Source organism: Copadichromis virginalis, linkage group LG3 (genome assembly GCF_057382275.1).
Source record: "Copadichromis virginalis isolate Kocher_CV1m ecotype Utaka linkage group LG3, C_Virginalis_male_GT1.1, whole genome shotgun sequence".
In the NCBI taxonomy this organism is placed as follows: Eukaryota; Metazoa; Chordata; class Actinopteri; order Cichliformes; family Cichlidae; genus Copadichromis; species Copadichromis virginalis.
The window spans coordinates 26,781,285-26,853,373 of NC_140620.1; the positions used below are offsets into that span (position 1 = coordinate 26,781,285).

Here is a 72,089-nt window from a genome sequence, read left to right on the forward strand (position 1 = left end):
ATGTGATCCCTCCACTTGGACCCACACAGTTTAAAAAGTTTACATCTCTGAGCTTTGAAAGACAAGATGTTGGAAAAAGAACAACGATGGCGACGTTTTGAGGGTAAAATGATGGCTTTAACACTGTGGACACAGCAGCAGTTGAAAGAGAAGTGCTTCAGATGAATCTTGGCAGAGTGGCAGAGAGAGCTCGTTAAGCAGGCAGGTGTGAGCCTGGTTGCTATAGTGACCGCACCCAATGGCTCCATACACACGTACACAGACATGCGCCTCACTTTTGCTCCTTAAAATGAACAGAAAAGTCAGGCCGAAACAAATCGTTCCCAAATGAAAAGTAAAAGTCGTATTGACAAAATTCTTTCACCGTGAGCGACAGCAGCTTCTAGTCTACTGAATTCTCAGTTTTCATGCCTGTGGAGTTTATTATATGGACGTGGTGACAGTGGAAAGACACCATGCTCTTCTGATTTTCAAACGAACCTTCTGAGCCATTTTAACATTAGAGTCTATGGAAGAGTTGGAGGGAGGAGGCTGTGCATTGGTGACATTTACGAAAGAACCATAACACCTAGGACAATAGTAAACACATTGGATGAAAGAGGACAGCGATGGCTACGTTTTGAGGGTAAAATCATACCTGTAGAGCAAACGCTGCGGACACAGCAGCAGTTTTAAAAAAGATTTTAAGATTAATTTTTTTGCTCCTCTCACTCTAGCAGTTGAGCTGTCTCACTCTAGCGGCAACATTCCGTCCCATACACACCCATTATAAACTCTGAAACGGGTGAAAAAACATCATGAAACTTAAACAGGAACTGAAGAAAAAGTATAATAGATATTGAAAAGATAAATACAAGTTGAATAGTTGAATGTCTTGTCTTCGTTTTAAAGTTTGAATGGTGGCTCTATGTCAATGTATGTGGAAGTAGATACAGTTTAAAGAGGATGAAGTTGAATGAGAATTTGAAGGGTCTCCCCATTGAAATACATTATAAATTTTTGTTGAAAAAAGTTGAATAAAATTAAAAATATAAATGTTAAAAATGAGAAAAATAGAAGCAATGTTGTCCAAAAGAATAGGAATCTAACGGTGTTTGAATGGTTTTTCTAAGTTGAACAGTTTTGAAGGAGTTGGCTTTCAAAAAACGTACGGAATAGATAATAATAATAAAATATAATAATAAAGATTAGAAGAACAATACTGTGAATGCTTTTCAAGCATTCACACTAATAATAAAGATTAGAAGAACAATACTGTGAATGCTTTTCAAGCATTCACACTAATAATAAAGATTAGAAGAACAATACTGTGAATGCTTTTCAAGCATTCACACTAACTAGAAAGTGCATTTTCTGAAGAAACTGCAGTGTGAATGCTTGAATCTGAATGTATGCATTGAAATGAAATAATTACTGAATTTAAGTTAAAAATTTTGAATGAGATAAAAAAAACAACCCGAATTTAACCTGAAAACAAAAGTGCTGAACTGCTAAAAGCTGAAGGTTACACAGAAGAAGAAGTTGGAAAAAAGCTGAAAATGTTTTAATTGTAAATTAGAAAAACCTAAGAAATGAGAAAAGAACATTTAGAGTCAGAAAACATCTGAATGAATATTAAAAGGTCAGATTCTTTGAATCACTGAATGACTAAAATGTGATCCCTCCACTTGGACCCACACAGTTTAAAAAGTTTACATCTCTGAGCTTTGAAAGACAAGATGTTGGAAAAAGAACAACGATGGCGACGTTTTGAGGGTAAAATGATGGCTGTAACACTGTGGACACAGCAGCAGTTGAAAGAGAAGTGTTTAAGATGAATTTTGGCAGAGTGGCAGGCAGAGCTCGTTAAGCAGGCAGGTGTGAGCCTGGTTGCTATAGTGACCGCACCCAGTGGCTCCATACACACGTACACAGACATGCACCTCACTTTTGCTGCTTAAAATGAACAGAAAAGTCAGGGCGAAACAAATCGTTCCCAAATGAAAAGTAAAAGTCGTATTGACAAAATTCTTTCACTGTGAGCGACAGCAATGTCTAGTCTACCAAATTCTCAGTTTTCATGTCTGTGGAGTTTATTATATGGACGTGGTGACAGTGGAAAGACACCATGCTCTTCTGATTTTCAAACGAACCTTCTGAGCCATTTTAACATTAGAGTCTATGGAAGAGTTGGAGGGAGGAAGCTGTGCATTGGTGACATTTATGAAAGAACCATAACACCTAGTACAATAGTAAACACATTGGATGAAAGAGGACAGCGATGGCTACGTTTTGAGGGTAAAATCATACCTGTAGAGCAAACGCTGCAGACACAGCAGCAGTTTTAAAAAAGATTTTAAGATTAAATTTTTGCTCCTCTCACTCTAGCAGTTGAGCTGTCTCACTCTAGCCCCAACATTCCGTCCCATACACACCCATTATAAATTTTGAAACGGGTGAAAAAACATCATGAAACTTAAACTGGAACTGAAGAAAAAGTATAATAGATATTGAAAAGATAAATACAAGTTGAATAGTTGAATGTCTTGTCTTCGTTTTAAAGTTTGAATGGTGGCTCTATGTCAATGTATGTGGAAGTAGTAAGAGTTTAAAAATGAGTAAGTTGAATGAGAATTTGAAGGGTCTCCCCATTGAAATACATGGGAAATTTTTGTTGAATAAAGTTGAATAAAATTAAAAATATAAATGTTAAAAATGAGAAAAATAGAAGCAGTCATGTCCAAAATAATAGGAATCTAACGATGTTTGAATGGTTTTTCTAAGTTGAACGGTTTTGAAGGAGTTAGATGCCAAAAAACGTACGGAATGTGGAATAATAACTAGAAAGTGCATTTTCTGAAGAAACTGCAGTGTGAATGCTTGAATCTGAATGTATGCACTGAAATGAATTAATTGCTGAATTTTGAGTTAAAAATATTGAATGAGATTAAAAAAAAACAAAAAAAAAAACTAATTTAACCTGAAAACAAAGGTGCTGAACTGCTAAAAGCTGAACGTTACACAGAAGAAGAAGTTGGAAAAAAGCTGAAAATGTTTTAAATGTAAATTAGAAAACCCTAAGAAATGAGAAAAGAACATTTAGAGTCAGAAAACATCTGAAAGAATATTAAAAGGTCATATTCTTTGAATCACTGAATGACTCAAATGTGATCCCTCCACTTTGATCCACACAGTTTAAAAAGTTTAAATGCCTGAGCTTTGAAAGATACGGTGTTGGAAAGAGAACAATAATGGCGACAATTTGAGGGTAAAATGATGGCTGTAACACTGTGGACACAGCAGCAGTTGAAAGAGAAGTGCTTAAGATGAATCTTGGTACAGTGGCAGGCAGAGCTCGTTAAGCAGGCAGGTGTGAGCCTGGTTGCTATAGTGACCGCACCCAATGGCTCCATACACACGTACACAGACATGCGCCTCACTTTTGCTGCTTAAAATGAACAGAAAAGTCAGGCCGAAACAAATCGTTCCCAAATGAAAAGTAAAAGTCGTATTGACAAAATTCTTTCACCGTGAGTGACAGCAGCTTCTAGTCTACTGAATTCTCAGTTTTCATGCCTGTGGAGTTTATTATATGGACGTGGTGACAGTGTAAAGACACCATGCTCTTCTGATTTTCAAACGAACCTTCTGAGCCATTTTAACATTAGAGTCTATGGAAGAGTTGGAGGGAGGAGGCTGTGCATTGGTGACATTTATGAAAGAACCATAACACCTAGGACAATAGTAAACACATTGGATGAAAGAGGACAGCGATGGCTACGTTTTGAGGGTAAAATCATACCTGTAGAGCAAACGCTGCGGACACAGCAGCAGTTTTAAAAAAGATTTTAAGATTAATTTTTTTGCTCCTCTCACTCTAGCAGTTGAGCTGCCTCACTCTAGCCCCAACATTCCGTCCCATACACACCCATTATAAACTCTGAAACGGGTGAAAAAACATCATGAAACTTAAACTGGAACTGAAGAAAAAGTATAATAGATATTGAAAAGATAAATACAAGTTGAATAGTTGAATGTCTTGTCTTCGTTTTAAAGTTTGAATGGTGGCTCTATGTGAACGTATGTTGAAGTAGTAAGAGTTTAAAAATGAGTAAGTTGAATGAGAATTTGAAGGGTCTCCCCATTGAAATACATGGGAAATTTTTGTTGAATAAAGTTGAATAAAATTAAAAATATAAATGTTAAAAATGAGAAAAATAGAAGCAATGTTGTCCAAAATAATAGGAATCTAACGATGTTTGAATGGTTTTTCTAAGTTGAACGGTTTTGAAGGAGTAGGCTTTCAAAAAACGTACGGAAAAATAAAATATAACTAGAAAGTGCATTTTCTGAAGAAACTGCAGTGTGAATGCTTGAATCTGAATGTATGCATTGAAATGAAATAATTACTGAATTTAAGTTAAAAATTTTGAATGAGATAAAAAAAAAAAAAAAACCCCGAATTTAACCTGAAAACAAAAGTGCTGAACTGCTAAAAGCTGAAGGTTACACAGAAGAAGAAGTTGGAAAAAAGCTGAAAATGTTTTAATTGTAAATTAGAAAAACCTAAGAAATGAGAAAAGAACATTTAGAGTCAGAAAACATCTGAAAGAATATTAAAAGGTCATATTCTTTGAATCACTGAATGACTAAAATGTGATCCCTCCACTTGGACCCACACAGTTTAAAAAGTTTACATCTCTGAGCTTTGAAAGACAAGATGTTGGAAAAAGAACAACGATGGCGACGTTTTGAGGGTAAAATGATGGCTTTAACACTGTGGACACAGCAGCAGTTGAAAGAGAAGTGCTTAAGATGAATCTTGGTACAGTGGCAGGCAGAGCTCGTTAAGCAGGCAGGTGTGAGCCTGGTTGCTATAGTGACCGCACCCAATGGCTCCATACACACGTACACAGACATGCACCTCACTTTTGCTGCTTAAAATGAACAGAAAAGTCAGGCCGAAACAAATCGTTCCCAAATGAAAAGTAAAAGTCGTATTGACAAAATTCTTTCACTGTGAGCGACAGCAATGTCTAGTCTACTGAATTCTCAGTTTTCATGCCTGTGGAGTTTATTATATGGACGTGGTGACAGTGTAAAGACACCATGCTCTTCTGATTTTCAAACGAACCTTCTGAGCCATTTTAACATTAGAGTCTATGGAAGAGTTGGAGGGAGGAGGCTGTGCATTGGTGACATTTACGAAAGAACCATAACACCTAGGACAATAGTAAACACATTGGATGAAAGAGGACAGCGATGGCTACGTTTTGAGGGTAAAATCATACCTGTAGAGCAAACGCTGCGGACACAGCAGCAGTTTTAAAAAAGATTTTAAGATTAATTTTTTTGCTCCTCTCACTCTAGCAGTTGAGCTGCCTCACTCTAGCCCCAACATTCCGTCCCATACACACCCATTATAAACTCTGAAACGGGTGAAAAAACATCATGAAACTTAAACTGGAACTGAAGAAAAAGTATAATAGATATTGAAAAGATAAATACAAGTTGAATAGTTGAATGTCTTGTCTTCGTTTTAAAGTTTGAATGGTGGCTCTATGTCAATGTATGTGGAAGTAGTAAGAGTTTAAAAATGAGTAAGTTGAATGAGAATTTGAAGGGTCTCCCCATTGAAATACATGGGAAATTTTTGTTGAATAAAGTTGAATAAAATTAAAAATATAAATGTTAAAAATGAGAAAAATAGAAGCAGTCATGTCCAAAATAATAGGAATCTAACGGTGTTTGAATGGTTTTTCTAAGTTGAACGGTTTTGAAGGAGTAGGCTTTCAAAAAACGTACGGAATAAGAAAATATAACTAGAAAGTGCATTTTCTGAAGAAACTGCAGTGTGAATGCTTGAATCTGAATGTATGGACTGAAATGAATTAATTGCTGAATTTTGAGTTAAAAATTTTGAATGAGATAAAAAAAAAAAGTCCGAATTTAACCTGAAAACAAAAGTGCTGAACTGCTAAAAGCTGAAGGTTAGACAGAAGAAGTTGGAAAAAAGCTGAAAATGTTTTAATTGTAAATTAGAAAACCCTAAGAAATGAGAAAGGAACATTTAGAGTCAGAAAACATCTGAATGAATATTAAAAGGTCATATTCTTTGAATCACTGAATGACTAAAATGTGATCCCTCCACTTGGATCCACACAGTTTAAAAAGTTTACATCTCTGAGCTTTGAAAGACAAGATGTTGGAAAGAGAACAACGTTTTGAGGGTAAAATGATGGCTGTAACACTGTGGACACAGCAGCAGTTGAAAGAGAAGTGTTTAAGATGAATTTTGGCAGAGTGGCAGAGAGAGCTCGTTAAGCAGGCAGGTGTGAGCCTGGTTGCTATAGTGACCGCACCCAATGGCTCCATACACACGCACACAGACATGCACCTCACTTTTGCTGCTTAAAATGAACAGAAAAGTCAGGCCGAAACAAATCGCTCCCAAATGAAAAGTAAAAGTCGTATTGACAAAATTCTTTCACAGTGAGCGACAGCAATGTCTAGTCTACCTAATTCTCAGTTTTCATACCTGTGGAGCTTATTATATGGACGTGGTGACAGTGGAAAGACACCATGCTCTTCTGATTTTCAAACGAACCTTCTGAGCCATTTTAACATTAGAGTCTATGGAAGAGTTGGAGGGAGGAGGCTGTGCATTGGTGACATTTATGAAAGAACCATAACACCTAGTACAATAGTAAACACATTGGATGAAAGAGGACAGCCATGGCTACGTTTTGAGGGTAAAATCATACCTGTAGAGCAAACGCTGCGGACACAGCAGCAGTTTTAAAAAAGATTTTAAGATTAATTTTTTTGCTCCTCTCACTCTAGCAGTTGAGCTGCCTCACTCTAGCCCCAACATTCCGTCCCATACACACCCATTATAAATTTTGAAACGGGTGAAAAAACATCATGAAACTTAAACTGGAACTGAAGAAAAAGTATAATAGATATTGAAAAGATAAATACAAGTTGAATAGTTGAATGTCTTGTCTTCGTTTTAAAGTTTGAATGGTGGCTCTATGTCAATGTATGTGGAAGTAGTAAGAGTTTAAAAATGAGTAAGTTGAATGAGAATTTGAAGGGTCTCCCCATTGAAATACATGGGAAATTTTTGTTGAATAAAGTTGAATAAAATTAAAAATATAAATGTTAAAAATGAGAAAAGTAGAAGCAGTCATGTCCAAAATAATAGGAATCTAATGGTGTTTGAATGGTTTTTCTAAGTTGAACGGTTTTGAAGGAGTAGGCTTTCAAAAAACGTACGGAATAAGAAAATATAATAATAAAGATTAGAAGAACAATACTGTGAATGCTTTTCAAGCATTCACACTAACTAGAAAGTGCATTTTCTGAAGAAACTGCAGTGTGAATGCTTGAATCTGAATGTATGCACTGAAATGAATTAATTGCTGAATTTTGAGTTAAAAATATTGAATGAGATTAAAAAAAAACAAAAAAAACCCGAATTTAACCTGAAAACAAAGGTGCTGAACTGCTAAAAGCTGAAGGTTACACAGAAGAAGGAGTTGGAAAAAAAACTGAAAATGTTTTAAATGTAAATTAGAAAACCCTAAGAAATGAGAAAAGAACATTTAGAGTCAGAAAACATCTGAATGAATATTAAAAGGTCATATTCTTTGAATCACTGAATGACTAAAATGTGATCCCTCCACTTTGATCCACACAGTTTAAAAATTTTAAATGCCTGAGCTTTGAAAGACACGGTGTTGGAAAGAGAACAATAATGGCGACAATTTGAGGGTAAAATGATGGCTGTAACACTGTGGACACAGCAGCAGTTGAAAGAGAAGTGCTTAAGATGAATCTTGGCACAGTGGCAGGCAGAGCTCGTTAAGCAGGCAGGTGTGAGCCTGGTTGCTATAGTGACTGCACCCAATGGCTCCATACACACGGACACAGACATGCACCTCACTTTTGCTGCTTAAAATGAACAGAAAAGTCAGGCCGAAACAAATCGTTCCCATATGAAAAGTACAAGTCGTATTGACGAAATTCTTTCACCGTGAGCGACAGCAATGTCTAGTCTACTGAATTCTCAGTTTTCATGCCTGTGGAGTTTATTATATGGACGTGGTGACAGTGGAAAGACACCATGCTCTTCTGATTTTCAAAAGAACCTTCTGAGCCATTTTAACATTAGAGTCTATGGAAGAGTTGGAGGGAGGAGGCTGTGCATTGGTGACATTTATGAAAGAACCATAACACCTAGGACAATAGTAAACACATTGGATGAAAGAGGACAGCGATGGCTACGTTTTGAGGGTAAAATGGTGGCTGTAGAGCAAACGCTGTGGACACAGCAGCAGTTTTAAAAAATATTTTAAGATTAATTTTTTTGCTCCTCTCACTCTAGCAGTTGAGCTCTCTCACTCTAGCCCCAACATTCCGTCCCATACACACCCATTATAAACTCTGAAACGGGTGAAAAAACATCATGAAACTTAAACTGGAACTGAAGAAAAAGTATAATAGATATTGAAAAGATAAATACAAGTTGAATAGTTGAATGTCTTGTCTTCGTTTTAAAGTTTGAATGGTGGCTCTATGTGAACGTATGTTGAAGTAGTAAGAGTTTAAAAATGAGTAAGTTGAATGAGAATTTGAAGGGTCTCCCCATTGAAATACATGGGAAATTTTTGTTGAATAAAGTTGAATAAAATTAAAAATATAAATGTTAAAAATGAGAAAAATACAAGCAATCATGTCCAAAATAATAGGAATCTAATGGTGTTTGAATGGTTTTTCTAAGTTGAACGGTTTTGAAGGAGTAGGCTTTCAAAAAACGTACGGAATAGATAAAATATAATAATAAAGATTAGAAGAACAATACTGTGAATGCTTTTCAAGCATTCACACTAATAATAAAGATTAGAAGAACAATACTGTGAATGCTTTTCAAGCATTCACACTAATAATAAAGATTAGAAGAACAATACTGTGAATGCTTTTCAAGCATTCACACTAATAAAGATTTGAAGAACAATACTGTGAATGCTTTTCAAGCATTCACACTAATAAAGATTAGAAGAACAATACTGTGAATGCTTTTCAAGCATTCACACTAACTAGAAAGTGCATTTTCTGAAGAAACTGCAGTGTGAATGCTTGAATCTGAATGTATGCACTGAAATGAATTAATTACTGAATTTTGAGTTAAAAATATTGAATGAGATAAAAAAAAAAAAACGAATTTAACCTGAAAACAAAGGTGCTGAACTGCTAAAAGCTGAAGGTTACGCAGAAGAAGGAGTTGGAAAAAAACTGAAAATGTTTTAAATGTAAATTAGAAAACCCTAAGAAATGAGAAAAGAACATTTAGAGTCAGAAAACATCTGAATGAATATTAAAAGGTCATATTCTTTGAATCACTGAATGACTCAAATGTGATCCCTCCACTTTGATCCACACAGTTTAAAAAGTTTAAATGCCTGAGCTTTGAAAGATACGGTGTTGGAAAGAGAACAATAATGGCGACAATTTGAGGGTAAAGTGATGGCTGTAACACTGTGGACACAGCAGCAGTTGAAAGAGAAGTGCTTAAGATGAATCTTGGTACAGTGGCAGGCAGAGCTCGTTAAGCAGGCAGGTGTGAGCCTGGTTGCTATAGTGACCGCACCCAATGGCTCCATACACACGACACAGACATGCGCCTCACTTTTGCTGCTTAAAATGAACAGAAAAGTCAGGCCGAAACAAATCGTTCCCAAATGAAAAGTAAAAGTCGTATTGACAAAATTCTTTCACCGTGAGCGACAGCAATGTCTAGTCTACCTAATTCTCAGTTTTCATGCCTGTGGAGTTTATTATATGGACGTGGTGACAGTGGAAAGACACCATGCTCTTCTGATTTTCAAACGAACCTTCTGAGCCATTTTAACATTAGAGTCTATGGAAGAGTTGGAGGGAGGAGGCTGTGCATTGGTGACATTTACGAAAGAACCATAACACCTAGGACAATAGTAAACACATTGGATGAAAGAGGACAGCCATGGCTACGTTTTGAGGGTAAAATCATACCTGTAGAGCAAACGCTGCGGACACAGCAGCAGTTTTAAAAAAGATTTTAAGATTAATTTTTTTGCTCATCTCACTCTAGCAGTTGAGCTGCCTCACTCTAGCCCCAACATTCCGTCCCATACACACCCATTATAAACTCTGAAACGGGTGAAAAAACATCATGAAACTTAAACTGGAACTGAAGAAAAAGTATAATAGATATTGAAAAGATAAATACAAGTTGAATAGTTGAATGTCTTGTCTTCGTTTTAAAGTTTGAATGGTGGCTCTATGTCAATGTATGTGGAAGTAGTAAGAGTTTAAAAATGAGTAAGTTGAATGAGGATTTGAAGGGTCTCCCCATTGAAATACATGGGAAATTTTGGGAAATTTTTGTTGAATAAAGTTGAATAAAATTAAAAATATAAATGTTAAAAATGAGAAAAATAGAAGCAGTCATGTCCAAAAGAAGAGGAATCTAATGGTGTTTGAATGGTTTTTCTAAGTTGAACGGTTTTGAAGGAGTAGGAGTACAAAAAACGTACGGAATACAGAATAAAATAGAATAAAGATTAGAAGAACAATACTGTGAATGCTTTTCAAGCATTCACACTAACTAGAAAGTGCATTTTCTGAAGAAACTGCAGTGTGAATGCTTGAATCTGAATGTATGCATTGAAATGAAATAATTACTGAATTTAAGTTAAAAATTTTGAATGAGATAAAAAAAAAAAAACCCGAATTTAACCTGAAAACAAAGGTGCTGAACTGCTAAAAGCTGAACGTTACACAGAAGAAGAAGTTGGAAAAAAACTGAAAATGTTTTAATTGTAAATTAGAAAACCCTAAGAAATGAGAAAAGAACATTTAGAGTCAGAAAACATCTGAATGAATATTAAAAGGTCATATTCTTTGAATCACTGAATGAAGAAAATGTGATCCCTCCACTTTGATCCACACAGTTTAAAAAGTTTAAATGCCTGAGCTTTGAAAGACAAGATGTTGGAAAGAGAACAATAATGGGGACAATTTGAGGGTAAAATGATGGCTGTAACACTGTGGACACAGCAACAGTTGAAAGAGAAGTGCTTAAGATGAATCTTGGTACAGTGGCAGGCAGAGCTCGTTAAGCAGGCAGGTGTGAGCCTGGTTGCTATAGTGACCGCACCCAATGGCTCCATACACACGTACACAGACATGCGCCTCACTTTTGCTGCTTAAAATGAACAGAAAAGTCAGGCCGAAACAAATCGTTCCCAAATGAAAAGTAAAAGTCGTATTGACAAAATTCTTTCACCGTGAGCGACAGCAGCTTCTAGTCTACTGAATTCTCAGTTTTCATGCCTGTGGAGTTTATTATATGGACGTGGTGACAGTGGAAAGACACCATGCTCTTCTGATTTTCAAACGAACCTTCTGAGCCATTTTAACATTAGAGTCTATGGAAGAGTTGGAGGGAGGAGGCTGTGCATTGGTGACATTTATGAAAGAACCATAACACCTAGTACAATAGTAAACACATTGGATGAAAGAGGACAGCCATGGCTACGTTTTGAGGGTAAAATCATACCTGTAGAGCAAACGCTGCGGACACAGCAGCAGTTTTAAAAAATATTTTAAGATTAATTTTTTTGCTCCTCTCACTCTAGCAGTTGAGCTGTCTCACTCTAGCCCCAACATTCCGTCCCATACACACCCATTATAAACTCTGAAACGGGTGAAAAAACATCATGAAACTTAAACTGGAACTGAAGAAAAAGTATAATAGATATTGAAAAGATAAATACAAGTTGAATAGTTGAATGTCTTGTCTTCGTTTTAAAGTTTGAATGGTGGCTCTATGTCAATGTATGTGGAAGTAGTAAGAGTTTAAAAATGAGTAAGTTGAATGAGGATTTGAAGGGTCTCCCCATTGAAATGCATTATAAATTTTTGTTGAATAAAGTTGAATAAAATTAAAAATATAAATGTTAAAAATATGAAAAATAGAAGCAGTGTTGTCCAAAATAATAGGAATCTAACGATGTTTGAATGGTTTTTCTAAGTTGAACGGTTTTGAAGGAGTAGGCTTTCAAAAAACGTACGGAAAAATAATAAAATATAATAACTAGAAAGTGCATTTTCTGAAGAAACTGCAGTGTGAATGCTTGAATCTGAATGTATGCACTGAAATGAAATAATTACTGAATTTAAGTTAAAAATTTTGAATGAGATTAAAAAAAAAAACCCGAATTTAACCTGAAAACAAAAGTGCTGAACTGCTAAAAGCTGAAGGTTACACAGAAGAAGAAGTTGGAAAAAAACTGAAAATGTTTTAAATGTAAATTAGAAAACCCTAAGAAATGAGAAAAGAACATTTAGAGTCAGAAAACATCTGAATGAATATTAAAAGGTCATATTCTTTGAATCACTGAATGACTCAAATGTGATCCCTCCACTTTGATCCACACAGTTTAAAAAGTTTAAATGCCTGAGCTTTGAAAGATACGGTGTTGGAAAGAGAACAATAATGGCGACAATTTGAGGGTAAAATGATGGCTGTAACACTGTGGACACAGCAGCAGTTGAAAGAGAAGTGTTTAAGATGAATCTTGGTACAGTGGCAGGCAGAGCTCGTTAAGCAGGCAGGTGTGAGCCTGGTTGCTATAGTGACCGCACCCAATGGCTCCATACACACGTACACAGACATGCGCCTCACTTTTGCTGCTTAAAATGAACAGAAAAGTCAGGCCGAAACAAATCGTTCCCAAATGAAAAGTAAAAGTCGTATTGACAAAATTCTTTCACCGTGAGCGACAACAGCTTCTAGTCTACTGAATTCTCAGTTTTCATGCCTGTGGAGTTTATTATATGGACGTGGTGACAGTGGAAAGACACCATGCTCTTCTGATTTTCAAACGAACCTTCTGAGCCATTTTAACATTAGAGTCTATGGAAGAGTTGGAGGGAGGAGGCTGTGCATTGGTGACATTTATGAAAGAACCATAACACCTAGTACAATAGTAAACACATTGGATGAAAGAGGACAGCCATGGCTACGTTTTGAGGGTAAAATCATACCTGTAGAGCAAACGCTGCGGACACAGCAGCAGTTTTAAAAAATATTTTAAGATTAATTTTTTTGCTCCTCTCACTCTAGCAGTTGAGCTGCCTCACTCTAGCCCCAACATTCCGTCCCATACACACCCATTATAAACTCTGAAACGGGTGAAAAAACATCATGAAACTTAAACTGGAACTGAAGAAAAAGTATAATAGATATTGAAAAGATAAATACAAGTTGAATAGTTGAATGTCTTGTCTTCATTTTAAAGTTTGAATGGTGGCTCTATGTCAATGTATGTGGAAGTAGATACAGTTTAAAGAGGAGGAAGTTGAATGAGAATTTGAAGGGTCTCCCCATTGAAATACATGGGAAATTTTTGTTGAAAAAAGTTGAATAAAATTAAAAATATAAATGTTAAAAATGAGAAAAATAGAAGCAGTCATGTCCAAAAGAATAGGAATCTAATGGTGTTTGAATGGTTTTTCTAAGTTGAACGGTTTTGAAGGAGATAGATTACAAAAAACGTACGGAATCCATAATAATAAAATAGAATAAAGATTAGAAGAACAATACTGTGAATGCTTTTCAAGCATTCACACTAATAAAGATTAGAAGAACAATACTGTGAATGCTTTTCAAGCATTCACACTAATAAAAAAATGGAATAATAATAAAGATTAGAATAACAATACTGTGAATGCTTTTCAAGCATTCACACTAATAATAAAGATTAGAAGAACAATACTGTGAATGCTTTTCAAGCATTCACACTAATAAAGATTAGAAGAACAATACTGTGAATGCTTTTCAAGCATTCACACTAATAATAATAATTCTCTGTTTGTGACAAAAAAAAAACCCAGAAAGAAAAAGCCTTGGCTTTCTATTAGTGGAAAAAAATTCTACTTTTTTATACTCGAGTTTTATGTTTTTTGTCTGATTTGAGATCAATTGTTTTAATATAGTATTTCAAAATGAAAAAATAGCTGCAAATTTTGACATGTTAAGGTGTGCTGAAAAGAATGATACCAAACAAGACAAGATAAACGGTTTTTAAAGGTGAAATGTAGAAGTAAAATCCAAAGCAGACAAAAATACCTATTATACCTAGCATTTAGTCACTTTTATAAAGGTTTTTATGAACCCATAAATTGAGGGAAAAAATACTGGGCCAAGAATGGACCCCTGAGTCATTCCACATAAGAGCAGGGTTTTTATGAGGAAATTTGTACCCCAGCCTAACTGTAAAGTTAACTACTGTGCCATTTCAGTTCTGTGCTGTGCTTTATAACTTTAAATAATTTGTAATATTTTTTCTAATACAAGTTTCAACAGGACTTAAGTAAAAGGGAGTTTAGAAATCTGTCTACAGTTGGATAAAACTTTAGGAACAATATTTATGGTTAGCAGGAACAGTGTGAAGCCTTCTATAAATAACAGTGCGTGAAATATCTTTCAATTTTCGAGAAGGAACAATGTCCTCGATTGATTGTGCATAGATCCATTGGTAATTCCTCAGGGCTCCACTAGAGGGATTCGCGCCTCTTGTCCTTCACTCTGTACAGACGAGTGAAAGCCAGCGCTTTGTGTCAGTATCATCATTCATCTCTCCTCGTTTCCCCTGTTTAAGGTAACTGCACGCACAGAACTCTGTGTATTACAGTTGACTATTAGCCCACCATCATTGTTTATTGTAAGGAAAGAGGTGACTTGTGGACAGTTTTTGCTGAGAAGTTTCAGGTGAACTCCGTTGCTGTTTAAGCTAGCTTTCACTGGTGTCCCGCCTTATTGAATGACAGTTTTTCTGCCACTATCTGTATTTAAGTTAACTACTGAAAGACATATACAGCGCATAAAGTATTATTTCATTACTGTTGAAAGTCAGCGAATGTGTCAGCTAACATATGTGAGTTAAAAAGATGTATTTACCTTATGTTACAGTTCAAGTTGTGCAGCGTCTAAATACTCTCATAAGTTAAAACAGGGCAACTTAGTTTGGAAACTGTGGTCCTGAGACTGAGTGTATCCATGCAGAGAGAATATGGTTTGGGTTGTGTTGTTTTTGTAACACTCAATACAGACGAGTGAAAACGAGATCTGCGTGTCACTATCATTCATTCAGCTCTCATCATTATTTCCACTTTTTAAGGGCACAAAAATACCAGCAATCTTTACATAATGTTTTGTAAATTCGCATAAATGGGAATAATGGCGTTAAATGTTTTTCAGTAACTAGTAATCTAACTAATTAGTATTTCTGTCGTTACAATGGTGTTGCTATTACTAACAAGAAAATGCAGTGCGGTCAACACACAGAGGGTTGAAGCTGTCTTTAGTTCACAAATATTTAAGAGAAACCGGCCAAATTATAAGCCTGAAGACAAGACGTTAATGAAGAACACAGATGTAAGAGTGGTCAGACTCAGGACAGATAACTGGCAAACTTTTATTATAACTCTGTATCTTGGAAGGACTGAAATAATGTTTCAGTATCTAACATTTGATCTGTGAGTTTATTCTCCCAAAACAATACTTTTATTGTTTTGACATTTACAAACTGAGGTTATTTTGTATTATGAATATGACCTTCTGAATTTACTGTTAAATAACTTTTTGGTGCCACTTTGACTTCTTTTTGATATATTTAACATTTAATTAGTACAAGAACAACATTTAAATGGCATATAAACGTAATGTTAGGAAAATATAGAAAACGGATAACAAAAGGTCAAAGGAACATCTATTCAGTGTGACTGACAGGTGATCTCCGTGCAAAGTAAAAACAGCACAACTGTGAGCTCTCAGCAACTCCCATCTCAACAATGATGTAGACAAAAAAAAGTGGAAAATAAAACACACATTTTAACCAATTGTCCATCAGTGGCTTCTGTCTATTTCAGTGTAATGAACTCTGCAGTATCTTCATGATCCAAAAAATCAAGTCCAGCATAGAGCGGCTGAGTGAATGTGGTCTGGACTCTGTGGAGGAGAGTCATGGTTTCAGAGACGCTGTAGAAAGACAGAATACCTGCTCTGTGATCCAGGTACACTCCTACTCTGGAGGACCGAGGACCTGAGAGGACAGTTTGGACTTCATTGTGCCAAAACTGAAAACCCTTTGAATCATAACGTAAAGACCAAGATTTGTCGTTGAATCCAAATTTACATTCATTTGAGCTCCCTGCTCTGCTGATATTCTTGTATGCAACTGCAACACCAACTCCTCCTCCTCTCCACCTCCCAGTAACAGCGTCCAGTCAGACTCTCTCTACTCAGGACCTGAAGCCATCCGGTGAATCTGTCTGGATGATCAGAATAAGACTGTTTTTGTCTCATTATTGTTGCTTTTCTGTTCCCCTCAGATAATAACAGATGTGTGTTTGCTGTGTTTGGATCCAGTGTGATTTCATGTGAATATTTTAAGAATCCAGCTCTGGTCTTTGGCTCTGCTGGTGACAGTAAAACATCCACTTCAGCAACTCTCGGTGAGATATTCTTCTGTTCCTCTACTAACTCTGCTAACATAATGTTTTTCTCCAGGACAGGCTTTGGCATGAAGTTCGTCCTGCACTGAGGGCAGCTATGGATTCCCTTCCTGTCCTCTTCATCAAAGTGACTTTTGATACAGTTCATGCAGTAGCTGTGTCCACAGGGAATAGTCACCGGATCCTTCAGTAGATCCAAACAGATGGAACAAGAAATGTTTTCTTCATCCATTTTAATTTCCTTCTGCGTCATTTCTCTTCTTAGTAAGAAAGACTTGCAGCTTTGTCTGTTGTAAAAGTGAAACTAGTCTGACCTCTGATCTAATCAACAGGAAATGGAGGCTGTCCGCTCTTACATGTGGGAGGGAACGAGGAGTGTCTACAAACATTGCAACAAACACTATTCAGAACAAGTCCTATGATGACCCTTTGTGATCAGCAGGAAGTCACACAAACACCCACATCCACACACACTCACTCACGTGCACATACTGCAGGGGGATGCTGGTTCTTTGGAGTGGTGGTCTGAGACGAGGGCAGAGATGCTGCTCTGAGATCATCCCCTTGCTAGCAATAGGACACACCTCTCTGATTTCATTCAATTGTGCACAGTTATCTCTTCTGAATTCCCTTAATTCTCGGGGAAGGAAAGAGAAGAAATAAACAAAACCAACGAGTGGAAGAGGTAGAAGAAAGAATTGTGGATGTTGAAACCCAAGTACAAGCTAATGAGGAAGTAGTAACAGAGATGCTCAAACTGCATATTGAGATGGATGCCAAGCTAACAGACCTGGAGGGATGGTCTAGAAGAGAAAACATTCGAATATACGGTGTCAAGGAGGGGTCGGAAGACAATTCTACATCAATGGTCGTATTTGTGGAGAGTTTATTACGACAGAATCTGGAGTTGCTGGACTCCGCTGAGCTACGAGTGGAAAAAGCACATCACGCTTTGATGTCAAAACCACCGCCAGGAGCGACGCAACGGTCAATTGTTGTCAAACTGTCTAGTTCCAGAATGAAAGAAGAAATATTGAAATTGACCTGGCAGAAGCGTGGATTTGACTACCAAGGCAAGACAGTTAACTTGGATCATGATTATGCACCACAGATTTTAAAGCAGCGAAAGGAATACGCAGGGGTGAAATCTGTTTTAAAAGACAAGAAAATCCGATTCCAAACTCCTTTTCCAGCAAAGATGAGAGTTTTTTATACTGAGGGAACAGTGCTATACGGCTCGGTGGAGGAGGCAACAGATGACATGGTAAAGAGTGGATTCCCGGTGACGATCATCAAACGCCCGGAGACGCTTCTGGAACAGATCCGACGTTTATCGTGGTGCATAGAAAGGAAAACACGGAGCCAAGTAAATAAAGACCAGACCCGAGATTATAAGGAAAGACTCCGAGTAAGAATGAGTGGGACACCGAAAAATTGAGGAGTAAAGAGAACAGGTGGTGAGTTTAATGTAATTAAAATATCCTCTAAGGAAACTAACCTGGTAAAGACTTCTTATTTCGAAATAATATACTCAAGTGGCAATGCAGAAATTGAAAATAGGCGGATGTTTTACCTATGCTAGTAGAATGGACATTGGCCGGCTGGCAAAGGAAGGCCCTGTCTCACATAGAGGTGAGAGAGGCCCCCCCTCGAAGCCCCCTTCTTTATCGGGGCTTACTTAGGGTCATTGGAGACCCCACAGTTGGAAGTCTTTTTTTTCTTTCTTTTTTTTTTTTTTTGACCAAATAAAGTTCATTTCTGTAGCTGTTGTTTTATACAGCTTTAATGTTAATATTAATGTTTGCTTATGTATGTTTAGGGAGTGGTCTGATGGTACTTGTCAATGCTAAGGAGCTTGCAAAGAAAAGCATCTGGACTTCTTTAAGTTGCTTGAAGACGTTTCACCTCTCATCCGAGAAGCTTCTTCAGTTCTAAGGTCAAATGGTGGGGAGTCCCAGATTTAAGCCTAGTGGGAGTGACCCCCACAGAGGGACAAAAGGACCCCCTGATGATCCTCTAATCGCCTGAGCTAAGGTGTGAAACTGGGTGTGGGTCCCAATCGGCCAGGGTTTCGGGTGAGCTCATTGTGAAACCTGGCCCCACCTTATCATGCAAATTCCTGAGGTCAGATGGCCCAGGATGTGAGTGGGCATTAAGGCGTCTGGGGAGGGAACTCAAAACTGGATTATAGATGGCAGACAGTTGGTGTCGTAAACCACCGCCTCTGTTCAAGATGGTTGCTCACAGTGGACATAGATGGCTTCTTTCTTTTTGGTCCTTTTGTCCCTCTGTGGGGGGTTACTCCCACTAGGTTTAAATCTGGGACTCCCCACCATTTGATCTTAGAACTGAAGAAGCTTCTCGGATGAGAGGTGAAACGTCTTCAAGCAACTTAAAGAAGTCCAGACGCTTTTCTTTGCAAGCTCCTTTGACTACAATGACCTGGATGACTGAGAACCTTCACAGACATCTTGTCAATGCAAGATTAATTATATTCAAATAGTAAGGGTATGCTTAAAGATAAGGTAAAAATCATATCTGTTGGAAAGGCTGTCAGCTGAGTGGGGGAGCCCCCTTGTGGCGAGAGAGCACAGCTGCACTATTGAGGACATGTTCCAGTGATCAGAGTTTATTTGAGCTAACACAGGGCAAAAGCCACCTGGCAGACTGACTCAGCAGTGGATGTCTACACACGGTGTGAGTCGTGTGCGTCGCTAAAGAACTGTGAGTAGACGTGGAGCCCTACCTGGAAAGGACAGTTTTAGTCTTTTATGCCATTTGGACATTTAGTGGATGTAGGAGTGCAATGTGTATTGACCTGTTTGCTATGTGGCTAGTTCATGCTACTAATGCTACTTGTTATGCTACATACTTGCTAGCTGTAAGCTAAACCCATTTGGTGTTTTGTGATATATTGTTGTTGTGTGTATTGGCAGTCAGTGTCATGTACTGTAAGGCTTTGGAAGTAGTGTATGAAACTTGTGCATGTAGATGTTCATATAGGAATTCCCATTTGTAGTTCTGATTAGATTCGAAGAAAGCTAATGAATCATAATTCATGACTTAGATGTTTATTACATTCAGTATTCTGTATACGGACCAACTTATAAATAACACAATAAGAAATATAACAATAATAAAATAACACAAGTGTAACTTATAAATACATGTTCATATTTTTATTACACAATCATCCAGGTAAGTAAATTTTCAAAAGTTGATTTTGTTCATCTGAATGTTTTCAGTGGGAGAAATGTTTAGTCACTCATCCAAGTGACTTCTTCAGTCTCAGCTGACTGCAGGTTTCTCCAATCTTATAAACATGAAGGAAAGCTGTGCGTTAAACTGTGATTTAAACTCGATCTAACAGGATTTGATGAAATGAATGTTTCAAAGAGAGTTTTTCTCTCACCTGCAGCCATATTTCCTCCTGCTGCTCTTAAAAACCTTCAGGGCTTCTGATAGTCTGAGCTCTAACAGATCTTCAGGAGTGCTCACGCTGCTTTCAGGGAAAGGTGCCTGTTCTCTAACATATAGATGAGGCTGGTTATAGCTGCCATGAAGGAAGCTCACTGCTCTGCTGCTGATCATGACAGAATCCTTCTAAAAGCATCGAGGCTCAATTCACTTTCACGCTGAAACCCGTAAATCCAACAAACCAAAATCATTAAAACTAGCAAACTAATGCACTTATGTGCATATTTCCAGTGATGCACAAAACACTCATGAGAGCATGGCAACTGTGAGCTCCATGAAACCAGGATCATCTGCAGGATTTGGTGCTGCTGTGGAGGTCACAAAGAACACAAGGAAGGAGATAAAAAAGCGCAGAATGAGCGACGCAGGCCCAACAACACGAGTCAGATACTGAGGAGGAGACGATGCCAAACTTTTCCTGATGGGACTGAAAAGCATAGTTGTAGTAAAAATGAGCTCTGAGTTGTTGTGGATCTCAGTCTGACTATATTTCATTGTTCTGGAAGTTGCTCACAGACCAAGCACCAATCAGGAGAAGGAATAAGCTCCAGTTTAAAGGCTAAACAGCAGAGCTCTGAGAACACATGGACACCTTTCATCACTCATGTCAACAATCTGGATATAACAAGTTGTTAAATGCAGCTCTGAGCAGTAAAATGCATGTTTCTGATTGTCTTTATCATCTAATGAATTGATGCACTTTCCTGTTTCTTTTGGGTTAGAGTGACATTTGTTAAAATGAGGAGCAGCTTTTTTTTGTTCTGCTAATACAGTTTGATAGTTTGATTATAGTGTAAATGTAGAAGATGTGGTGATTAATGGCTGTGTGCTGTTCACGTGGAATGACAACACTGTACAGTAATGTTTCCAACAGCAAACACAGCAAGTGTCGTCACACAGTGTGTGTTAGGTACACTATAGTGTATCAGCGGCTGCTTTGCACGTCATCACTACTAATGTGACACAGATTTCCTGTTTCTGGGATTCCTTGTTAATCCAGTTCCACACATGGCAAACATGGGAGAGCCGCCTGAACAGGACTAGACTGCATTTAAAGGAGGAGGTTACTGTTTGAGGTAAAGCTCCTGGACTCAGGGATGGGGGTGTAGACCAGCCTGACCAACGACAGATGCTGCTCAGGAGCTGGCAGCTCATGATCGTTGCTTCCTGTCGTGGCACTTGCTAAATTCCTGAGCTCAAAAGATTTCTTTCTATAAGTCTATGTTTAAGTCTAAGCAGGCACAGGCATGGCTAGCAGATAGAGTTCTGTAACCCTCTGCTTCATACTAACAAACATGGAACAAGTGCTTCAGAGCGCTGTCATCCACACAGTTCTGTGTTTCCATGATGACTTTGTTTGGTAGGACACACAAAAGTGTCTCTTCAGGTTTAATTTGTTCTTCTGATGGTGGAGTTCTTCACCTCTTTTTTCTACAGATGGATCAGCAAAGATCAGAGCCAGTGAGAGAGGGATTTGTTTGGATTAGAGAATCTTTTCCTCGCTGCTGTGCTGAATAAATATATGGAAGAGCAAAGTCATTCAGAAGGAGTTTTCTGTACATTGTGCATAACCCTGGTCAACATCTGTGTTTGGCCATCAGTCTAGCTCAGTAACTGTAGCCTAGCCTCTCAGATCACAGATGAACCCAGTGGAGATACAGCAGCAGTGCAGCTTAGAATCAGCACACGCCTCTGACCTTCCATCACATTCATACATGTGAAAGAGTTTGAAGGGTCAGCTTGTGCTGAGCAGCTTTTCCTGTGCACTCTGACTGAGTTAAGGGGCTCTTTGGGAATCTACAGTACTGTGCAAAAGTCTGGAGCCAGCCCTCATTTGTTTCTAGTCTGCTGTGAAATGCATGCAGTGAAATGTGCAAAAACACATAGAAATACAGAAAATCAAAAGGCAGAAACAGTCAGTGTTTAGTTTTTTCACAGCCTGAACACTTACTGCCTGAACTCACAAACAAGAACTCTTTGTTTCTGTTTCTTTCACAGAGACTTGTTGATGCATGGCAGCTGTTATTTTTAGCATTTCTTGTGGATCCAACAAGAGAAATGGGAGCAAACGATGTGTTTCCATGACAGGCTGGTTGTATTAGAGCAGCTCCAGATGCAGTTTAAACATCTGTCATGTCATTTTATTTATAGAACACCTTTCAAGACGACCATCACAAATTGCTTCACCACAAAAAACAGAGCATAAAAAAGAGTGAAATTAAAGTGTACAAAGATGAGCATCACACTCGTTCATCCTCGAGTTAGAAGCCCTTTCATGCTTGAATGCTTCAGAGGTCAGAATTCAGAAGATTCATAAAGAAATTGAAACTGGAGCTTCTCAGTCATCCAGGTCGTGTTAGTCATCGATGAACAGGAACACCTAGTCATCCAGCAAAAAAAAAAAAGAATCATGTTGTCAATAGGATCATTTTTATCTCTCACAGAAAGTGTGACTGCATCTATAGACTTGGAACAGAGTGAAACTTTGCAGTAGAAATGCTCCAAACAAAGTAAGCAGTCTGGGTGTGGCTGATATTAGATGTCTGTTCACACTGGCAGATACAACAAGAGAACTTTACTCTGAACCAGTCTGAAGTCAAACAATGATGAAGGTCAAAAGCTTTAATCAAATTAACATTAAATTATAAAAACAAAGATCTGTTTCTACACAGTAAAGTCTGTACATGATCAGGATCCATGAAACGTGTCAAACTTGTTTCATTTGTCTTCATCTGATTTTTCTAGTTTCCAGAAATCTTGTAATATAATGCTCTATTTTAGTTGGAGAAACGAATTGTGAATCAGAATATAATACAGTGTTTGTTGTTTTTGAATCATGGGGTGTGGAGTCCAGATGAACTCTTTTTTCCCCATCTATGTGAGCAAGAAAATAATGTTTAAACATGTTTAAAATTCAGATTAATTAAGTTTATCCTGAAGTTAACACCTCATTTTAATTTGCTGAGGAGAAAAGAGACAACATGTTAGCAGACCAGAATAGTAGTATCTGACTCTCACACTTTGTCTGATGTATACATAAAACCAGAAAGAAGGATAGAGCAGACAGAGTAGGAGTTTCATCACAGCTGAACTGTGTTTGATTATGTTCGCCTGTAATAGTCACTCTTCACTGAGGAGAAAAAACTGTGTCACAACAATTTAACTCAACAACATTAAGAAGCAGATCATACAGGCTGTAAGTGGGGAGCAGGAAAAGAAGGAAGCTTATATGAATCACTTACTGTTCACTGTGTTCTTTCTGGACAAAAAAGATATGAATTAACTTTAGAAGAATTTTAACCTTTTAATAATTTTTCGTGTCTGTTACAGAAAAAAAACAAGAATGATCGTCAAACTGGAACTTCAGGTTTCAATGTTTACAGTCGGATGTGGGAGCTGTAACAAGCTTACAGGTCATTTCAGTTTCTTTGATTGTCTACACAACACAGCTGAAGGACATCCGGATGAAAAGAACAGTCTCGTGCTCTGAGAGACTTAGTACTGTTGCTAATGATGTTTAAATATGTCCACCTCATTTTTGTCAGTTAGCTTTTAATTCAGTTGTTGCATTTTAAAATATGTCCCTATAGTATGGAGCATGACACATGCAGCAGGCCAAACACGATTTGGAACACTTTAAACAGTGAAACAAATGATTAACATTACCACAAAAACTGAAAAATAAATGCTTATCTGGCATTATTTGCACTTGCAAATGATGATACAAAACGGTGGTCATATTAACATTATGCGATATAAATATTGCTGCTGATTTGTAAAGGATTTGTCTCTGATATTTAAAATATAAGCTGAGAAATAAAGGTGTGTTTAAGTGTGTATGGGCCGTATATGCCACATGCTGTTCTGCACTGGGTGTCCCATCTACACAGCAGGATGAGCTGCTGGCTCTAATACCCTTTCATTAATCATTGGACTAATTTGTTTTCACAGTGCTGCGCTGACAGGTTCTTATTATGGCACAGAGAGGCTAAAGGAGACTGTGTGCATGTGCGTCTGTGTGTGTGTTTGCACGTGTGCTTCCAAGAGTGTGACAGAGAAAAAAAAGGCTGAGCTGGTCTTACAGTCTTCTGCTTTCAAATGGACATGAAGAACATATTTTGTTTTAGTATTGAAAAAAAAAAGTCTTCAGCTACTCAAAAGTTGTCAAATGTTGCATAAATTATCTACTGGATGTGTGACTTGGGTATACACGTTTGCGGTACTTTTGGTTGTTGTTGCATTGTGTGTGAGAACAGTACACCCAGCCCGTATGCTGGGACCTCAGGGAGGGGACGGAGCTGAGAAAGGTGATTTTTCTAATTCAGTGGAGGTTTAAATAAACAGTAAATATCAGAAAGATACGCAAAAGTTCTGAAAGGTTGATCTGTGGAGTTTACATTTACATGCTTACATTCCTCACAGTCTTAAAACTTCCTCACAAATCCTAAAAGTACAAAAAAGAAACCATATTAAGCAAAAACTGAACAAAATCATTAGAATCATTTATTTACAGGAGAAAAGAAAACAGAAAGGAAGAGAAGAGAAAAAAAACGAAAAAAAAGGGAAGAGGGAAGGAGAAAAAAAGGAAAAAGAAAATAAATAAATAAATAAATAAATATGTCCACCTCCCCTGAAATCACAGCTCGGTGTGAATGGAGCTCTCTCTGACTGCTGACACTAACACTGTTATCAACAGTATGTTTTTACTTCAAATAAGTGCTTTCTATTGTATATAGAGACACAGAATGATAGAAAAACTGATTGGATTTCTTTATGGGATCATGTCTGTACTGGAGTTAAGAGGAAGCAGTCTGTTCCCTGAACCTGGTGGTTTGTGAGAAGTTGTATGGCAGATTTAAAGTAAATTAACCAAGAAAGTAAAAACAAAAATGATCCTGTGTTCCATGGAAAGAGACAGAAGGAAGTTTCACTTTTCACATCAGAGTCCGTTTGTCAGGAACTTGAAAGATGTTGTTTCTGCTCTGTGATGTTTGTACCAGATGTTCAACTCTTATTTTAGGACAAACTTTGATCACTCCTCTGTTTGAAGACAGATCCACATGAATATAGATTATTGATTGACTGAATCCACACTGGTTATCAGTCAGTAACTCTGCACTAAAGCATTTGTTACTGTGATAAAGTCTTTAAATCAATCTGTATGAAACTTTAGTCACTGATCAGTAAAAAATTTTAACATCAAAAGTTTAGATAACCCCTCCCCCCTCCCAAAATGGTTTGTTCCAGCTCGCCTCTCCCCTGCCCTGGCTCTGGCACGGTTGCTGCCAGAGCAATAGTGGCTGAGACGCAGCGGAGCGGAGGTGTGAGTGCTGGCTTAAAACAGCACATGTTAGCTGCATTTAACCTTCAGTTACTCTTTATATAGTTAGGTCGGAGTCAGACCGTGTTTCTTTTTAACTGAAAAACATTACCCCAGGTAACCTGCAGGGTTGAAAACGTGTTTCCCGACAATGTTTGCTACCCTACAATCCGTCCTGCTCTGTAGTAAAATCAGCGATATTTGACCGTCCTGTTGCTCCCATTGAAATTTATACAGCCTATTTAAAATCTAAAACTTAACATTACCTGTACCTGTTTGAAATGTGATGAGAGAAGCTGGTTATTTTGTCATATGTGCCGATATTGAACCCAAGATACTAACTAGCTAACTGACTGGATGCCCATTAACCTTATAACTCCTGTTGTTTGTGTGTGTGTGTGTGTGTGTGTGTGTGTGCGCGTGTGTGCAGAGACTGCCAGGTTCATAATGAATATGAAGACGTTTTTTCAAAAACAGGAGCCACATTCAGGTAAAAGTGTAAGATCAAATGATCCATCAATAAAGGATAATGTTGGATCAGTGTTTCAATATTTATATCCTTTATTAGATGTACATGTGGTCTGGTTATTTGCCTTTTGGTTGAAAGTACATTGAGAGAGGACTTTTTTTTATTAGTGATCTTAATAGTATTTTTTTTAATCTAACTGAATACAATCTATTTGTGTATGATTGTCAGTCCAAAGAAAGAGAGAGGAAAGAGGGGAACATGAGGAGAAAGTACAAGTTCAGGAAGAACCAGGTAAGAAAACAGACAGGGAACAGTGACAGGCAAAACAGAAACTGTTAAACTGACAAAGAAAAAACAAACAAACAAATTTTACTCATACAATCTCGAAGTTGTGTTCTCCCTATATTAAAGCTGCTATACAGAATCTGCAAAACAAACTGGGTTGTCAGCCCTGGCACTGCATTACCATATTGAGCTTCAGTCAGAGGAAGTTACGGTTGCCAAAGACTTTTTGAAGCTCAAGAGTGAGGCTGGTGCCATCCCAGATATGTTAACATTGTACAATCTTCTGGATAATCAGAGCTTCCCCACACTGAAAACTGTTATTCAGGTTGCCCTAACAAACCCAGTTAGCAGCTGTAGCTGTGAGAGGTCGTTTAGTGTCTTGAGTCAGCTCCATACCTGGCTGAGAAGGACCATGGGTCAAAGCAGACTCCAGCACCTGGCTGTGATGTCAGTTGAGAAAGAGATGCCTGAGAGACTTGACCACCAAAATGTGATAGACAGATTTGCCAACCTCAAGGTGAGGCGACATAGGTTAAAATAAAAGAAAAAATCTGCAGAGCCATAGTAATATCTGCAGTAAAGATCTTTTCATACATTGTATACATTGTACCAGAGGCCAAGGTGTCTCAGTTTGTCTAATTTTGTAATAATATTTTGTACATTTCAAGGACTCTTCTATTTTTGCAGTGTATTTTTTATGTATCTGTATTGTATTATACATACACATTAAAAGTGAATCTCTGTCCAAAAAATGCACTCAGTTTACTTTTTACTCACTTTGAGCATCATTCATTATTCTCCTCCAGTAATTAAGATTAGAATAATTAAGTTATTCAAGTTATTTAAGTCAAGTTATTTAAGTCAGTAATTAAGGTTAGAATATGTATTTTTTTTAAATTCCAATCCATTCTTCTTTAGCAGCATTTAAATAACCTTGATCAGATTTGATGGTTTTGTTTCAGACTTTTCAAAAAGTGTTTTGCTTTTCTTTCACAAATGTGGGGATTCAATTGTGTTAAAATGTACAAAACAGTCATGTCATGTTTTGTGACGAGGACCCAGGCACAGAGAGACTTGATGAATTTAAGAATCTTATGATTTAATAAAGAAATTTGCAGACTTGCACAGAGAGGGTAAAATTATGATGAGTGAAAATGGAGATGAAGACAACAGACGATGAGGACAGGGAGGAACAGGGATTTAAATGCACCAAGGAGACAGTCAGAGGGAACTCAGGACAACTGGAGACATTTAAGGATGCAGGGACTGACAGAGACGGGGAAGACGTCTCATTGTGACGAGTAAAGTTTATCATACCTGGCTGGGCAGCTCTCTGCTCAGCACCCCCAAAGCTCTGATCCTAGAATCGCCCCTGGTCTGTGCTTAATATTTGACTGTTTAACAGGAAGGTAGGAAAGAAACATCGGTTAAATTGATCAAAAATACACCACAAAGAGGATACTGCAGAGACCAGAGAATTCAAAAACTCAGGACAACTGGAGACATTTAAGGATGCAGGGACTGACAGAGACGGGGAAGACGTCTCCTTATGACGAGTAAAGTTTACCTTGCCTGGATGGGCAGCTCTCTGGGTGCTCAGCACCCCCAAAGTAGTGATGGTAAATTTGATTCTTTTTACTGATTCGAGTTTTAATGAGTCACTCACCAAAGTGAATCGGTTTTTTGAGTCATTTGATTCACTGAGTCAGTTGACCAGAAAGTGCAAAAAATGTACATTTTCATGTATATCCTACTAATAAGATGAGTGATTCTAAAAGAAAACAACTATTTTATAGAGCAAAAGCAGCAAAAACATTTCTAAAATTAAGCAATTTCCTATTTAAAATTGCTTATTAAACATTTATTTTGTTTATTTTTTTTATTAGTATTTTCCTTAAATGTGTCAAATATATATTTTCTCATCTAAATGTACGCAGCCTTAATGGTCCACAAAGGAGGCGTACTCAAAGACCGCTAAGGCCGGAAGTGCGAGGCTTGTGAAATGGGACGGTCTAGCCTCTGCCCTGTTGCCCAGGTTGCCTAGCAACCATGACACTAACAGCTGGAAACGTTTCATACAGCTTTGTTTGACAGAAATGAAGGAAAACATATTTTGTTCATTTGTTTGTTTGTTTCTACATGAGCTTTGATTTGATAAGTATCTGAGGCTGAGACCCCGAGACTGTGAAATTATGATAGTTGGGCTTCATTTCTGTACTGAACAGTCATTTTAAGATTAGCTAGTAAATAACAATTAGCTGATGTTGTTCATGAGACTAAAGTAATCTCACTTTGGTATTGTAAATATAATATTGCCAATATTAAAGTTATAATTTCAATCATTATTAGTTATTACAGCAGTGAATGACTCTGTTTCAAATACTGAGCTTCAGTAAAGATTCAAGCTGCATTTATTTATATTATTTATATTTCCTGTCGCCTTAAATCTTCACTCAAAGACAGGTTCCTTTGACACTGTATATATAAATGTATTATATATAAGAGACAAATATTGTTCTTTCAATATGTTGGCATTACTAAATTTCTCTCAGTGCTTACTTTAAATATCCATGAAATCATCACAGTCTCTGTAAGATTAAGGTCAACTATTGAACGGTGTATATTTTAAAGTAAAGGCTTTAAAGTCAAGTTAGTACTAACATCGCTAATGTCACATAACTTTGCCAACAGGAATGTTTTAATGTTCTTCGTTATTAAACATTTGCACATAAATAAGTGACATAATATTCAGTACTTACTTTTAACAGTTTACTCTTCGGCCGCCCCTCTTCCGCCGTTTTTTTTTCCGGCAAAATTATCCACACCCACCGCCGCGCTATGCATTCTGGGATATGTTGGGCCATGAAGTCTACACCGCCACATCCTTAAAATTCAGGGAAATGAAGGACGTATTTGAGGGCCGCATTTCGAGCAGCCTTTGAATTGGGACAGCCTTCGTCGCATCGCTGTGACGTAATCGGCCTTAAAATGCGGCCTTTAAGGCTGCAGACCCTGAATTGGGATACAGCCAGTGGTCGTGTCCAAATTCATGGGCTGCATCCTCCTGAGGCCGCATTTGTAGACCGATTACGTCACAGCGACGCGCCGAAGGCTGTCCAAATTCGTAGACTCCTCCGAATGCAGCCGACAAATGCGTCCTCCTTTTCCCCGAATTTGAAGGATGGGTCGGCTGTGTCCTTCGTGGCCTACTATATCCCAGAATTCATAGCGCGGCCCAGCCAAACTCCAGTTTCCAACAATGGCGGCCGATACAAAGTTTTAAAATTACTCTTACTAATCTTTCTGGGTCACAAAATAAACTTTTAGCATATTTTCAGGCGAGAAAGTAGCTGTGTAAACATCAAATATCTGCTCAGTTTATCAAGATATCACATATTTGCAAAAGTGCTTCGACGTTTTCGGAGACGTCTGCTACCCACCAGCTCGATAGCTAGCCGGAAGCTCGATGGTCAGTGATGCCGCCGAGAACGGCACAATTCCCGGCACATCATTTTCAGATCACCGTGGACTACTCGGGTTAAACGTAATATATAAGTCACTTAGACAACCTAAAAATGTTATTGTTGGGCTTTTTTCAGTGTTTTGTTTGTTCGTGAGTAAATCGGTTTGGCTGAGATTAAAGTTATTAGATTAGATTAGATAAAATAAAACTTTATTAATCCCCCGGGTGGGTTCCTCCTTGGTTTTTACACAGCTGACTAAATGTCAAATAGAAAACTAATTAAAAAGAAGTATGAGACAGTTGAGAATTTACGCCAGTGTCCTGTTATACTTTAGATAGCAAGAAGCAGACGGCTGAGTTTATTAAACTCCACCGAGACAGCGGTGACGCTAATCTGAAGGCTAGACCGTCCAATTTCACGGTCGTTTACTTCCAGCCTACCCGACCTTCTGAGGACCCGGCCCACACACACACGCCTGCTCTGATATCTATAGCTTCCTATTAAAAGAGAGAGAGAGAGAGAGAGAGAGAGAGAGAGAGAGAGAGAGAGAGAGAGAGAGAGAGAGAGAGAGAGAGAGAGAGAGAGAGAGAGAGAGAGAGAGAGAGAGAGAGTGTGTGTGTGTGTGTGTGTGTCCCATATTTTATGTTTGTAGCTTGCACTGAGGGCTGATTGATTATGTATGTTCTGCCTGCAGCACTGCGGTGTGTTTGTTGACCTTCTTGTAAGCGACACACACAGGGAAGCACGAACTGTAGCACGTTATAGGTGAATAACACCAGCGCAGTCTCTAATGCAGCTCAGGCAGCTTTGCAACTCAGCGCCATCACTGTTGTGAGGTGTTCCTGTTATTTTGTCCACCCCATCCTCATATAAAAATAGAGAGAGAGAGGATGGCATTTGTGCTTTCAGTGAGATGAAACAATAATAGCTTACAGACATGAACACACACGTGCATCTATGCTTGTGGACCTTCTGTGACATGATGCGTAATCCACACAGCTGTGAAGGTAAGTCATACCTTAAGAAAACAGTGATTTGAGGTTAAGGGGATTCCTCTGAAGTGGTGCAAAAGTGTGAAACAAGTCAGAAAGAAGTTGTTTAATGTTTGTGTACATGGACATGTCTGGGGATAAATGTATGCTCACCACCTCAATGAACTCAAGCAACAAGGAGCAAAAGTCCTTACTGATGCGAGACCAGTGAAGTCATACAGGAAACAATTACTTCAACTTATTTGTGTGTTTGTTTGCTGTTGTGAAACTGTAAGTAAAGAGTGGAAGGTGGATCTAGCTGAGAATCTGCACGTTTTCTGAGCAATGTCTTGTGATTGACATGTCATTAGCTAAAAACTATGAACTAGTTACCACTCTTTCCTGATGCCTGAGTGTAATATACAAAGAGAACCTAATATTTTGTTCAATATGACAACAAACCATTGAGCGGTGAACACATCAGAAAAATGCTTGCTTGATCTTGTCACATGGTCATTGGTCATTTTACCATACACTCCTTTTTGACTTGACCAGTAGTCTTTTCACAATCACAAGGGTATTTAGCAATGACCCTGGTGAAGGCCACAGGGGAAATGTGTTGGTCACGCATTAAAACTGGTTCCTAATACTTTAAGTTTCACTGGAGTCTTCATGTCATTAGATCTTTGTCTTCGCCATGAACCTTGAAAGTTGTTCCAGAAAGGTTTGTTGCTATTTTAATGTAAAGAACATGGTTATTTCTGTTGCAGCAGCTGTTATAAATGCAAAACTAAAATGCAAGATTCTTTTGAGTAATTAACTTTTTGCAGGAATATCTGTAATTATATGTGCAGACTCTGCTGACTGTTCAAAGCAATGCAGTGGCATTTATCTAGTTCTCATCCTGTTACAGCAACATCGATTACTGCCTATAAAAGCAATAAATAAATAAATAAAAGCAACCAGCATATGTCTGCTAACCTAACCCTGCTCTCCACATATGCTTTGATTAGGTCAGCAGCCTCTGCTGTTCTGACAGTTATTGTTACCTGAGACGTTTCTGTCCAGTGTTCATTAAAGCTGGATTTTTAAAAATTATTTATATAGAAGAAGCAGTAAATAAAAATGGTTAAACACACAGTTTCACTCTCTAACTGCTCCTCTTCCTGGAGTGAAGCACAGCCTGATAACCTCCCTCTTCTTCCTGCTCTTAAACACAGCACCTCCTCTCTGTCCACGTGTTTCCTCGTTCCCTCCCCTTCAGATCTGCACTTTGAAGATGGGTGTAACCAACATGTGGTGACGTGTAAGAGCTGACAGGCTCCATTCACTGCAGAAACATGTTGTTGAGATCAGAGCTCAGACTAGTTTCAGTTATAAGGAAGAGAAACTCACACAGTCACTGACACTGAGAGGAGAAATGGCGCAGAAAGGAGTTCAGCTGGAGAGTGAAACAATTTCTTGTTCCATCTGTTTGGATCTACTGAAGGATCCGGTGACTACAGCCTGTGGACACAACTACTGCAGGAACTGTATTAAAAGTTTCTGGGATGAAGAGGACAGGAAGGGAATCCACAGCTGCCCTCAGTGCAGGAAGACTTTCATACCGAGGCCTGTCCTGGAGAAAAACACCATGTTAGCAGCTTTAGTGGAGCAGCTGAAGAAGACTGGACTCCAAGCTGCTCCAGCTGATCACTGCTATGCTGGACCTGAAGATGTGGCCTGTGATGTCTGCACTGGGAGGAAGCTGAAAGCCATCAAGTCCTGTTTAGTCTGTCTGACCTCTTACTGTGAGAAACACCTCCAACCTCACTATGATGCAGCTCCGTTAAAGAAACACAAGCTGGTGGCCCCCTCCAAGAAGCTCCAGGAGAACATCTGCTCTCGTCATGATGAGGTGATGAAGATTTTCTGTCGTACTGATCAGCAGAGTATCTGTTATCTCTGCTTGATGGATGAACATAAAGGCCATGAAACAGTCCCAGCTGCAGCAGAAAGGACTGAGAAGCAGAAGGAGCTCGAGGTGAGACGACTAAACATCCAGCAGAGAATCCAGGAGCAAGAGAAAGATGTGAAGCTGCTTCAACAGGAGGTGGAGGCCATCAATGGCTCTGCTGATAAAGCAGTGGAGGACAGTGAGAAGATGTTCACTGAGCTGATCCGTCTCATCCAGAAAAGAAGCTCTGATGTGAAGCAGCAGGTCAGATCCCAGCAGGAAACTGAAGTGAGTCGAGTCAAAGAGCTTCAGGAGAAGCTGGAGCAGGAGATCGCTGAGCTGAAGAGGAAAGACGGCGAGCTGGAGCAGCTCTCACACACAGAGGATCACAACCAGTTTCTACACAACTACCCCTCACTGTCAGCACTCAGTGAGTCTACACACTCATCCAGCATCAATATTCGTCCTCTGAGCTACTTTGAGGATGTGACAGCAGCTGTGTCAGAGACCAGAGATAGACTACAGGACATTCTGAGAGAGGAATGGACAAACATCTCACTGACAGTCACTGAAGTGGATGTTTTACTGTCACCAGCAGAGCCAAAGACCAGAGCTGGATTCTTAAAATATTCACATGAAATCACACTGGATCCAAACACAGCATACACACATCTATTATTATCTGAGGGGAACAGAAAAGCAACAAAAATTAATCAATCACAGTCTTATTCTGATCATCCAGACAGATTCACTGCATGGTGTCAGGTCCTGAGTAGAGAGAGTCTGACTGGACGTTGTTACTGGGAGGTGGAGTGGAGAGGAGGAGCAGTTCGTGTAGCAGTCGCATACAAGAATATCAGCAGAGCAGGGTGGGACTATGAATGTGGATTTGGAAACAATGACAAATCTTGGGCATTACGTTGTGACACAAACAGTTGTAAATTTTTGTACAACAATGTCCGCACTGTCCTCTCAGGTCCTCGGTCCTCCAGAGTAGGAGTGTACCTGGATCACAGAGCAGGTATTCTGTCTTTCTACAGCGTCTCTGAAACCATGACTCTCCTCCACAGAGTCCAGACCACATTCACTCAGCCGCTCTATGCTGGACTTGGTCTTGGACCTGGAGTCACTGCAGAGTTGATTAAAGTCAAACAGAGAAGACAGGTTCATGTTGATCCCTGACCATTATATGTACTTGTGTAGTTTCTAAATGAGGCTTTACATTTTAGAAGCTGAGAAGTTCAGTGGTCCATTGATGTGTGAAAATAATATTGCACTGATTCAAACTGTACTTACATTTATATACCTTACATCAATATAAATCTGAATTTGTTCTTATGGCTGATAATCATGTGAGTTTAAATGATACTACTCTTCATATTCAGCATGTTTGAAATCTGTCATCAGTCTGGTTAAGCTGGGCATACACTATGTGATTTATTAATTTTTATTTTTAAAAAATTTTCAGTCGTGTTATTCAGCTCAAACTGTATGAGTGAATCACAGGGGTTAGAAGTTTGTAGGTCACGATGCAGGTCTCACACTATACGGCCCGATGCTCTGATGCGACCTGAGTGCTCACACTGTGCGTCCATAACATGAAGCCTATAACACAAAATCTGTCTCAGCACAGTGCAGTCCATCACCAGTGTTCGGTCCTCCAGCACCAGCTGGACTGGTTAAAACAGCAGAACACAGGATCCATCAGACAAGCGACTCAGAATGAGTTGGACAATGCTGCGGTCGAGGTACTGCAACTACATGACTTGGATGTGTGTGAAAAAGTACTCTGGAAACCTTCAGAGATACCTGACTCTTGAACGATGGGGGATTATGAAAAGATTGTAGTGACTTAAATGTGCCTGATGGAGTTAGTAAGGGTGCAGCTGTGCCTCGAGCTGATGACAGCACCATAGAAACGGATGTGTTAGTGGAGGAGGTTTGGACACACGTCTGCTTTAATGTGTTTTGCTATTAAAAGATGACAGAATGTTTTATTTACACTAATAGTTGTTAATAAATAGGATTTGCTGAATCAAATTATGTTCTGATATTGTTTTTGTATCATCGTTACATAACATCAATTTCCACATTGTACACATGCAGTTATAGTGATGACAGACACATTAGTAATGATGATGTGAGACACTTACTGACATGTACAGATGGATTTTCTAAGTATGCATGCAGGTGTCTTCAAACCAAGACAGGAACATCTGTTGCATCTGCTTTTGAGGATGAGTGAGGGACGTGTACCTGCTAATACGTACGGCTCTGATGTCACTAACATCTCCTTGAACTCTAAATCAGTGTTTCCAACCACTGTGCCGCAGCACATACAGGGAGTGCAGAATTATTAGGCAAGTTGTAACAAAATAAAAAGGAGAAAAGAAAAGAAAAGCCTTGTTAAGTCATGACATATGCTCTTCATCCCAGGAGGGTAAATCATACCAAACCTAATTGTCAGGTTCAAATTTGTAACAAAAGACAAATCATCGGCCAGATTAATCTCAAGCATTCATCCATCAGCCACACACCTTGCGACACACAACATACAACATAACCCTGATGTCTTTTCACATAATAAGTTTCTTCTCATGTAATCAGATGTGTGCCATGTTAAAACTTCTTCACACACCTCAGAAACTCAACAACCTATTAGCTCGCCCAGCTCACTCTTTCAAGACCCCTCATCAGCATTCTGTTTTCCCCCAGCTTTGATGCAATCATCTGTCCTCCCATAATATTAGTCCACTAGTCTATGTATCACTTCTCATCTAAGTGACTTGGATAAGATGACAAACAGAATCACATGCTTAAGATGCTGTCTGGTCTTCATGAGTTTCATTGTATGTGTATGTAGGGTTAGTAGGATTAATACATTTTCCGTTTGTGTTTTTTTTGTGTACCTTTTTCATTTTGTAGTGCTTCAGACTCCTCAAATGTTCCCACTTAAAGCAGTTATTTTCCTTTTTCACAGGTTTGCTAACCCAAATTTTGATTTCCCACACTAAACAACAGCATTCCTCTGTATACTCACCTACTTCTTCCACTCTGTTCTCCTCTCCCACTCTGCAGTCCAATGGCAGTCAGTTCTCTTCAGCTTTGGCCTGTGTTTTCCACTGTCTCATCTTGGCATTTCACTCCAAAAGTGGCAAATGTCACACAGTGAAGTTGTAGCTTGCTGGAAACACATGTCCATCCAGTCAGGTGATGGGTTTTCTTTCTCTCTGATGCCGTTTGCCCAAAGCGCTGCTGGACCTCTCTGCTCAGGATACTGCTGTCTCTTGACCTGCTGTGAGCTCTTGATATCCATCTCATTGTTCTAGAACTGCACTCCTTGTCTTCAGGCAGAGGTTAGCTTCCGTGGAGCTTGCTTTCTCGGGGTGAGAAACACATAGGAGTTAACCTGTAAACACAATTCAGCCAAGACTCGGCCTGGGTGTTTCTAATGATGTTAACCTATAATTGTCGTCCAACTGCTGCATGTGGAAATTTGATCCTGGTCTGCTTTTCACCTGCAAGTCACACCCTCTGCTAGGCCGGGTTAGCCTCGCAGAGGCAGTGGCGAGGCTAACCCGGCACCCTCGCCTCTGCTAACCCTGTTTTCACAATAGAGAGACGCCTAAAACAACACACATCTCTCTCTGGTTTTTGAACTCTCCTTTCTTTAAAACAGAAAGTGAGATTGAAGTTGCCTTAGGCTGAGCTCTTCATTTATCACTTCCTTTTTTTTCATCAACAGCACAACTATTTTCTTTCTTTTCTGTCCACTGGGGTAGAAGCTGACCTGCAGAATCACCTCTTCCCCCGTTGGAGACTATTCTCACCCACACACTTTCACACCTCTCTGTGGTTCACACACACAGTGACTTCAGACACATTACACTGCTTTGCGCACAATTTCACTTCTTTTCTTCCTTCAATGATCTACATATTACGTGCTGCCTGGTGAATACTTTGCAATGTTTTCCATCCCCTTTCAAGGCATACTTACTACTTACTCAGTTTATTCCCCATCATGGCTCAAGAGTTGGGCGTTCGTCTTGTAATCGGAAGGTTGCCGGTTCGAGCCCCAGCTTGGACAGTCTCGGTTGTTGAGTCCTTGGACAAGACACTTCACCCGTTGCCTACTGGTGGTGGTCAGAGGGCCCGGTGGCGCCAGTGTCCAGCAGCCTCGCCTCTGTCAGTGCGCCCCAGCCATCACCAGTGTGTGAATGGGTGGATGACTAAATGTGTAAAGCGCTTTGGGGTCCTTAGCGTCCTTAGGGACTAGTAATGCATTTACACTTAACAAGACAACTTTCAGCCGCACACAGACCACGTCTGGCCCACACTTGTTCACACACAAAATAGGCCTATGATCTCCCTTAAAGCAGAGTCACCAGTGAGAGCTCTATCCTCCTTACATACAAAACCAAACACTTTACGTCCTCAGTGGCGGAGAAAAAAACCTCCTTTCGGTGGTGAAACCATCCTTAAACCTTCTTGAAAACTGGCGGACAAACCAGACCTCCTTAAAAAAAATTAAAAACTGGTGGGGAAATCAGGTAGCTTATCCACCTTAAAATAAAATAAATAAACAGCCTTTATTGCAGCCTTTTATTCTCATGGTCACAGAAGGTTACAACACTGCGTGTGTGTGTGTGTGTGTGTGTGTGTGTGTAATAATAATAATCACAGGGAGAGAAACACACACAACTAATAGGTACTATCTAACACCAGTGCAGAAGATGCAAATTCATAGAAAATATCAATATGACTCATGTAATGTTCAGTAGAAAACCAGCGTGTCTCATGGAGTAGCCCAGAGAAAACATTAGTGAATGTTGTATATCAGTCAAACAGGAGATCTTCTGTCACCATCAGGTGACACAGTTATTAAACAGTTAATTAAACGTCATCAAAGTTGTTACTTTATCATTTCTATTAGTGTTCCCTTACCAATGTCTTTTTTTCTGTGTATTCTACTATGTCTACTTCTAGTTGTTATATGGCTGTCTATGATGGTACTGCATACTGTTTTTGGTGCATATATCTGTGTTTCTCAGGTCTGTTCCCTGGATTTTCTCTGGATTTTGTTCACCTGGCTTTTATCCTGTATGTTTCAGTTGTTTGTATTAAATTACAGTAGTTTTCTTTTCCCTCTTTAATAAACATGTGGAACTATTTTTTTTAAATAAGATAGCGCTGGAGTTTTCTTCCTTTTTGAATTTTTCAATGCATTTTTGTCATGTTACAATGGCGTTGATTTGTGTTATTGTCCGACGAAGATCACGAGTGCTGGAAACATTTGCAAAACAACTGGTAAAGTTGGAAACTTGTAGTGTGCGAGCTGTTGATTTTTTTGTTCATGGACATTGTTAACTATGTTTCAGATCAGTAACTGGCTCATTTGTTTGTTTGTTTTGCATAGATGTGCATGTATTTATTTTATTGTTGCTCTGTTTTGACGTTGCTAGTTTGAGATACTGTCATCTCTGAGATGAGTTTTTGTACCTGATCTCTGGGCAGAAACAATAAACTTGACTAAACTGATATTAAAAACACTGGTTTGTTCTAATCCAGATGTAGTAGCTTTATGATGGTTTCTGCAGGTTGAAGAACAGCTGGAATCATCATCTGAACATTTAACTCCTGTAAGAGCAGCACAAAGATGCAGAAACAGGCTCTCTCTCAGTGTCGTTTTACAAATGTTACAGCTGCAGTAAAAACAAGATGAAAATAATCAGGGTGAATTTAATTGTTACTGAAACAACATGTAAGGTCTTCACTAAATACCTCACCATCTACAATCCCTCTCTAATCAGTCGTGTTGATAGGCTGTAAAGCTGTAAAACCATAAAAGTCCACAAAAACACCACTGCAAGCATCACAGGGAAACATTAGTGCAGGCACACAGTGACTGTTTCGCTTTCAGCTTCTGCAGCCAAGCAGAAAATATGCAAATGAGGAACAAAATCGAAGAGATTTAACAGAAGTAATGACCTTTTTTTTCTGTCCTGCTAAAACACATCACCAATAGCAGAAACATTAGACGTGCTTGTTTAACTAAAGGAGAATCGCAGAGAGAATCTGGACACCAGCACTTAAGCAGCTAACACATAATAAAGGGAGCTGTAAAGGAAAAACAGGGAGAATAAAAACACCATAAACAACATCCTGACTCATCTGCATGAATCACAGCAGGTTCATCTGGAGTGTGTTTGTTTTAATTGTTGCTCTGAGTTCACACTTGAGCACCTGTGCACACAGAAGCATCTCTGTTGTTTTGTACCTCTGGTCACATTAAGATGGGCAGTGGGAGACTTTGGAGGGGCTTGCCCGCAAAAAATCAAATACAGTTGACATAATCTTCCAACAGCAGAATCTTTTTTTCTGGATAAATCAAAATCAGAGACTTGAACACCTACACAGCATCTGAACATGTGCATACTGTCCTCACTACAGTCCCAAAGCTCATCATCTTGTTATGACTTATGGTTCCATAACAGGGTGTCAGTTCTGGAGTTTCCCCAAAATTACTGTTAACAGTACATATTCAGTCATAACCACACAGGCACTGCCTCTAAATAAAACTCAGTATCTGTAAAAACACCCCATGATGTGAAGATGATAGTAATGAGTTACACAGACCATCAGAGGGGGCAAAAGTACAGACGTTCTTTACTTAAGTAGAAGTACAGATACCCGTGTTTTTAAAAAAAATATTCTCCAGTAAAAGCACTGAAGCAACTTCTTTGAGTAAAAGTGAAAAAGTACAGTTTGCAGGTTACAAGGTAACTAAAGCTTGTGCTATATTAATATAAGAATATAATCAGAAAATATTATCAGTGCACAAGAATACAAATATTATTCTAATCTAAATTCTAATTCTAATGAATGTGCTTATTTTGATTTGAAAGATTTCAAAACAATAACTGTTTCCTGTTGCCTACTTTGTAGAGGGTGACTTTGCCTCTAAACAGGAAAATGAGCAGTCAGGGGTTAAAGTGGTGGAGGAACTCTAAAATTAGTAATGGCGCTCAGTGTAGGGAAAAAATGATGGCCCACAATAATTTCTGATGTAAGCTTCATAAAGTTTTCTTAGTGTAAAGGCTGCAATCAGCTGACCTGCTGCTCTTTGTGGATTTACACAACTGAACTTAACAACATGTACGCAGTTTCACCAGCTATCATATCTGATGTCCATCCCCTACACTCACACTATGGTAAATGGTAAATGGACTGGTTCTTATATAGCGCTTTTCTACTCTTCTGAGCACTCAAAGCGCTTTACACAACTTGTGCATTCACCCATTCACACCAGCACATTTTTTCTAGGTGCTTTCTAACTGACATTCACACACATTCATACTCCGATGGATGCATCGGAGAGCAATTTCGGGTTAGTATCTTGCCCAAGGATATTTGGCATGCAGACTAGGGGAAGCCAGGAATCGAACCACCAACCTTCCGATCAGTAGATGACCTGCTCTACCACCTTGAGCTACAGCCACTATGCGGCTTCACACTAGACAGTATACAGCTCATACAAAGTTTCAATTCAGTTAAGTAATCTAAGCATCATTATCTTAAATGCACATTCATTTCTGCCACACTTCATGTAACCATAAGCTGTCCAACAGTGTTTTATAGTGAATTCACCACATGAATGCAAACTAACCTGCTTTCCCCGGACACAACAACACACTAGCTACTCTGAAGTACCACAACCATAACTCCAGCCCACTTTAATCCCTGAGTATAAACACTAGATGAACTTAAAGGAACAAGTCTGCTTTGGAAATGTAAGGAGGAACTATCCATCCATTCGCTTCCGCTTATCCTTTTCAGGGTCGCGGGAGCCTATCCCAGCTGTCATAGGGCAAGAGGCAGGGTACACCCTGGAGAGGTCCCCAGTCTGTCGCAGGGCCACAGGGACAGACAACCATTCACACTCATTCGCACATTCACACGTAGTGACAATTTGGATTATCCAATTAACCTATCCCCACAAGCTGCATGTCTTTGGACGGTGGGAGGAAGCCGGAGTACCCAGAGGGAACCCACGCAAACACGGGGAGAACATGCAAACTCCACACAGAAAGCCCCCGGCCTGATGGTGGAATTGAACTCAGGACCTTCTTGCTGTGCAGCAACAGTGCTAACCACCGTGCCACCATGCTGACCGCATAATAATTGTTTATTTAATAATCATTAATCAATTTAATTCAATTTTTTAATAAGCAAATGAACACAACAACAGTTGTGTCCTGGTGCTTTATGCAGGCCTGGGGATCTGAAGACCATTTAAAGGTTCCTGGATGAACACTTCTTGTTTTTTAGGAATTTAACTGAATTTTTAGGATTTTACTGTACTAATAAATTCTGTTCGTGTTTTTGTAGATTTTTATTATTTTTATTAAAAAACTTGTGGTGAAAGCACCATGAGACTCATCGGTAGCAGAGTGTGAAATGCTTCCTGTTTCCCAGTTATTGATTGTAAATCTCTAAAATGGTCAGTAAATACAATCAGATGACACTGTGTTTAAAGAAGAGATTTAAGAAAGTTCAACAAATCAACCAAGTGAAAAATTCCACTTTAATTACCACAAGTCAAAGTGGACACAATTCTATCCCCAGAGACGAAACCAAGTGTTATACCAGGCAGTAAACATGTTTATTTAACCTTCAGACCGTATTATCATCAAACATTATATAGTGTTATTTACAGTGATTCATTTCCATGTACATTATTTTCCAGTCCCCTTCAGCCTCACCACTGTTGTTATGAAGGAGCAGTGGTGATGAGCTACTGGGTCTGCTGAGCTCTAAAACTAAAACTGGTACTCGGAACCTGAAGTTTGAACAGTGGGGCAGCCACACAGCTTGTTATGTCCAGGCTAACAGTCCTCACAGCTGCAGAAAAAACAGCGAACATGTTCCCCTTGTGTGAATCTGTTGGACTGTTTCTTGTAAGTGAATTCAGTGCCTGAAGATGAACACTAACAGCTAAGTGTGATTGACTTAAGACAAACACTTACTGACTTTTGTAGATTCAGTTACTACGGCAACAGTCCCTCCTCCTCCCCCTCTGCCTGTTAGTGTTGAATTCAAAACAGCTTATCTGGCTCCCTCTGCTGGTTAAACTGTTGAACTACCACATTAACTTGTTACCAAAAAGTTGATTCTGTGACCTGTGAGGTCAGTTCCTTCATCATTAATATGCAATAATACTAATAATACCAATAATAACAACTTTTTCTAATGATTTTTCTTATCTCTATATTTAAAATATAATATGTATAATACAATATATATTACAAGTAAATAAAATAAATAAAATAAAATCATTTAAAGTAATTAAATATTTAGAATAATGATCATCTGAACCTTTGCATTAAGAAGTAAGAAGTCTTTTCATTTTTGTTGAATACCCCCGATTTAAAGCAACACTTACTGTTGGCTTCATCAGAAATTCCAGAGCATTCCTAATATTTTGGCCAGTCTATCACCATACATGAAGGGGAAATCATGTTAGTAACTCATTTCAACAAGAACCGGGCGCAGGGGCATGTTTATCACCTCTTTCTTTAGCAGTTGCTTTCGTTTTGAAAGCATGATTGGAGTGCTCCATATCATTTATTTCATTTAAGGTACGAGTTTCTGTTGGCCAGCAAGGTGTTGGTGGAAACTGTGCTACTGTAGGCCAAAGATGAAGCGAGATGAGAGGGGGAAGGTTTGTTAGGAGGCAGAGAGAGGTGTTAAGGGAGCCTCCAGGCAGGCGGAAAGGAAGATGAGTCAATCAACATGCTTAAGTTATCAGTTTTAAAACAACAATCAGTGATTGTTCTTTTTAAAAGCATTTGACAATAATTAAATGCTACACTTTAAAAATTAGCAGTGGCTCATGGTGAAAGCAGCCAATCATTTGACCTTAATCCTTGATTTGCTGTGTGACTGTAAGGTCTGGCTAATAGTTGTAGTTTCTGTTTATTGTTTTCGCTCAGCTTTTCAGCTCAATCTTTTCACCACTTCTTCCACACTGAACTTTTCCTACAAGCTGGGGATGGGCTGGTCAAGTTAAGAGATTTGATTGGGCAATCCAGTGTCATGGTATCCAGTAATGAAAATGAATGAATGGGCTGCTGTGAGTGGTTGTACAGCTAGTGCGAGCCTTTCAGGCCTCCTCTGATAATTTCAATGACAGATGACGAATGAAATGAGACATCAAACATCAATGTCCTTTAATAATTACCACTGTGATCCAACTTTCCTGTCACTGGTTTAAAGGATTTCTCAAACCAGTCAATGAAGGTTTATATACACAACAGGTTACAATTGCACAAGTGCTGCTGATTGGCTGAGGAAGAATAAAGTAGTCATGGTAAACTACTGACCAAGTTACTGTAAGATGACATAGCAACAAGATGCTACCCAAGACAACCCTGAGTGTCCAGACGATCTGATATCCTTGTGTTGGTGTTGTTCCCTCGTCATCATAAATAATGTTGTTCCAGGTTCAACATTGCAAGTGACCAATCACCTTCTCCTGACATCATCCGCGACCTCGAAAAAAACAAACGCCTTCAAAAAATCTACTTCACTTGCGAGAAGAGAAACCACCTCTGTAAGGACAATATGTATAATGCTTACCGTTTATTAAGAAAAAGTATCCTGAAATTCAAAGAATTCAAGTTCCCAGAAGAGGTTTCTCCATTTCTGTGTTAAAAGTGTGGACTTCAAACTACCAGTTTTTAAATTGTGTTGATAGGCCACATAAAACCAGAGTTATGATTAAAAATATGCGCAATGTTTTTTTTCCTGAATACTAACTTTGTGTTTACAGCGGGAAGGGAAGCACTTGAAAGTATTCTCTGTTTGTGACAAAAAAAAACCCAGAAAGAAAAAACCTTGGCTTTCTATTAGTGGAAAAAAATTCTACTTTTTTATACTCGAGTTTAATGTTTTTTGTCTGATTTGAGATCAATTGTTTTAATATAGTATTTCAAAATGAAAAAATAGCTGTAAATTTTGACATGTTAAGGTGTGCTGAAAAGAATGATACCAAACAAGACAAGATAAACGGTTTTTAAAGGTGAAATGTAGAAGTAAAATCCAAAGCAGACAAAAATACCTATTATACCTAGCATTTAGTCACTTTTATAAAGGTTTTTATGAACCCATAAATTGAGGGAAAAAATACTGGGCCAAGAATGGACCCCTGAGTCATTCCACATAAGAGCAGGGTTTTTATGAGGAAATTTGTACCCCAGCCTAACTGTAAAGTTAACTACTGTGCCATTTCAGTTCTGTGCTGTGCTTTATAACTTTAAATAATTTGTAATATTTTTTCTAATACAAGTTTCAACAGGACTTAAGTAAAAGGGAGTTTAGAAATCTGTCTACAGTTGGATAAAACTTTAGGAACAATATTTATGGTTAGCAGGAACAGTGTGAAGCCTTCTATAAATAACAGTGCGTGAAATATCTTTCAATTTTCGAGAAGGAACAATGTCCTCGATTGATTGTGCATCGATCCATTGGTAATTCCTCAGGGCTCCACTAGAGGGATTCGCGCCTCTTGTCCTTCACTCTGTACAGACGAGTGAAAGCGAGCGCTTTGTGTCAGTATCATCATTCATCTCTCCTCACCGTTTCCCCTGTTTAAGGTAACTGCACGCACAGAACTCTGTGTATTACAGTTGACTATTAGCCCACCATCATTGTTTATTGTAAGGAAAGAGGTGACTTGTGGACAGTTTTTGCTGAGAAGTTTCAGCTGAACTCCGTTGCTGTTTAAGCTAGCTTTCACTGGTGTCCCGCCTTATTGAATGACAGTTTTTCTGCCACTATCTGTATTTAAGTTAACTACTGAAAGACATATACAGCGCATAAAGTATTATTTCATTACTGTTGAAAGTCAGCGAATGTGTCAGCTAACATATGTGAGTTAAAAAGATGTATTTACCTTATGTTACAGTTCAAGTTGTGCACCGTCTAAATACTCTCATAAGTTAAAACAGGGCAACTTAGTTTGGAAACTGTGGTCCTGAGACTGAGTGTATCCATGCAGAGAGAATATGGTTTGGGTTGTGTTGTTTTTGTAACACTCAATACAGACGAGTGAAAACGAGATCTGCGTGTCACTATCATTCATTCAGCTCTCATCATTATTTCCACTTTTTAAGGGCACAAAAATACCAGCAATCTTTACATAATGTTTTATAAATTCGCACAAATGGGAATAATGGCGATAAATGTTTTTCAGTAACTAGTAATCTAACTAATTAGTATTTCTGTCGTTACAATGGTGTTGCTATTACTAACAAGAAAATGCAGTGCGGTCAACACACAGAGGGTTGAAGCTGTCTTTAGTTCACAAATATTTAAGAGAAACCGGCCAAATTATAAGCCTGAAGACAAGACGTTAATGAAGAACACAGATGTAAGAGTGGTCAGACTCAGGACAGATAACTGGCAAATTTTTATTATAACTCTGTATGTTGGAAGGACTGAAATAATGTTTCATTATCTAACATTTGATCTGTGAGTTTATTCTCTCAAAACAATACTTTTATTGTTTTGACATTTACAAACTGAGGTTATTTTTTATTATGAATATGACCTTCTGAATTTACTGAACCTTCCTGCCTTCTTGGGGCCATTTGTTGCCACTTACATGTGTTAAATGGCTGCCATTTCCACTGTGTTCAGTGGAATATAACCAAACTTGTTAAAGGATAGTTTTTTTTCTGTCCGATTTAATATTTCAGTGTTAATTTCTTAAATCAGCCTAAAATGGCTGAGCAGCAAAAATCCCCACACCCATACCCCTAGTGGTCATTTTGTGCCCGTTGACTTCCATTATAAACGCTATTTTTCACGGCTAAAAAATTACGGTCAAAGGGATCGTCATGAATCCAGCTTAGGTTTCGTTTTGTACTAGAGGCCTTAGAGTTGTAATTTTTTTATTTGTCCACCAGGTGGCGCCCTTGTTTCACATTTGACGCCTGCTCGGAAATACCCCTTTCCAGCGGCCTGCTCGAGACACACTCGCGGGAAAAGGCACACTCATTCCCCGCATGCAGCGGGAGCTCGGCCCGCTGACCGGGCTGGACCATTTCCTTCCCTTAGGATCGTTTGATGGCGCTTTTTTTTTTTAAATCAACAGGAAATGACGTATTTGTTTTCACGTGGTAGCGGAAGTGTGTGCTGCAGACACGGAAACCGAACCATATGCCCCGGCGCTGCGCGAGACACACCCGCGGCAGAGGCACTCCTCCCCGGGGAGCTGGAGCAGCAGCGCCGCCTGGAGACCATTTTTGGCTTCTGCAAAAAAAATTAAAAATGGATCGAAATGAATGTTGGTGCCAATCTTTGGTCCATCTGAAGGCCTAATTATAATAACAATAAAATTTTACCTCAAATGGTTTTTTTTGAAAATATTTAGTTTTTTTGTTTTTTGGGGCTAAAAAAACAGGGCGCTCATGTAATTAAACTACGATTAAAAATAAATAAATAATTAAAATATATTTAAAACTTTATATAAATATTTCAGGGAGAAGTAGTTTTAAAAGATTGGCTAATTTAAAGTGGAAAAAAATATGAATATATAATGTTTTTATAGCAGTTTTTGGGGCGTGGCACAAAATGGTCATTAGGGATAAGGGTGTGCGCTTTATTAAAAGAAAACAGGAAATAACTTTTTGGTGCCACTTTGACTTCTTTTTGATATATTTAACATTTAATTAGTACAAGAACAACATTTAAATGGCATATAAACGTAATGTTAGGAAAATATAGAAAACGGATAACAAAAGGTCAAAGGAACAGCTATTCAGTGTGACTGACAGGTGATCTCCGTGCAAAGTAAAAACAGCACAACTGTGAGCTCTCAGCAACTCCCATCTCAACAATGATGTAGACAAAAAAAAGTGGAAAATAAAACACACATTTTAACCAATTGTCCATCAGTGGCTTCTGTCTATTTCAGTGTAATGAACTCTGCAGTATCTTCATGATCCAAAAAATCAAGTCCAGCATAGAGCGGCTGAGTGAATGTGGTCTGGACTCTGTGGAGGAGAGTCATGGTTTCAGAGACGCTGTAGAAAGACAGAATACCTGCTCTGTGATCCAGGTACACTCCTACTCCGGAGGACCGAGGACCTGAGAGCACAGTTTGGATTTTGTTGTGCCTAAATTCATATTTGTTGATATAACACTTCAGTGACCACGATTTTTGATTGAATCCAAAAAACACGTCTGGTTTTCCTACTCTTCGGATATTCTTGTATGTGACTGCTACTTCAACTCCTTTTCCTCTCCACTCCACCTCCCAGTAATAACGTCTAGTCAGACTCTCTTTACTCAGGATCTGAAGCCATCCAGTAAATCTGTCTGGATGATCAGAATAGGATTGTTCTTCTTTGGTATACATAGCTTTTCTGTTCCCCTCAGATAATAACAGATGTGTGTTTGCTGTGTTTGGATCCAGTGTGATTTCACTTGAATATTTTAAGAATCCAGCTCTGGTCTTTGGCTCTGGTGGTGACAGTAAAACATCCTCTTCAGTGACTTTTATTTTTGCAAGTCAAATTCGGTACAAATATGACTTTTATTTTGTAGTACTTCACAATAAAGCCTATCAGATAAATGATTTAGCACCAACCTAAAAATAAACAAACCATATAGACTTTAACAAAATTAAGATTAAGAAACTGCCATGAAATCTTCTGTAAAGATGATCTAAATATTGCATAATCCATGAGCCCAAGTTCATCGAGCAAGAACAAGGATTTATATCTTCATACCCTGAAACACGTCTGCTAGAAGTAACCTGTGAAGCTCTTGTCTGACCTGAAACTGTTTCAATCCCCCTTAAACAACAAAATGACTGGATGTGCATCAGTGAGGGTGGTGTCTGCCCATCATTATGGGCAGCATTATTATTGAGATCTGATAATGCTGTTGCACACCATTATCAGATCTCAATGTTTCCTTCTTTGGAGTCAGAGTGGTATGATTTGGACCGATAATTGAACTGGGACGAGAAATGAAGGGTTTTGCTTCAGGAGCCAACGTGGTGTCTGCACCTCCATCAGGGGAATACAGGAAGGCGATGTTTATCTTTAATCTGTTAAAAACTAACAGAAACACTATAATGTGACATCCCTGCTCTACAGGATGTGAGGAGAGTGATGTGGAGTGCTTTTGTGTCTGACATAAACATGTGAAACCAGTTCAGACTAAAGAGTGAAACGCTCCTACGAGCGCCTTCAGACTGGTGAGCAAAGCACATGGAAGAGCTGCAGGTAGATGCAGGTGTGGCTGGTTGAGCGAAAGATGAATGAGTGAATCTTTTGTCCTGGGCAGGTATTTGTGTAGGAGGCTGTCATCAGGAGGAAGTGAGTTACCTGTAGATCAAGTTAGCAAGCGGGCGCTCATTCACATGTTTTCATACAGAGGAATGAGTAACTCCCTGGATTTGATCCAGAATGGCTGATGAGTTGCTAGACTTGCTTCTAGAAGGACTTTCGAGTCCACAGCAGGTGCTCGAGTTCATGGACAAATTTCACTTCAGCCTGGAAATGTGAACATCGGGGTGCGACGAGAGGAAACCGTCAGTCTGTGGGCTTAATCGTCTGGAAGTCAAACATATGTTTACCACATTTCAAGCTCCGATTTCAAAGAATCAGAGCTCAAATATGTTTGGGTTTAAATTTGAAGCTATCGAGTGTTTAATCAAGGTGACCTTGAGAATCGTCAGTAAAAGACATTATCATGAAATAATGGGACGCTCCTGCGTGCGAGCTGCACTCAGCTTCAGATTTGACCTGAATAAGATTTTAATATGTAGGCCAGCGTGACCTAATAGGACAGTGAGAAGCTCAGAGTGGCTAAACGGACTAAACACAGGCGGAGCAGTCGTGTCAGTCGGGGTGTGTCGCTGGGAAGCTATTTGTGTACACACACAGACACACACAGACATACACCACCCGAGGCATCTCTGTTTGAATACTCACTTTTGTGTTAAAGGTGTAGAGAAAGTGTCTGTTTCTGTTGGCGTGTTTTTGTAAACCTTCCTGTTTAACACCCGCAGACTGTTAAACACACAATATGCAATCAGAGTGGATTCAGAAAGGTGACAGGCTCTCGTTTACCTTATTTCAGACCATGAAAAGCTCCTTAAATAAACAGGGAACATTGCTGGAATATAAATCCCTCCTTTGTCCTCAGAGAAAAGATGCCCGGACTCATCTTAAGCCAGCTAAGCTTTCGCCATTGTTGCAGATTCTCGGTCTACCCGCTGCACCAAGACGAGGATAATGTAATGTTGACATAAAGCGCAGCCCTCTCTGCAGAAGCCAAGAAGCTGTCTGATTGCAAGTGCACGTCCGTGCTGCAACTGATCATCTTAATTTAACTCTGCAAAATGTTCTGCAAGAGGAGGTTGTTTTACACCAAATAACAGTTTTATGGGTCCCTGCAGGTCCTTTTAAAATAGTTTAAAACCCTCCAAAAGTAACCATGAGCAGGATGCCAAAGACATCTTTGATTGTGCTGAAGAGATTTCAGCTGAAGTTAAACTAAGGCCGGGCTCATGTAATACCAGTTTGCTTCAATCTTGTGCTCTTGATTTCCTGGTTTCAGTGTTTTTACTGTTTGCTCATCTTGTTTTATAAGGAAAGTCCACTTTAAGAAAAGGAGAGTAATACCAGAAGAACAATCCTGAACATGCTTCGGGCTTAAAACACCAGCAGACTGTTGTGATTCCTTCACCTTCACCTCCTCCGTCCTCTTTGCTCTGGTGATGCTGTGTTCCCAAGCCAGCTGAGAGCTTGTGTCCTCCTAACGAGGTGCCCAGGAGGCATCCACACCCCATCCTGAACCACCTCAGGGTTCCTGTCGGTGTGGAGGACGCCCTTGAGTAACCGAGCTCCTCAACTCTTTTCCCCTTAAGATGGTATTAGACCAACTCCCTTGTACCCTTAATGATGAGTTCTATCACCTGTACATGAATTTGAAAAACTTCCAGAAGTCCTGTCGCCTTCTTTTTAAGCTCGTTAGACTACTGTGACCTTATGACCAAGAATCTACACGGACGAACAGGTTCTGTTTTTTTTTCCGAGGACAGCTGTGTAGGCAGCGACCACGCTCACCTGTTGTTATGAAGTATGACAGAAACTACTCGGTTCAGAAAAGAGAAACAAACTAAATCCTTGTAAGCATCAAAGGTGGAAAGAGTTAAGCCTCGGTAAACCCGCTGCGTGGGACACTGCATGGCACGGTGACGTCACACGGTCACATCCATTTATCACTGCTGTTAGCCGCAGCAGCATTCTGCAGACCGACGGGCGTCGCCACTCAGACAAACCTCCACATCATGAGAATTTGAGTATTTTCCACAAAGTTTCATCTTTTTCACACTGTTGCCGCATGTCCGTCTGTGTAATGTGTGAGCTGCTGGTGCATTGTTAAGACTGCAGTTAAACCCACACGATGGTACACTCACGTCTTTAACCGAGCTGCAGCATCAAAACACACAAAGTTGTAAAATTTGAGACACGCAGGACTGCGGCGGCTCACGACAGCACATGTGACGTCATTTTGGAAAATGATAAATGGTCTGGTTCTTATGCAGCGCTCAAAGCTCTCCATGCAACAGGCGTTTTTCTCTACGCCAGAGTGCTTTGTGTCTGACATTCACACATGAGCTGCTCTACATGTGGCTCAGGCGGTAGAGCCACAGTTTGACATTAACTCTGTCGTGAGGTGCCGTTTACCATGTCTCGTTTCACGAGTCTCTACCCCGCCTCTAAGGGAGAGACCGGTCACCCTTCAGAGGAAGCTCATCTCTGCTGACCCGTGTCATAACAGGAACACAATCACACACTCTGATGAAGCTCCAGTGTGTGTTTGCGTTCAGGGTTTGAAGAATTCCTGTCATTCATGAAATTCTGCCCTGTAAACCAACCGGCGCCTCTTACTCCAGCAACAATGCATGATGGGATACAATGCGTGGATAGTGACCCTTGGTTGTACATTACTCACAGTGAGGCATTGTGGGATACTTTGAGTGTACTATATAAACCACAGTAACACTCGCAGGACTCAGTATGTGGTGAGAGATCGCAGACTCAGGTCGTTCATCTGGTTTCGGTTAAACATTCTTTAATCCGCCACACCTGCTCGCTCATCCGCCTAGACCTGCCTGTGTGTGTGTGTGTGTGTGTGTGTGTGTGTGTGTGTGAAGTCATTTTGTTCCCTGCAGAAAGAAAAACACACACACCCTCACGATGTTTTACTCTGCGGGGGTGATGAGGCGTGTGCGCCGCCGCGTACGAGCCGCTGACAGTCGTGTAGTAACAGCGAGCGCTCGTGTCGACGCCCGCAGTGTCTTCCTCCGTGTCCGCAACAGTTGCCAAGGCAAAGTTTTGCCACTGTTACCATGGCAACTATCGCTACAACACCCTCAAGGTGAAACTGCGTTTGTCTCTCAAGGCTGTCCATGAAAGTGGAATAAACATTGACTCACACGCGTTCGCAAACAATGAGAGAGACGTTTAATGTTCGCTGTGTTTGTGCAAACTGCAGGCTTTGATTGCGTTTAATTAATTTGATCCAAGCAGGAAAAACCCAGAATAACAGCTTTCATTGGCCCAGATAAGAGCAGCAGATTATTTCTTTATTCCTTTATCTTAAGTGAATGAGGAAGAACGTGTTGGCTTTTCTTCGACCTCGACTGTTCCAAATGCAAACTCTAATATTTGATCTTAAAGTGCAGTAAAAATGCAACTTTATCTGTAATCACTGGTCTTCATGTCGCATTCATGTCTGAATGTTTTCATGCGTTTTATCATTTAAATTAAAAGCAAAGTTTAAATTCAATCATAACACTGTTTAATCATCATGTATCCCTCTTTTGTTCTCCCTCAGTGTCTGCGGACGTTGACGGGTCACACCGGTGGGGTGTGGTGCAGTCAGATGGCGGCTACCACGGTGATCAGCGGCTCCACAGACCGGACGCTGCGCGTGTGGGACGCTGAAAGCGGCGAGTGCGTGCACACGCTTTACGGACACACGTCCACCGTGCGCTGCATGCATCTCAACGGCAACCGGTAACAGACTCACACACACACACACACACACACACACAAATTAATGTTACACATGAACTCATAGAACTGGGTCAGCGCAGCTTTAACAGAGACACAAACACACACCTCTGGTTCACCTTGACCTGATTGGCTGTCACTGCAGCGATGTAATGCCTCTCTCTCTCTCTTTTTCTCAGGGTGGTGTCGGGCTCTCGGGACACCACGCTGCGCGTGTGGGACGTGTCGACTGGCCGCTGTGAGCACGTCCTGACTGGCCACTTGGCGGCGGTGCGCTGCGTTCAGTACGACGGGCGCCGCGTGGTGTCGGGCGGCTACGACTACATGGTGAAGGTGTGGGACCCCGAGACAGAGGTGTGCCTGCACACGCTGCAGGGACACACCAACAGAGTGTACTCGCTGCAGGTAAACACACACACAGAGCTCTACATGAGGCGGTTTAGCATCTTTGAGCTCCTTGTTTTGGTTTTGACTCCACCTCTCCCACCCCTCTCTGCAGTTTGACGGCGTGTTCGTGGTGAGCGGCTCGTTGGACACTTCAATCAAAGTGTGGGACCCAGAGACAGGTAGACCTCACGGACTCTGTTTTCTCACTGTGAACCTGGAGTTATTTAATGAGTTTATTTCTGTATTCAGACACTAGGGGGCAGTAACTCTGGATGACAGGCTGTGTTTATCATTATTACTATAGATTTATTTTGCTTTACATATAACGCACAGGAACATAACTGAAACACGACCGCCTCTTTCTCTGTGATAAATGAAGAAAAAAAACAAATATGGTTGATTTTTAATGGTTTGTGGCAAATAATGCAGAAAGCTGCTGCAGTCGCCTCTTTTCACTTTTATCTAACTTAAACAGAATAAATACAGTGATGCTCAGTGCGCCCCCTGTTGGTGGTAACCTGCTGTAATCATATAAAAATTTGCAAATAAAAATGAAACGCATGGGTGTCAGTCTAAGCTAAACGAGTGTCTCTTGTTCAGGTGGGTGTGTCCACACGCTGACGGGCCACCAATCGCTGACCAGCGGCATGGAGCTTCGAGACAACATCCTGGTTTCCGGGAATGCCGACTCCACGGTGCGAGTGTGGGACATCCGGACAGGACAGTGTCTCCACACGCTGCAAGGTGAGAAGCTGGTAACGTCCCTTAGAGGGAATCTGTCCGATTAAACAATGAGAGCAGCTTGAAGGTGAGGGTCGCCGTGGAACTTCTGCGCCAGATCGCTGACTCGGCAATAAAACAGGCTGACTCAAAAGTCCGCAACCCGCTGGGAGGAAGTGAGGAAACAGGGGGCATTGTAAAGGCTCTGAGATGACGTGAATAATCATGCTAAGGTCTGAGGCAGAAAGTGAACCTGAGCTGTGGTCAGACTCGTGAGAAATAAAACAAACCACAGGGTGTTTGTTGCTACGAGTTCTGAGGATACTTTCATGCAAAGTCTGTGACGGCCTGTTTAGTCTTTTATGGTTGTGGATTTCACAGCGTTTGCTGTTCATCTGTTCAGCTCACATGTGCGGGCAATTCGAGCCACATGGATTTAGCCAGAAAGTACAGCTAAAGGGAATGTGAGTGGTTTCAAGGGTTTTTGGTGACTGGATGAAAAATTGGACTCGCTGCCAGTGGTATTGAACTTTATTTTCTGGGACTGTAAATGTCCATGTAATTTCTCTCTTTTTTTCTTTTTGGAAATCTGTCCAGCAGTGAATATTTTAAGCAGCAAATATTTTAGAGCCAAAGAAGGAGGAAATGATTCAATATGAGAATTTACAACTCAGTGAAATCAGGTTATATGAAGATGCACATGCTGACGCTCATATAAGAAAGGATGCATAAAGTGATACCGCTGAGAAGAAAGGCTGCTCATGTAAAGACAACTGGTTGAGGTCAAGGGTCACGGTGTAATGATGCGTACTTTTCAGGTCCCAACAAGCACCAGTCGGCGGTGACGTGCCTGCAGTTCTGTCGTGGCTTGGTCCTGTCCAGCTCTGACGATGGGACGGTCAAACTGTGGGACCTGCGGACCGGAGCTTGGCTGCGGGACGTGGTGGCGCTGCAGAGCCGAGGATCAGGTGAGGAGTTCGCGCCACCTTAGGTCGCTAGGGAAAAATGTATTTTTCTGGCTGTTACTGAGTCAATTCATTTGCAAAGAGGTATGTGGTGCTTGCTTTTCTGTTTGTTTGTTTTTGCTAGAAGGCTGCTGTGATTGCCATTCACTGAATTGTAGTGAAAGTTTGAAAATGCACAAAGTGGAAACACAGGGGTTTCTTTCACTTTGAAGGCAGTCAGTCACTTTTTCCATCCTGCACAGCTGGAAACGTGCATGACAGCACAACGTTTAATTTGTAAGCAAGCAGCCTGTATCCCATTCGCACTGCACTTTTCACAATTTCACTCGTGATTTGTGAGTGGTTTGCCTTCCATGCAGATTACAGGTTACCGTGGCGGTCTGCTAGCAACTAAATCAGTCACAGTGTGGTGTTCGGTGTAGCTCATGTACCTCTTTGGAACCAGTTTCACCCAATCTTGTCAGAGAGTACACGTTTCTATAGCAACCGGTGTTTCCCAGTCCAAAAAATATACAAATTAAAAATGAATAAATTCCCAACTTCATCATCATATAAAATGATACAAAGAAGATATTTTTAGTAACTGACTCAATTATATATTATGTGGTTTTTTGTAGTGTCAACATTTTAATGTGGAACTAACAAACAGATTAAATACATTCACATTTCAGTAGAAAAGACGCTAAATGAACTGTAATGGTGCAGGTAGATGCAGTATTCACTCTGTTATTAAATATTAAGAATAAATATATAAGTACCTGAACTTTATTTATGTCCTCACCTGTTATCACATGTCTGTGGCTAAACCAATCACGTCTTTGATCCAGGTGGAGTCGTGTGGCGAATCAGAGCGTCCGACACTCGCCTGGTGTGCGCCGCCGGCAGCAGAAACGGCACTGAGGAGACCAAACTTCTCGTGCTGGACTTTGACCTGGACGAAAAGAAGAAAGAGACGGACTGAGGAGGAAGTGACATCATCAAACGCGGTTAAAGCCCAGATTTTTTTTTTTTTTAAAGGATTTGGGGGTCGGCTATTTTATTTCATTTTTTTTAAAGAAAAGTAACAGAAACTCATCACACTTTGACTTTTTTGACCAAAGTCCTGACTGGATCCGACTCTTCTCGTCAGTCAAACTGATAGATGTGAATGTTACAGCTCGTCTCTGATTGGCTGGCAGAGGCGGGTGGATGAACCCAGTGTGGATAATTCAAACAGTGTGACTGATAAATCCACAAGGACAAAAAACATGGATGTAAATGGACAAACAAGTGCATTTATTTCAATCAAAATGGCCCAGAGAGGACGGCTTGTAAGAGAAGTGTTGGATTTCTTGAATGTATCCAATGAGAGGAAGAACGAGGGCAAACAATTTGTTTTTGTTTGTTTGTTTGTTTTGCTGCTGAACCAACAAGGAGGTCAAAGATGCTGTTTAACCAATGCAAATGTACCAAATCTTGGCAGCTGGAGAGACACGGGCAACTTTTAGAGGCAACAGCGATGAGTGATGTCACAGCATATAAACCAAACCTCACATTTAGTCAGTATTTTTTTTAAACCATCACATTGTTTCACATTTATTCTCAGCAGCTGAGCCAAATTCTTCATCTCTGTTGCCTCTAAACAGCGTGTTTTGATCCTGCGGCAGAGTTACATGCTTGGTGCTTGGGATTCGTTGGAAACGGTGAAATTCGGGAATTAAAGCTTCTTTTCCCATCATTAAAAAGAGGGAAGACTAAACCCTCGAAACATGTTGGCCACAGGCAGAGCCTCACATCTGCAGTGGTTGTAACACTGGAAACTTTGTCAAGCTTTACAGAAACATTATTTTTAAAGAGAGAAAGGCGATTACTCTGGTTTACTGCACGCTAAATCACTCGCAGACGCACATGTCCAAATGATTTATGCCGCAGTTTTACTTGTAGTGCAACAACTTTCTGCCAAAAGCCTAAACATTTTCAAAGGGGTGGCACCGGCTGCTGCTCAGCTCTGGCATTAGCCTGTTTCTGTTGAGACACTGAAGTATTAAAGTGGGGAAAGCACAGGAGTTAACAGTTCAAAAGGTGGCTGACTTCCATTTAGCGCCTTCAGTTTCAGGGTTGTGGTTATTTACTCGCCGTCAGGGCTGGAGGGGGTGGGGGCTGCACACACGAGCTTTTGTAAGTACGGAGTTATTGTTGCTGTTAAACTCATTCTGTGTGTGAGAGAGGCCTTTTTTCTGCTCAGTATTAATGAGAGAGTCTTGAATGTTTTAAAAGCTTAGGCTTCGGTCACGCAGGCTTAGAGAGCAGTTGTTGATACTATGGAAACCTCTGGTTGCTAGGGGAAATTGCATATTCCCCTGACTGGTTGCTAAGTGATTGCTGACTGCTGCTAGGTAGTATTTTATTATATGTATCATTTTTCTTCCTTCTGCACACCTGTCATTCATTCAGCTGTGCAGAGGTTATGAACCACTTACCTGTTGTGAAATTGATCACGAAGGCTGAGCTGCACCACCTTGTGACTGTGTTGCTAGCAAATTGTTGTGGTCACCCGTAGTTCGCTTGGAAGTTGCCAACTTGTCTGCAAACACTAGCCAACTGCTCCCCAACACAAAACAGAAAATTTGCTTCTTACTACGTACATTTCAAAAGGTTCAACTTTTATTTCGAAGGTGAACTATCTCTGTTTTCAGTTTGTGTTGCGCTTCTCAGTTTAACAGCTGCATAGTTGGTGATGTTTGCAGACAAGGCGACGCCTTCCTTGCAAACTACAGGCAGTTGCTAGAAACTACTCTCCAACGAGTCTGGGAATACACATTTTTCCATAGCGACCAGTAGTTGCCACGGAATCGCACACCACTCTCTAAGACCTGAATGACTGGGGCCTCTCCTGCCTTTACACATAGCTGCTAACATTAGCATTAACACAGTTTTTAAAATAAAGAAGAGAAAAGTGAAAACGACCCTTGAACACTTCACATGACCTCGGTGAACATTTTCTGCCTCCATGGATAAAATATTTTTATACCTAAGTAATTATGTGCTTTTACTTTAAGTCATATTACAGACATAAAATAAAACCTGTTTTGTTTCTCATTAGAGAACAAAGCAGGTTTTAAAGAGCCACATTTATGCTCTGAGTCTGCTCTCCACATTATGTTTTCCAGCCACCTTTTGATGTCTTTCTATGATTTATCAGATAATCAGCATTAAGTCTGATCAGTGGTTTGTGTATATTTTTTAGGACATTTTTCCACCCTGTATTTTGTATCATTTTTCCCTCTCACCTTCTTGTGCAGGACTAAGCTGATTGATGAGGAGATGTTTAGCAGCCTAGTGTTAGCTACAGTTTTTGTTGTTAAACTTTCCTCAGACTGTGTGTTTATGTAAAGTGCACAAAAACTCTTTCACGTGCATCGACTTTATTGTTATTAGTTTGTACTTTCGTCACGACTTCACATTAGAAACTTGCATTGCACTACATTATATGTTCCATTACTTTTTTAATTTGTGTTTTTCCCAACCCACTGCCGCAGCACATGGGGTCACTCCGCATGTTTTTCTAAGCTTGTGAAATATTTAGAAAAATAAGATAAATAATTAAAAACAATTCCTCTTTACCGATATTAATCCGATAAGCTGCTGTTGCCAGGCAACAACCCAGGAGCAAGTTGCTCTATTGTTCATTTCCCCTGACAACAGGTGATACGTTTCAGGCAGGAGAGTTGACCTTTTTGCAGGTGTGAGGCTCTCTGACGATGTAATCATGTAAAATAATGTAAATACAAGAGGATGTACATATTCAGCTTTTTATAAGAGCACAGCAGAGAAAATATTGTCGTGGATGGAGGGATGACTCTGAATCAATAAAGATGAGTTTTATAAAGTGCTGACTGCTTGTCTTTTGTGTTTTAAACATTGCTTTTGAAATGTGATGGGAGTTTTCTGCTGCTTTTCTTACAGCTCCTCTGACTTTTATTATGAAAAACTCAAACCAAAGTGACCCAGAAGAATTTGTAACTCAGTTTTATGGTAGTTGGATTTCACTCTTGATGCACACCTGTGTTGTATTAACACTGCAGGTTATGTGTCTGCAATTTACAGATGTCCTCTAAACGTTTCACCTGCAGCTGATCATAAAGAGGAGAGCACCAAATGTCCAAACATGAGTGAGCTGAAGGTGTCTGCCACTGAAACCAAATAATTAAAAACAAAACAAAAACAAAAACCACTTTAAATGAGGCTGTGGTCAGAGTTTTAGTTAAGCACTTAGTAGTACTTCCTAAATACACGGGGAAACCCACTGATGTTGATGAATGTCCTCACAAAGACGGCCAAATGCCGTGTACACAGAGCTGCTTTGAGGTAAACTCTGGTTTACCAAAGTAAAAGAATGGCTCATACGACCTCAATGAAGTCGTCACTTGAAATTTACAGGTGAGCTGAATGCTGACAAGCACACATCGTTCTCTTCCTTCCTTCCTTGGTCATTTTAATGTTTGTTTACTGCAAACGCTCATATTCAACAAGAGGAAAAGAAACTGGCTAGAAGGGGGACAAGGAGAGGAGGGAGAGAAGGAAAGGAGGAAGGAAAAGATGGGGGAGGAGGGATGGAGGAAGGTAGGAAGGGAAAAAATGGGAGAGGGAAAAGGAAGGAAAAATGGAAGAGGAGGGAAAAAGGAGGAAGGAAAAGATGAAAGAAGAGAGTAAAAGGAAAAATATGAGAAAGGAAGGAGAAGAGACTGACAGATGGAAGTGAACGTAAAGCCACGTTGAACTTGGAAATGTAGCGAGCTCTAACGTCAGCTTGAGGTTTTTTGGACCAACTTCACTGGTACGAGACTGAATCTGATCTCCGTGGAGGAATGTAGAAACTGCGCTTCATTAAAGCAGCGGAAACCCAGACTTTAATGAGTCGAGTTTATTTTAGCAGCGTCTTGGAGTAGACTCTACTACACTCAGAATCCGTTTAAAGGAAGCTTATTTATTCTCAACCAGGATGAGACGAACTCTGACTTTGAATCTCTGTCTTCCCACACATCTCCTGTCTGAGCCTCGCACCGAGCTTTCTGCTTCAGTATGTGGGAGTTTGTAGGAGAGCAGATAATATTATGCAACCAGAACTGGCTGCAACACCCCGTACGAGGAAAACTGAAGCATGTAGGTGTTTTTTTCCTTTTCTCTGAGCTTCATTGATAAAACTAATGAATTAAATCTAAGCTGTGCAGCAGGTCCGTGCTGCTGCTCATCAGTGCTCTGCACATGTGGATGGTTTTCTTCCTGCCTAATGCTCCGACATGAAAGAGTCAGATTTTATAGGCTTTCTATTTTTACAACCTGCTGGAAATGAAAGGTGCAGTGTGAAAGTGTGTGTAGAGTTTGATGTGTGTTTGTAGTAGCCTGATAACGTACCGCCAGCCGACACAACAACAGGCAGACGACTGCAAAATCCCAAGCAAAGAGAGCAAAAACAGCTGAAGAGTGAAAAAAATGAACCAGAAAGACCAAAGATGGGAAAGAAGAAAAGACGAAGGAAATGAAGGGAGGAAAGTGGCAGAGGGGAAGAGGAAACAGAAGAGGCAGAAATGGAAGGAAGGAAAACATTGATTAGGATACAAAAGAAAGATGAAGGAAAGAAAAACAATTCAAAGAGGGGAAACAAATGAAATATAGGGAAGGACAAGTGAGGAAGGAAATAAAGCAAAGAGAAAAACACATGAAGACAAGCTAAGTAAATGAAGGTGGAAGCAGGAATGATAGAAACACCGAAGACAAAGGAAAGTGGAATAAGATGAAGAAACAAAAGTACATTAATGTGAAGGATAAAAAGAAACAAAAGAGGAAAGAAGAAAAATAAAGTAAATAAAGACAAAGAGGTTATAAAACAGAATAGGATGCAAAGTAAGGAAAAGGTAAATAAAAGAAAGCAAATGAAAAGCTGTGGAGGCTTCAGCTGAGACTGAAGAAGTCATCTATCCATCTTCTGCTTATCCACTCTGGAGTCAGAACACCAGCCCAACATAGTGCTATAATTTGTATCCAGATAATTAAAGTAACTAATTAATCTCCTTAAGACTGAATTCTGTGATATTTACATGACAAATTAAAGTTGGAGATCTACTAAAAGACAGAGTTAAACTCAGGCTCCATCCTATGATTTAATGATTTATATTACAGGGGCCTGTTTTTCTGTCCCCAAAGGGTGACGACATAGAAACGTCCCCACTAAAATAGTAATACGGCTAAATGCACACACATGTACCCCTAGGAAAAAGTGTGTGTGTGTGTACCATGTTTACATACCTGTGTGGGGACCAAGAATTGGAAGTTTACCATACTTGTGGGGACCAACAGCCCTTATGGGCACAGAAAATAGGTTAGACCAGTGTTTCCCAACCTTTTGGAGCCACGGCACATATTTCACATTAGAAAAATCAAACAGCACATCACCAAACAAAAATGTCTCAAAAAGCATTTTGATCATTTATCTTAGTAAAATAGGCTCAGTTTGTCCCCAGTATACCTTTTTGCTTTCTTCTGACCATCACTCATGACGGCCTTCATGTGGGCTGGAATTTTCTCCAGGACCCAGACTGACTGCTTTTTCTCTTCAAATATTTATCTATTGCTATTATGTGCTGTGTTCTGACAGCATGACTATTATGTAATATCTTCTTCTGTTTGACAACCAACTTAATTAGAACAGGTGGTTGTACCGCCCTCTAGTGGAAGAGAATGTAATTGTTCTGCCTGTTACTCACTGCGGTCACTTGGAGTACTAATCAGGTGAAACCAGATAATCTTCTACGGCACACCTGTGTGCCACGGCACCGTTTTTGGGAAGCACTGGGCTAGTGTTAGGATAAGCATCTAGGGAAGGATATGAAAACATGACTCTGTGTGTGTGTGTGTGTGTGTGTGTGTGTGTGTGTGTGTGTGTGTGCGCGCGCGCATGCGCTGCATTTCCTACAAACCCTCACAGTTTAATGAGTCCCAGCCGGATGTTTTGATGTTGAGTTTTACTGTCTGCGAGTCTGAGAGCTTTTCCCTGACTTTATTAGGTGTTTTAATCCCTCATACACACACACACACTCACACACACACACACACACACACACACACACACACACACACACACACACACACACACACACACACACAGCAGCCTGCTCTGATATCTATAGCTTCCTATTAAAAGAGAATGTGTGTGTGTGTGTGTGTGTGTGTGTGTGTGTGTGTGTGTGTGTGTGTGTGTGTGTGTGTGTCCCATATTTTATTTTTGTAGCTTGCACTGAGGGCTGATTGATTATGTATGCTCTTCCTGCAGCACTGCGGTGTGTTTGTTGACCTTCTTGTAAGCGACACACACAGGGAAGCACGAACTGTAGCACGTTATAGGTGAATAACACCAGCGCAGTCTCTAATGCAGCTCAGGCAGCTTTGCAACTCAGCGCCAGGTGAGGTGTTCCTGTTATTTTGTCCACCCCATCCTCATATAAAAATAGAGAGAGAGAGGATGGCATTTGTGCTTTCAGTGAGATGAAACAATAATAGCTTACAGACATGAACACACACGTGCATCTATGCTTGTGGACCTTCTGTGACATGATGCGTAATCCACACAGCTGTGAAGGTAAGTCATACCTTAAGAAAACAGTGATTTGAGGTTAAGGGGATTCCTCTGAAGTGGTGCAAAAGTGTGAAACAAGTCAGAAAGAAGTTGTTTAATGTTTGTGTACATGGACATGTCTGGGGATAAATGTATGCTCACCACCTCAATGAACTCAAGCAACAAGGAGCAAAAGTCCTTACTGATGCGAGACCAGTGAAGTCATACAGGAAACAATTACTTCAACTTATTTGTGTGTTTGTTTGCTGTTGTGAAACTGTAAGTAAAGAGTGGAAGGTGGATCTAGCTGAGAATCTGCACGTTTTCTGAGCAATGTCTTGTGATTGACATGTCATTAGCTAAAAACTATGAACTAGTTACCACTCTTTCCTGATGCCTGAGTGTAATATACAAAGAGAACCTAATATTTTGTTCAATATGACAACAAACCATTGAGCGGTGAACACATCAGAAAAATGCTTGCTTGATCTTGTCACATGGTCATTGGTCATTTTACCATACACTCCTTTTTGACTTGACCAGTAGTCTTTTCACAATCACAAGGGTATTTAGCAATGACCCTGGTGAAGGCCACAGGGGGAAATGTGTTGGTCACGCATTAAAACTGGTTCCTAATACTTTAAGTTTCACTGGAGTCTTCATGTCATTAGATCTTTGTCTTCGCCATGAACCTTGAAAGTTGTTCCAGAAAGGTTTGTTGCTATTTTAATGTAAAGAACATGGTTATTTCTGTTGCAGCAGCTGTTATAAATGCAAAACTAAAATGCAAGATTCTTTTGAGTAATTAACTTTTTGCAGGAATATCTGTAATTATATGTGCAGACTCTGCTGACTGTTCAAAGCAATGCAGTGGCATTTATCTAGTTCTCATCCTGTTACAGCAACATCGATTACTACCTATAAAAGCAATAAATAAATAAATAAAAGCAACCAGCATATGTCTGCTAACCTAACCCTGCTCTCCACATATGCTTTGATTAGGTCAGCAGCCTCTGCTGTTCTGACAGTTATTGTTACCTGAGACGTTTCTGTCCAGTGTTCATTAAAGCTGGATTTTTAAAAATTATTTATATAGAAGAAGCAGTAAATAAAAAATGGTTAAACACACAGTTTCACTCTCTAACTGCTCCTCTTCCTGGAGTGAAGCACAGCCTGATAACCCTCCCTCTTCTTCCTGCTCTTAAACACAGCACCTCCTCTCTGTCCACGTGTTTCCTCGTTCCCTCCCCTTCAGATCTACAGTTTGAAGATGGGTGTAACCAACATGTGGTGACATGTAAGAGCTGACAGGCTCCATTCACTGCAGAAACATGTTGTTGAGATCAGAGCTCAGACTAGTTTCAGTTATAAGGAAGTGAAACTCACACAGTCACTGACACTGAGAGGAGAAATGGCGCAGAAAGGAGTTCAGCTGGACCGAGAAACCTTCTCTTGTTCCATCTGTTTGGATTTACTGAAGGATCCGGTGACTACAACCTGTGGACACAGCTACTGCAGGAACTGTATTAAAGGTTTCTGGGATGAAGAGGACAGGAAGGGAATCCACAGCTGCCCTCAGTGCAGGAAGACTTTCACACCGAGGCCTGTCCTGGAGAAAAACACCATGTTAGCAGCTTTAGTGGAGCAGCTGAAGAAGACTGGACTCCAAGCTGCTCCAGCTGATCACTGCTATGCTGGACCTGAAGATGTGGCCTGTGATGTCTGCACTGGGAGGAAGCTGAAAGCCATCAAGTCCTGTTTATCTTGTCCAGCCTCTTACTGTGAGAAACACCTCCAACCTCACTATGATGCAGCTCCATTAAAGAAACACAAGCTGGTGGCCCCCTCCAAGAAGCTCCAGGAGAACATCTGCTCTCGTCATGATGAGGTGATGAAGATTTTCTGTCGTACTGATCAGCAGAGTATCTGTTATCTCTGCACAGTGGATGAACATAAAGGCCATGAAACAGTCCCAGCTGCAGCAGAAAGGACTGAGAAGCAGAAGGAGCTCGAGGTGAGACGACTAAACATCCAGCAGAGAATCCAGGAGCGAGAGAAAGATGTGAAGCTGCTTCAACAGGAGGTGGAGGCCATCAATGGCTCTGCTGATAAAGCAGTGGAGGACAGTGAGAAGATGTTCACTGAGCTGATCCGTCTCCTCCAGAAAAGAAGCTCTGATGTGAAGCAGCAGGTCAGATCCCAGCAGGAAACTGAAGTGAGTCGAGTCAAAGAGCTTCAGGAGAAGCTGGAGCAGGAGATCGCTGAGCTGAAGAGGAAAGACGGCGAGCTGGAGCAGCTCTCACACACAGAGGATCACAACCAGTTTCTACACAACTACCCCTCACTGTCAGCACTCAGTGAGTCTACACACTCATCCAGCATCAATATTCGTCCTCTGAGCTACTTTGAGGATGTGACAGCAGCTGTGTCAGAGACCAGAGATAAACTACAGGACATTCTGAGAGAGGAATGGACAAACATCTCACTGACAGTCACTGAAGAGGATGTTTTACTGTCACCACCAGAGCCAAAGACCAGAGCTGGATTCTTAAAATATTCACATGAAATCACACTGGATCCAAACACAGCAAACACACATCTGTTATTATCTGAGGGGAACAGAAAAGTAACATCTATGAAGCAACAAAAGTCTTATTCTGATCATCCAGACAGATTCACTTATTATTATCAGGTCCTGAGTAGAGAGAGTCTGACTGGACGTTGTTACTGGGAGGTGGAGTGGAGAGGGGGAGGAGTTCGTGTAGCAGTCGCATACAAGAATATCAGCAGAGCAGGGATGGGCGATGAATGTGGATTTGGAAACAATAACAAATCTTGGGCATTATATTGTGACACAAACAGATATATATTTCTGCACAACAAAGTCCAAACTGTCCTCTCAGGTCCTCGGTCCTCCAGAGTAGGAGTGTACCTGGATCACAGAGCAGGTATTCTGTCTTTCTACAGCGTCTCTGAAACCATGACTCTCCTCCACAGAGTCCAGACCACATTCACTCAGCCGCTCTATGCTGGACTTTGGCTTGGGTTTGAAGCCACTGCAGAGTTGATTAAAGTCAAATAGAGAAGACAGGTTCATGTTGATCCCTGACCATTATATGTACTTGTGTAGTTTCTAAATGAGGCTTTACATTTTAGAAGCTGAGAAGTTCAGTGGTCCATTGATGTGTGAAAATAATATTGCACTGATTCAAACTGTACTTACATTTATATACCTTACATCAATATAAATCTGAATTTGTTCTTATGGCTGATAATCATGTGAGTTTAAATGATACTACTCTTCATATTCAGCATGTTTGAGTCTGTATGAGTGAATCACAGGGGTTAGAAGTTTGTAGGTCACGATGCAGGTCTCACACTATACGGCCCGATGCTCTGATGCGACCTGAGTGCTCACACTGTGCGTCCATAACATGAAGCCTATAACACAAAATCTGTCTCAGCACAGTGCAGTCCATCACCAGTGTTCGGTCCTCCAGCACCAGCTGGACTGGTTAAAACAGCAGAACACAGGATCCATCAGACAAGCGACTCAGAATGAGTTGGACAATGCTGCGGTCGAGGTACTGCAACTACATGACTTGGATGTGTGTGAAAAAGTACTCTGGAAACCTTCAGAGATACCTGACTCTTGAACGATGGGGGATTATGAAAAGATTGTAGTGACTTAAATGTGCCTGATGGAGTTAGTAAGGGTGCCGCTGTGCCTCGAGCTGATGACAGCACCATAGAAACGGATGTGTTAGTGGAGGAGGTTTGGACACACGTCTGCTTTAATGTGTTTTGCTATTAAAAGATGACAGAATGTTTTATTCATACTAATAGTTGTTAATAAATAGGATTTGCTGAATCAAATTATGTTCTGATATTGTTTTTGTATCATCGTTACATAACATCAATTTCCACATTGTACACATGCAGTTATAGTGATGACAGACACATTAGTAACGATGATGTGAGACACTTACTGACATGTACAGATGGATTTTCTAAGTATGCATGCAGGTGTCTTCAAACCAAGGCAGGAACATCTGTTGCATCTGCTTTTGAGGACGAGTGAGGGACGTGTACCTGCTAATACGTACGGCTCTGATGTCACTAACATCTCCTTGAACTCTAAATCAGTGTTTCCAACCACTGTGCCGCAGCACATACAGGGAGTGCAGAATTATTAGGCAAGTTGTAACAAAATAAAAAGGAGAAAAGAAAAGCCTTGTTAAGTCATGACATATGCTCTTCGTCCCAGGAGGGTAAATCATACCAAACCTAATTGTCAGGTTCAAATTTGTAACAAAAGACAAATCATCGGCCAGATTAATCTCAAGCATTCATCCATCAGCCACACACCTTGCGACACACAACATACAACATAACCCTGATGTCTTTTCACATAATAAGTTTCTTCTCATGTAATCAGATGTGTGCCATGTTAAAACTTCTTCACACACCTCAGAAACTCAACAACCTATTAGCTCGCCCAGCTCACTCTTTCAAGACCCCTCATCAGCATTCTGTTTTCCCCCAGCTTTGATGCAATCATCTGTCCTCCCATAATATTAGTCCACTAGTCTATGTATCACTTCTCATCTAAGTGACTTGGATAAGATGACAAACAGAATCACATGCTTAAGATGCTGTCTGGTCTTCATGAGTTTCATTATATGTGTATGTAGGGTTAGTAGGATTAATACATTTTCCGTTTGTGTTTTTGTTGTGTACCTTTTTCATTTTGTAGTGCTTCAGACTCCTCAAATGTTCCCACTTAAAGCAGTTATTTTCCTTTTTCACAGGTTTGCTAACCCAAATTTTGATTTCCCACACTAAACAACAGCATTCCTCTGTACACTCACCTGCTTCTTCCACTCTGTTCTCCTCTCCCACTCTGCAGTCCAATGGCAGTCAGTTCTCTTCAGCTTTGGCCTGTGTTTTCCACTGTCTCATCTTGGCATTTCACTCCAAAAGTGGCAAATGTCACTCAGACAGTCTCCTCAAAAGTCATCTTCACACAGTGAAGTTGTAGCTTGCTGGAAACACATGTCCATCCAGTCAGGTGATGGGTTTTCTTTCTCTCTGATGCCGTTTGCCCAAAGCGCTGCTGGACCTCTCTGCTCAGGATACTGCTGTCTCTTGACCTGCTGTGAGCTCTTGATATCCATCTCATTGTTCTAGAACTGCACTCCTTGTCTTCAGGCAGAGGTTAGCTTCCGTGGAGCTTGCTTTCTCGGGGTGAGAAACACATAGGAGTTAACCTGTAAACACAATTCAGCCAAGACTCGGCCTGGGTGTTTCTAATGATGTTAACCTATAATTGTCGTCCAACTGCTGCATGTGGAAATTTGATCCTGGTCTGCTTTTCACCTGCAAGTCACACCCTCTGCTAGGCCGGGTTAGCCTCGCAGAGGCAGTGGCGAGGCTAACCCGGCACCCTCGCCTCTGCTAACCCTGTTTTCACAATAGAGAGACGCCTAAAACAACACACATCTCTCTCTCTGGTTTTTGAACTCTCCTTTCTTTAAAACAGAAAGTGAGATTGAAGTTGCCTTAGGCTGAGCTCTTCATTTATCAATTCCTTTTTTTTCATCAACAGCACAACTATTTTCTTTCTTTTCTGTCCACTGGGGTAGAAGCTGACCTGCAGAATCACCTCTTCCCCCGTTGGAGACTATTCTCACCCACACACTTTCACACCTCTCTGTGGTTCACACACACAGTGACTTCAGACACATTACACTGCTTTGCGCACAATTTCACTTCTTTTCTTCCTTCAATGATCTACATATTACGTGCTGCCTGGTGAATACTTTGCAATGTTTTCCATCCCCTTTCAAGGCATACTTACTACTTACTCAGTTTATTCCCCATCATGGCTCAAGAGTTGGGAGTTCGTCTTGTAATCGGAAGGTTGCCGGTTCGAGCCCCAGCTTGGACAGTCTCGGTTGCTGAGTCCTTGGACAAGACACTTCACCCGTTGCCTACTGGTGGTGGTCAGAGGGCCCGGTGGCGCCAGTGTCCAGCAGCCTCGCCTCTGTCAGTGCGCCCCAGCCATCACCAGTGTGTGAATGGGTGGATGACTAAATGTGTAAAGCGCTTTGGGGTCCTTAGCGTCCTTAGGGACTAGTAATGCATTTACACTTAACAAGACAACTTTCAGCCGCACACAGACCACGTCTGGCCCACACTTGTTCACACACAAAATAGGCCTATGATCTCCCTTAAAGCAGAGTCACCAGTGAGAGCTCTATCCTCCTTACATACAAAACCAAACACTTTACGTCCTCAGTGGCGGAGAAAAAAACCTCCTTTCGGTGGTGAAACCATCCTTAAACCTCCTTGAAAACTGGCGGACAAACCAGACCTCCTTAAAAAAAATTAAAAACTGGTGGGGAAATCAGGTAGCTTATCCACCTTAAAATAAAATAAATAAACAGCCTTTATTGCAGCCTTTTATTCTCATGGTCACAGAAGGTTACAACACTGCATGTGTCTGTGTGTGTGTGTGTGTGTGTGTGTGTGTGTGTGTGTGTGTGTGTGTAATAATAATAATAATCACAGGGAAAGAAACACACACAACTAATAGGTACTATCTAACACCAGTGCAGAAGATGCAAATTCATAGAAAATATCAATATGACTCATGTAATGTTCAGTAGAAAACCAGTGTGTCTCATGGAGTAGCCCAGAGAAAACATTAGTGAATGTTGTATATCAGTCAAACAGGAGATCTTCTGTCACCATCAGGTGACACAGTTATTAAACAGTTAATTAAACGTCATCAAAGTTGTTACTTTATCATTTCTATTAGTGTTCCCTTACCAATGTCTTTTTTTTTTCTGTGTATTCTACTATGTCTACTTCTAGTTGTTATATGGCTGTCTATGATGGTACTGCATACTGTTTTTGGTGCACATATCTGTGTTTCTCAGGTCTGTTCCCTGGATTTTCTCTGGATTTTGTTCACCTGGCTTTTATCCTGTATGTTTCAGTTGTTTGTATTAAATTACAGTAGTTTTCTTTTTCCTCTTTAATAAACATGTGGAACTATTTTTTTTAAATAAGATAGCGCTGGAGTTTTCTTCCTTTTTGAATTTTTCAATGCATTTTTGTCATGTTACAATGGCGTTGATTTGTGTTATTGTCCGACGAAGATCACGAGTGCTGGAAACATTTGCAAAACAACTGGTAAAGTTGGAAACTTGTAGTGTGCGAGCTGTTGATTTTTTTTTTCATGGACATTGTTAACTATGTTTCAGATCAGTAACTGGCTCATTTGTTTGTTTTGCATAGATGTGCATGTATTTATTTTATTGTTCTGTTTTGACGTTGCTAGTTTGAGATACTGTCATCTCTGAGACGACCATTTCTGTACCTGAACCCTGGGCAGAAACAATAAACTTGACTAAACTGATATTAAAAACACTGGTTTGTTCTAATCCAGATGTAGTAGCTTTATGATGGTTTCTGCAGGTTGAAGAACAGCTGGAATCATCATCTGAACATTTAACTCCTGTAAGAGCAGCACAAAGATGCAGAAACAGGCTCTCTCTCAGTGTCGTTTTACAAATGTTACAGCTGCAGTAAAAACAAGATGAAAATAATCAGGGTGAATTTAATTGTTACTGAAACAACATGTAAGGTCTTCACTAAATACCTCACCATCTACAATCCCTCTCTAATCAGTCGTGTTGATAGGCTGTAAAGCTGTAAAACCATAAAAGTCCACAAAAACACCACTGCAAGCATCACAGGGAAACATTAGTGCAGGCACACAGTGACTGTTTCGCTTTCAGCTTCTGCAGCCAAGCAGAAAATATGCAAATGAGGAACAAAATCGAAGAGATTTAACAGAAGTAATGACCTTTTTTTTCTGTCCTGCTAAAACACATCACTAATAGCAGAAACATTAGACGTGCTTGTTTAACTAAAGGAGAATCGCAGAGAGAACCAGGACACCAGCACTTAAGCAGCTAACACATAATAAAGGGAGCTGCAAAGGAAAAACAGGGAGAATAAAAACACCATAAACAACATCCTGATTCATCTGCATGAATCACAGCAGGTTCATCTGGAGTGTGTTTGTTTTAATTGTTGCTCTGAGTTCACACTTGAGCACCTGTGCACACAGAAGCATCTCTGTTGTTTTGTACCTCTGGTCACATTAAGATGGGCAGCGGGAGACTTTGGAGGGGCTTGCCCGCAAAAAAGTCAAATACAATTGACATAATCTTCCAACAGCAGAATCTTTTTTTCTGGATAAATCAAAATCAGAGACTTGAACACCTACACAGCATCTGAACATGTGCATACTGTCCTCACTACAGTACCAAAGCTCATCATCTTGTTATGACTTATGGTTCCATAACAGGGTGTCAGTTCTGGAGTTTCCCCAAAATTACTGTTAACAGTACATATTCAGTCATAACCACACAGGCACTGCCTCTAAATAAAACCCAGTATCTGTAAAAACACCCCATGATGTGAAGATGATAGTAATGAGTTACACACACCATCAGAGGGGGCAAAAGTACAGACGTTCTTTACTTAAGTAGAAGTACAGATACCTGTGTTTTTAAAAAATATTCTCCAGTAAAAGCACTGAAGCAACTTCTTTGAGTAAAAGTGAAAAGGTACAGTTTACAGGTTACAAGGTAACTAAAGCTTGTGCTATATTAATATAAGAATATAATCAGAAAATATTATCAGTGCACAAGAATACAAATATTATTCTAATCTAAATTCTAATTCTAATGAATGTGCTTATTTTGATTTGAAAGATTTCAAAACAATAACTGTTTCCTGTTGCCTACTTTGTAGAGGGTGACTTTGCCTCTAAACAGGAAAATGCGCAGTCAGGGGTTGAAGTGGTGGAGGAACTCTAAAATTAGTAATGGCGCTCAGTGTGGGGAAAAAATGATGGCCCACAATAATTTCTGATGTAAGCTTCATAAAGTTTTCTTAGTGTAAAGGCTGCAATCAGCTGACCTGCTGCTCTTTGTGGATTTACACAACTGAACTTAACAACATGTACACAGTTTCACCAGCTATCATATCTGATGTCCATCCCCTACACTCACACTATGGTAAATGGTAAATGGACTGGTTCTTATATAGCGCTTTTCTACTCTTCTGAGCACTCAAAGCGCTTTACACAACTTGTGCATTCACCCATTCACACCAGCACATTTTTTCTAGGTGCTTTCTAACTGACATTCACACACATTCATACTCCGATGAATGCATCGGAGAGCAATTTCGGGTTAGTATCTTGCCCAAGGATATTTGGCATGCAGACTAGGGGAAGCCAGGAATCGAACCACCAACCTTCCGATCAGTAGATGACCTGCTCTACCACCTGAGCTACAGCCACTATGCGGCTTCACACTAGACAGTATACAGCTCATACAAAGTTTCAATTCAGTTAAGTAATCTAAGCATCATTATCTTAAATGCACATTCATTTCTGCCACACTTGATGTAACCATAAGCTGTCCAACAGTGTTTTATAGTGAATTCACCACATGAATGCAAACTAACCTGTTTTCCCCGGACACAACAACACACTAGCTACTCTGAAGTACCACAACCATAACTCCAGCCCACTTTAATCCCTGAGTATAAACACTAGATGAACTTAAAGGAACAAGTCTGCTTTGGAAATGTAAGGAGGAACTATCCATCCATCCATTCGCTTCCGCTTATCCTTTTCAGGGTCGCGGGAGCCTATCCCAGCTGTCATAGGGCAAGAGGCAGGGTACACCCTGGAGAGGTCCCCAGTCTGTCGCAGGGCCAACACACAGGGACAAACAACCATTCACACTCACATTCATTCGCACATTCACACGTAGTGACAATTTGGATTATCCAATTAACCTATCCCCACAAGCTGCATGTCTTTGGACGGTGGGAGGAAGCCGGAGTACCCGGAGGGAACCCACGCAAACACGGGGAGAACATGCAAACTCCACACAGAAAGCCCCCGGCCTGATGGTGGAATTGAACTCAGGACCTTCTTGCTGTGCAGCAACAGTGCTAACCACCATGCCACCATGCTGACTGCATAATAATTGTTTATTTAATAATCATTAATCAATTTAATTCAATTTTTTAATAAGCAAATGAACACAACAGCAGTTGCGTCCTGGTGCTTTATGCAGGCCTGGGGATCTGAAGACCATTTAAAGGTTCCTGGATGAACACTTCTTGTTTTTTAGAAATTTAACTGAATTTTTAGGATTTTACTGTACTAATAAATTATGTTCGTGTGTTTTTGTAGATTTTTATTATTTTTATTAAAAAACTTGTGGTGAAAGCACCATGAGACTCATCGGTAGCAGAGTGTGAAATGCTTCCTGTTTCCCAGTTATTGATTGTAAATCTCTAAAATGGTCAGTAAATACAATCAGATGACACTGTGTTTAAAGAAGAGATTTAAGAAAGTTCAACAAATCAACCAAGTGAAAAATTCCACTTTAATTACCACAAGTCAAAGTGGACACAATTCTATCCCCAGAGACGAAACCAAGTGTTATACCAGGCAGTAAACATGTTTATTTAACCTTCAGACCGTATTATCATCAAACATTATATAGTGTTATTTACAGCGATTCTTTTCCATGTACATTATTTTCCAGTCCCCTTCAGCCTCACCACTGTTGTTATGGAGGAGCAGTGGTGATGAGCTACTGGGTCTGCTGAGCTCTAAAACTAAAACTGGTACTCGGAACCTGAAGTTTGAACAGTGGGGCAGCCACACAGCTTGTTATGTCCAGGCTAACAGTCCTCACAGCTGCAGAAAAAACAGCGAACATGTTCCCCTTGTGTGAATCTGTTGGACTGTTTCTTGT

At 40.1% G+C, this 72,089-nt stretch overlaps 4 protein-coding genes and 1 pseudogene across 4 annotated transcripts; 3 read left to right on the top strand and 2 right to left on the bottom strand.

The window, feature by feature from the left end:
- Positions 1-15,495: 15,495 nt before the first annotated feature.
- LOC146713741 (tripartite motif-containing protein 16-like protein) lies at positions 15,496-16,849 on the bottom strand (annotated as a pseudogene).
- A 14,984-nt stretch (positions 16,850-31,833) lies between these two features.
- On the top strand, positions 31,834-34,522 carry LOC146713742 (tripartite motif-containing protein 16-like). The gene has a single exon (XM_085450083.1). It carries the CDS (start codon positions 31,949-31,951, stop codon positions 33,644-33,646), a length of 1,698 nt encoding a protein of 565 aa, XP_085306209.1. The 5' UTR covers positions 31,834-31,948; the 3' UTR covers positions 33,647-34,522.
- Positions 34,523-46,131: 11,609 nt separating this feature from the next.
- Positions 46,132-49,331, bottom strand: LOC146713743 (tripartite motif-containing protein 16-like). The gene is made up of 2 exons (XM_085438962.1): positions 49,229-49,331; positions 46,132-47,023 (listed from the first exon to the last, which is right to left on the bottom strand). The coding sequence occupies exons 1-2, from the start codon at positions 49,329-49,331 to the stop codon at positions 46,434-46,436; spliced, it is 693 nt and encodes a 230-aa protein (XP_085295088.1). The 3' UTR covers positions 46,132-46,433.
- Positions 49,332-50,707: 1,376 nt separating this feature from the next.
- On the top strand, positions 50,708-57,509 carry LOC146713744 (uncharacterized). The gene is made up of 6 exons (XM_085450084.1): positions 50,708-51,567; positions 51,744-51,969; positions 52,064-52,130; positions 52,552-52,695; positions 53,490-53,639; positions 54,464-57,509. The coding sequence occupies exons 1-6, from the start codon at positions 51,359-51,361 to the stop codon at positions 54,595-54,597; spliced, it is 930 nt and encodes a 309-aa protein (XP_085306210.1). The 5' UTR covers positions 50,708-51,358; the 3' UTR covers positions 54,598-57,509.
- A 5,114-nt stretch (positions 57,510-62,623) lies between these two features.
- On the top strand, positions 62,624-65,124 carry LOC146713745 (tripartite motif-containing protein 16-like). The gene has a single exon (XM_085450085.1). The coding sequence runs from the start codon at positions 62,639-62,641 to the stop codon at positions 64,307-64,309; it is 1,671 nt and encodes a 556-aa protein (XP_085306211.1). The 5' UTR covers positions 62,624-62,638; the 3' UTR covers positions 64,310-65,124.
- The last annotated feature ends 6,965 nt before the right edge of the window (positions 65,125-72,089 follow it).

Excerpts from the sequence above, each read along its gene's own strand:
- LOC146713742 (XM_085450083.1), top strand. The coding sequence starts at position 31,949 with ATGGCGCAGAAAGGAGTTCAGCTGGAGAGTGAAACAATTTCTTGTTCC.
- LOC146713743 (XM_085438962.1), bottom strand. The coding sequence starts at position 49,331 with ATGGGGTGTGGATGCCTCCTGGGCACCTCGTTAGGAGGACACAAGCTC. Across the intron at positions 47,024-49,228 it reads AGAGGACGGAGGAGGTGAAG|TCACTGAAGAGGATGTTTTA; the intron begins GTGAAGGAATCA and ends CAAAAATAAAAG.
- LOC146713744 (XM_085450084.1), top strand. The coding sequence starts at position 51,359 with ATGTATCCCTCTTTTGTTCTCCCTCAGTGTCTGCGGACGTTGACGGGT. Across the intron at positions 51,568-51,743 it reads ATGCATCTCAACGGCAACCG|GGTGGTGTCGGGCTCTCGGG; the intron begins GTAACAGACTCA and ends TCTTTTTCTCAG. Across the intron at positions 53,640-54,463 it reads GCTGCAGAGCCGAGGATCAG|GTGGAGTCGTGTGGCGAATC; the intron begins GTGAGGAGTTCG and ends TCTTTGATCCAG.
- LOC146713745 (XM_085450085.1), top strand. The coding sequence starts at position 62,639 with ATGGCGCAGAAAGGAGTTCAGCTGGACCGAGAAACCTTCTCTTGTTCC.